The following is a 72,089-nucleotide window of genomic DNA, read 5'->3' as shown; positions in this document are numbered from 1 at the left end:
ATGCTCTGTTTTTGGGTTTGAATAATCGGTAACATCATTTTCTTTCCCCGGCATGTTATAAAATCTTCTTTATAATGGGTGTTAGTTACATGTAGACTTTTAAAATATAAAAAAAATAATGATTTGATTAATAATATATGACGACGGCTATTGAAAAGCGCGTAGAAGGGTTGACGAAGAAAAATGTCACATGTTTTTTTTTATTTATTTATTATTTTGTCTTCTAATTCTTTCCAATTTTATTATTATTATTTTTATTTATATGGTTGTAAATGGGACCACGTGGGTCCAATGTAACAGTCACATAGTTTTATTATATTTTATAAATAAATAAATAATAATTATAATTTGAAAAACAAATTATTTTATTAAATAAATATAATAAAATTATATGATTATGATTATTAGATTAATTTAATTTTCTATTATATATCATACTCATGGTATAAAATGAACGATTCAAATTATTAGAGTGAGATTATAAATTTTTTTATTTTTATTATTTATTAGAGTGAGATTTATTATGAATCCACAAGCCCCACAAACACCCTCCAATCAAATAGGCACTACAAATATAAGACAATAAACTTAAAAATGGCACTACAGTATATATAAAGATTTTGAAGACTAAACTTTTTCATTTTTAAAAGTGAAATTTTTATTGTAAAAAATATTAAGAGATCAATTTCAGTTGTTATGCAAGTCGTTCCCAAAAGTTAAAAAGAGGATCTTTAGCGATAAAATTTTAAAATGTCATTAATAAATGAATAATGCTTGGGAGCACTAATTAGTACTCCCACTAATTAGGTGGCAGTGGGTCCCGTCAGTAATGATGTGATGTTTTAGTCTTGGAGTTGTATTTTTTTTTTTTTTTTTTACTTTTTTAATGCATTAGTGCTATTAGTGGTGATGTTTTTAGTGGGATGAATCATTGTTGTTAATAAATACATTTTTAGGAACTAGACACTTTCGTAACAAATATATATATATATATATTTTACAAAAATTTTGATCACAAAAGAATAGTGATTCATTACTAAATTTTTAATTTCATCACTAAAAATATAATAATAGTATTTTTTTAATTTAAATATTTTATCTGTAAAAAAGGATTACATCTATAAATTTATCTCTAACTTTTAGAATGTGGCATCATTGCAACTTGACAAAAGACCACTGAAATTAGAAGAAAATAATCATTTCACGACGTATTACACAAATCACACCAATTGTAATTAATTGAAAAATCAACATCCTATGACTTTGCACTTTATTATGATGGCAAATTACAGCAATGATCCTTATAGTTACTCATGATTTTATTTTGGTCTCTGTATTTTTAATTGCATCAATTTTGTTTTTATAGTTTGTTTTTGGCTCTATGTAGTCCAATAGTTAACCGCTGTTAACTTTTGGAATATTTACGTGTAGATCTTAATAAGTGGACTTATTGTCTAATAGGTCCTATAGGAAAAATTTGACATAAAAAAGTCACTAATTGTAAATTTTAGCGACAATTTATAAAAATTATGACAAAAGAAGTTACTAATTGTCAATCTTTAATGACATATATAAAAAATTGTAACAAAAAAATTATTTTTAGCGACAATTTTACCAAAGTTTATTTTCAATAGAAATTGATGAGAATTAAGTCTAACTATTAGGACTTACTGATAGCTTATCCTTAACTTTTTTGATGGAAACCCGCACATGCCTTGCAAGCACGAGATGAAAACCAGTCACTTTTTGGAGTGTACTTAATGAAAGAAAAAAAGTATACTTTTTATTTTTTTGTCACATTATCTCTCTATTTTTTTTTTACATTTATTTAAATCATCACAAACAACCCTATATATATATATATATATATATATTAGTGAATATTTTTTAAATTTTAAATAATTTATTTTTATTTTTTAGATACACCTTACTTAGATATATTTAAAAATTAAAATATTTGTAAAAAAATAATAAATACACAAAATATGAAAAATATACTAAATTTTTATTTTTTAAAATATTTTTGGTTTTTAATTATTATTTTTTAAATATTAAATATTAATTTAATATAAATAAATATCAAAAATAAAATTTAAAAAAAATTAAAAATTATTTTCTTCCCAAAAAAAAAATCAGATGAAAATAATATATATTTTTATTTTTTTACCAAACTAATTTTTAAAATTTTAATACTTTTTCAAAACATAATTTCTAAAACTCAACCAAATAGAGGTGTGTAATGAAGTAAGCTGTCTATTTGCTAAAATATAGTTTTTATTAGAATTTTAGTTAAAATATAATTTATTGAGTCAAAATTAACTTATAAAAATTTAATACTAAAAAAATTAATTAATTTGATACATTGTTAACTTTTTGACTTGTGCAATGTTTGATAATTTTTTAATTTTTTTGTAAAATTACCATTCAATCATGCCTGCAATCATGCTCAGCTTAAGAGCTTCGGCTCGGCAGCTTCTAACTTGGAGGAAATATCTTCAAATAATAAGCCTTAGTTCAGGGAACCCAAAAAAATAAGGGATAGCCCAAGGGGTTGTAGCATTGTGGTAAGATTTTGGGGTTTAAGGCTTAATGTCATAAGTTCAATTCTCTTCTTGGGTCAATCTCTTGAGCGAAACACTGTTAGTTAGGAGGTTAGATCTCAAGTTGTCTAGTCAGCACTTGGTGTGAATTCAATGCTCTCCCGCTGTGCGAGTCCTGACTTAAGCGGAGTTTGTCTTGGGAGGTCGGGACAAGTTGCCTTGGACCTGCAGGAGGATAGGGAGGATTTTCCTGTAACAAAAAAATAAAAAAATAAAAAAAAATAAGGGAAAAGTTACATACAGTAATTGGTATATCAATTACTGTATTAACATATATTATGATATTGTTACTTTAAAATTATAAATCTCATCCATTATATGAATTACAAAGACTCAAAATTTTGAAAATTATATCATATCATTCGTTAGTACATTAATTGGTGTCCGAATTGGTGTGTATTATTTTATTCTTTCAAAAATTAATTATAAAATTATGAAAGTGTTCATAATTTTGCATAAAACTTCTAAAATTATGTCATACCATTCGTTAGTATATTAATTGATATATTAATTAGTGTGCATAATTTTATTCTTTCAAAAATTAATTATAAAATTATGAAGGTGTTTATAATTCTGCATATTAATGTTTATAATGAGTGCTATTGATCTAAAAATTGAAAAAATTACCAAACATTGCACGAGTCAAAAAGTTAACAATGTATCAACTAAATTAGTTTTTTTAGTATTAAATTTTTATAAGTTGATTTTCACTCAATAAATTATGTTTTAGCTAAAATTCCAATAAAAACTATAATTTAACAAATAGCCAGGTTACTTCATTACACCTCTATTTGGTTGAAGTTTAGAAATTATGTTTTGAAAAATATTAAAAATTTAAAAATTAGTTTGGTAAAAGAATAAAAATATATATTATTTTCATCTGATTTTTTTTTTTTGGGGAAGGAAATAATTTTTAATTTTTTTTAAAATTTTATTTTTGATATTTATTTATATTAAATTAATTTTTAATATTTAAAAAAAAATCAAAAACCAAAAATATAAAATAATGAAAAATTATTATATTTTTCATATTTTGTGTATTTATTAATTTTTTAAAATATTTTTTTTACAAATATTTTATTTATTAGATACATCTAAGTAAGGTATATCTAAAAAAATAAAAAACATTATTTAAAATTTTAAAAATATCCACTAAAAATAAAGAATATATATATAAAAAATAAGGTTATTTGTGATGATTTAAATAAGTGTACAAAAACTTGGAGAGATAATGTGACCAAACTTTTTTTTTTGAAGTACGCTCCAAAAAGTGACTGGTTTTCATCCCGTGTGTTCAAGGCACGCGCAGGTTTCAGTCAAAAAAGTTAACGGCGGTTGACTATTAGACGGAGCCAAAAATCAAACTGTAGGGGCAAAATTATACAATTAGAAATACAGAGACTGAAATGAAATCGCGGGTAAACTATAAGAACCATTGCTATAATTTGCCCTTATTATTATTTATTTTCAACTAAAGCTGTTAGAAAAAAAAAATATGCTTTTAAAATTGGCATATTCAAAGTCCAGTCCAAAATTTCAAATTATTAGTGAGAACACATTGGTGCTTTTTTTCTCACGAAACCGTGGGAATGGCTAAGGTTGTCTACCCATAAAAGTACTATATATATGGAAAGGAATTGAAGAACAAACACACAACATCGTTGTATGAAATACGAAGTCACATCTTAAGAAAACTCTTGAACACATAGAGAGAGAGCTTCATATGATCTTTGTTTCTTTGTCTCTTCATATATTGTTCGATTAATTGGCATGGCACGTCTTGTGTTCTTGCTCGCATTTGCTTTAGCTCTTTTGGCTGCTTCACTCACATCTGCTGCTATTGTGGAGCATACTTTTCAAGTAATTTTTCATTTTTCCATTATTGTTCTTCGCAATCTTCATTTTTTTTTTAGTACTAAATGGTTGCATGATTTCTGGGTACATAAATAGCTTTATTAGGGCTGGCACCAGTCAGTAAACGTGGGGCAGGCCTTGATGTGTTTGTTCTGTGTATTTTTCTGTGTTGGTAGAGATTTTTTTTTTTTGGGTATAAATGGGTCTTTGTACACACTTTCACGAGTGGATTGTTAAGCTATTGGACCGAACAATTCAGCTTTAACAAATTCTGTAGACTAACTCTTGACAATGAATAGATTGTCATGAACTGACAGATTACAAAGCTGAAATGCTCGCTAACACCAATTGATTTTAGGAGATTGAAAAAAAAACAAAGAAAGAAAACGGAACGTTGTTTGAAAAGTTCTGCTTTTGCATTTTTCTTTCTGGTTAAAATTGCTTATTTTGCATTACTATTTTCCATTCTTAATATATTTATTAGTATTTCTCTTTGCCGACATTCCGCTATCCTCTATTTTCAAAATCTCCTTTTGGAAGATTAGTTTCCCTTCACCTTCACCCACTTTACTAAAGAAAAGTCAAAATTGCTTTTCATTTCCTTTTTTGAATATGTGCACATATTCTCAAACTTGAAAATTTACATTTTATAACCCAGTTTATTTCATTTATATTATTTCAGGTGCAAAATTTGAATATCCAGCGGTTGTGCCATCAACAAGTCATCACTGCTGTAAATGGAGTTTTTCCTGGCCCCACCATACTGGCAAACGAGGGTGATTCCCTCGTCGTTCATGTCGTCAATAAGTCCCCGTACAACCTTACCATTCATTGGTAATATTACTTTTTAAATTAAACTTATTTTTTTTAATTTTAAACTTAAATTAGACTAAGTTTTATAGTTAATTAAATATGACACCATTTACTTTAAGAAAAAAATATTTCAACCATTTATGACCACCCACTTTTTGTAGTCACGGCAACTTGAAAGTATTCTATATTTTCTCTTTATTTATTTATTTATTTTTAGAACTAATAAAATATATGTAAAGTGGCGTTTCTTGTTCTCTTGGTAATGCTTTAATCTTCGTTCTAAAATTGTCCACACACTACATAAAATACAATCCCATCGAGTGCATGAGTTTGTGTCAAAAAAAAAAAAATAAAAAAATTAAGGTTTTAGAAACTAAAATTTATGGATAAAATTATTTTTTAGGGCGAAAAATGTCATTATTATATTTTTAACAACGAAAATTAGACATTAGTAATAAATTATTATCTTTTTGGGACCAAATTTTTTGTCTCAAAAAATAAACTATTTTGAGACCAAATTATTTTGCCCCTAAAAGTCTATCTATTAGTGATATTTTTAAAATTTTGTCGCTAAAAATCTTGTTTTTGACTTTTCGAGACGATTTTTTAGCGACTATCCTAATGACGATAGAAATTAATCCCTAAATGTTGTTCACAACAAAATTTTCACGTTTAGAGACCAAAATATTTGATTTCTAAAATTCTTATATGTTGTAGTGTGTTCTTATCAAGACTATAATTACTAGTCGGACTATCATTATGATTGCTTATAGTGGTGTTCTAATATTTATGCAGGCATGGGATTTTTCAATTATTGAGTGGTTGGGCAGATGGACCTGAATATGCAACTCAGTGTCCTATTCGTCCGGGAAATAACTTCACTTATAGATTTAACATCACCGGGCAAGAAGGGACCCTCTGGTGGCATGCACATTCCCAATGGATCCGTGCAACTGTTCATGGCGCGTTAATCATCCGTCCAAGAACTGGTCATTCATATCCATTCCCAACACCCTACCGAGAAATCCCAATTCTCTTTGGTACAAACTTTATTTATTTATTTATTTTGGTATGTTTGACTTTTAGAAGAGTAAAAATCTATTTGCAATTTCTAGAAGATTATAAATTATATTTCATATAGATTGAAATTTGAAATAAGAAAAAGTAAGTTAAGGTATTTTAATCTTAACATGATGAGATTTTTCAAAATATAACAAATGTCATCTATTAAATTTTGATTGCAGGAGAGTGGTGGAATGCTAATATTATTGATGTCGAGAACCAAGCATTGGCAAGTGGTGGTGCACCTAATAGTTCCGATGCTTTCACTATCAATGGCCAGCCGGGTGATCTGTATTCATGCTCTTCAAATAGTAAGTCCTAACATGTCACCTTTTACCAATACATATTAAATTGCCAAGTTAGATTAACTAGTTGGTTAGCCTCCATTTTTAATTGTTATATCCCTCAATTTTATATGACATACTTTTTTTTTCTTCCTCTTATTAGACACATATAAGTTGCAAGTGGCACAAGGGAAAACTTATCTCCTACGTATCATCAATGCTGCAATGAATAATCAATTTTTTTTCAAGATAGCCAATCACAGCATGACAGTCGTTGCCATTGACGCCACTTACACTACTCCAATGGTTACCGACTTCATTGTTATTGCTCCAGGCCAAACCACTGACATATTGTTGAAAACCGACCAGCCACCAGCTTCTTATTATATGGCAGCGCATACCTATGTTAGTTCACAAGGTGTACCTGACACTACCACCTCCACCACTGGGATCATTGTTTATGAAAATTCCACATCATCCACCCCACAAATGCCAATCCTACCAGCCTACAATGACACACAATCGGCTTATAAGTTCTCTACCAATTTGACTGCACTCGTAAATGCGCCTCATTGGGTCCCAGTCCCACTCAACGTTGATGAACACATGTTCGTGACAATAAGCTTGGGTTTAGTACCATGCGAAGTAAATAACACTTGTGCAGGTCCACTTTCGCAGCGTTTAGCTGCGAGCATGAACAATGCATCCTTTCAATTCCCCACCAACTTGTCTATGTTGCAAGCTTTCTTCAACAATGTTGATGGGATCTACACCACTGATTTCCCTGACCAACCACCATTGGTGTTTAACTACACTGACACAAACAACAACTTCAACACGACAATCATAATGACATCAAAGTCAACCAAAGCGAAGAAACTTAAGTTCAATTCAACTGTTGAGATTGTATTGCAAAACACAGCCTCCTTGGGTTTTGAGAACCATCCTATGCACTTGCATGGATTCAACTTTCATGTGTTGGCTCAAGGGTTTGGCAATTATGACCCAGTAAACGATCCCAAAAATTTCAATCTTGTTAATCCACAAGCTCGTAACACCATCGGAGTGCCAACCGGTGGGTGGGCTGCCCTCAGATTTCAGGCGAACAATCCTGGTAAGTATTATGGTTAATTTAATTACTATGCGTGAATGTACATATATATAGATATTTATTGTGCATGTAAACTAATTTATGCTTGAAAATTTTGATGGATATAGGTGTATGGTTGATGCATTGTCACATGGATGTGCACTTGCCTTGGGGATTATCGATGGCTTTTGTGGTTGAGAACGGGCCAACATCATCAACTAGCTTGCCTCCGCCTCCTGCAGATCTACCCCAATGTTAGGAATTGTTCTACATTATTGTTGGTTTCTAACATTTTTCCCCTATTGCTTTCATTTTGATTTTACTTTTATGTTTCTTTTCATTACAACAACCCTGTAATAATGGTGGAAAGAATTTGACCTTCAATTGTAATAAGGCCATTTTGGTATAATTTATAAGATGATTTTTGTGATTATAATTTTTATGCTATTAGCTTAAAATAATTTAAATAAATTCTAAATATGTTTATGCAATTTTTGATAATTTGTGAAAAAAGTTGAAGATGTTTGGTCTATTGCAGTTTATTGTCCCCCAATTTTTTTAAACCAATAATTAACATAAAAGAGATTGCGCTCTTTTATCTATCTATCTATATATATATATATATATAAAGGTTAATTTGCAACAATATATATAAAGGTTTAAAATAAACTAAAAGAGCCACAAATGTAACTTTAGAAAATCTCTTCTTAAAAAAATTTAAAATGAAACAAGCTGAAAAAGTTAAATAAATTACAATCAAACATTATAAATTAACGAGAAGGCGGCTCAGAAAAGAGCAAACAAAAGAAAGTTACATTGATGTAACGCGTAAGAACGCAAATGATATGGTCGTTTGTGTATTAAAATATTATATTTAAAATCAAGGAATAAGTATTATTTTGTCGAATAATGGTTAAAATCATGTGTCGATCTTTAGGGATTAATTGATTTATTTTAATACAAAAATAATAATTAAGTAATTTAAAAACAATAGATTTTAAAAATATTAAATCTAAAATTAATAAAACATAAAATAAAAAAAAGAAATATCTCAGGGTTTTGAATCCACCAATAACCTTATAATCAGGGATTATCGTATTAGTTTTTAAAAAATCATTAATTTTGATAAAATGATGTAAATTGACCAAAAATACATCGTCAAGAGAATTTATATATTAAAACCAGAAAATTACGAATTATTTTCACTTAGTATGAACCATCACCACTAAACTAAACTAATTGTTATTGATGCACGACTCATCATACTAAGTATGATTCGTCTAACAATTTTAATACATAGTAATAAAAATAATTGTATAACATGATTTGAATAAAATATTTATTGCACAAAAATATCTGAATGTTTTACAATTTATACCAATCAAATCAAAATTGAAAATATTATATACAATAAACCCTAATTACTTAGTCAGGGTTTCATCTTAACCCTAAGAAATAAAAATTAATTCCACATATTAATATTACAACTACTATAAAATATAAACACCCTGAACTTTCCAATTCTCCCTTTCTTTCCGTTCTCTCTTTCTTCCCTTGACTCCCTTTAACCGAAGCCTCTGCCTCCTCTCCCCCTTCTTTGAGAGCTCTCCTCCTGCAGGAATGCATGACAATTCATCATCAAAATGGATGCAACTTTTTGAATTTCTTTCTCGAATCAATGTTCGTCGGTCCCCTTGATTGACTGTCTTTTCCACCAAATTATCATCATCATGTGCCAATTCGTGGATGCCAACCTACCAAATCAATCAAATGAAGAAAAATATAAGGAAAAAAAGATAAGGACAAAAAAATGGAGGGGTGGTTTTTGGAGTTTTTTTTTTTTTAAATATTCTAAAAAAAATAATTTAGAGAATTAATAAGTTTTTCAAACTATTTGAGAAACTAATTTTCTTTTTAAAATTGTATTTTCAAAATATGATTTGAAAAATTAAGTTAATTTCTCAAATAATTTGAAAAGTGGGTTAATTCTATAATTTTTTTTTAGAACATTAAAAAAAAAAACTCGTGGTTCTTGTCTGCCACTGTTATTTTTTTATTCTTATTATTTTTGTTTATTATTTATTAAAACTTTTAATAATAATTTATATATAAATACATAAAATATGTACAAACACATAAAATCATATACATTTATAAAATAATACAAATAAATAGACTAATAAAGTTGTTACCCAAAAGACAACCTAAGAGGGGCGTGAATTAGGTTTTTACAATTAAAATTAATAATAACTTAATAAAAATTATGACTAGAACAATAGATAAATATAATTAATAAAATAAAAATAATTAAAACAAGTGTCTTAACAACTATGTCAGTTAATGATTTTAGCACAGTAAAAATGTGAAATATAGCTATGCCAATTTGAAATAAAATAAAGAGATAAGGGAGAGAGAGGCAAACAAATTTATAGTGGTTCGGCTTCAACTTGGCCTACGTCCACTCCTCAAGCTTCACTTAAGATTTTCCACTATCTTCTAGCTTCACAAGGGTGCTAGCAACCTCTTTACAAATGGAGCAATCCTCCACAGATTTTACACAGACTTCACAAGTCAAAACCCTTGCAAATCTTAAGTAATTCACAATCACGCTCAAGATTTCAAGAACACAGTGTTTGCAACACTTTTACAAGATGAAATGGTATTTTTGCTTTTCAAGAAAGCTTACAATAAATATCTCTCAAAGATAGATATATAAAATGAAACTTTGATTTTTCTGTAAATCTCACACAGGAAAGATGAGCTTAATGCTATAAGGCTCAGTGTATAATTTCTGAGAATACATGTGAGTGATTATAGATCAAAGAATATTTTCAGGTTTTTTGTCACTTGTTTACATTAAAAGTTTTGGTATATATAATGAAAATTATAACCGTTTATAACCGTTGTAGTCATTTGAATTTATAACCGTTTATAGCCGTTGTAGTCATTTGAATTTATAGCTGCTTATAGCCATTGTACTTCCATCATTACCAATTTGAATATCTTCCACTCCATCATTACAAATTTGAATATCTTTCACTTGAACCTTTTGAACCTTTATAGGCGTTTATAGCTGTTGTACTTCCATCATTACTAATTTGAATATATTCCACTTGAACCTTTTGGCCTGCTGCTGTGCTAGGCTGTTTGAACCTTTGTTTTGGGCCGTTTGAACTCCTGATTTAATCAAATATTAAATACATTCCAACAACATTTACGATAAAGGTTTATGTGAGAAATAATGGGACAAAATAAATTTTGATTCTATTTTTTTCTTTCAAATAAATCATTCAAATAAACCATTAAAATAAATTTTGATTAAAATATAAAAATAAATTTTGGATTCTATTTTTTTTTTCAAATAAATTAAAACATAATTAAATAAATCATCAAAATAAATAAGTCTAACAAAAGTATATATTAACGGATTAAATGCATAACATTTAGGCACCGATCACACTCTCAATTTTACACTTTGCTAGTCCTCGAGCAAAGCAAATTAAAAAGAAAATAAAATAAAAACTATCTATGCTATTTTCGTAAGGAATACGATTGTATTTAGCATATGCAATTAGTCTTTGATCCCCTAAGTTACCCTTAGTAGACAAGTTGTAGTCTCGTGAGGGTTTGCAGAGAATTTACCCACAAAATTCATTTATTTATTTATTTTTTAAGAAAAACATTCACAAAGATAATTGTTAATTTTTTTTTTTCAAAATATTAGCAAAAGGATTATCAAAGTTCAAAGACTAACAATTGGAAAAAATAATTTATCTATCTCTATATTCGATGTGAAAAAAAAAAAACCTAGAAATTCCCTAGATATTGATTTATGATTATGTATCAATTTTAAGTAATAAATAACAATCCCAATCAAACAATCAAGACAAATCGACACAACGATTTAACGTGGAAAAACTACAATTGAAGCTCCTCTAATTGTGATAAAAAAACTGCAGGCAAAAGCCACAAAACAATCTACTAAAAAGATATAAAGGAATTACATAAGTGTTCTCTCAATTACTTAGCGAATCCACACCCGAATTGAACCGACCCCAATGTGCCTCTTCCAACCTTGTCTTCACCTCGGAATTGTCTTGCCCAACCTTGAATTCACAACGCCGATGTCGAATCACGACGATAAGCCACTCTAGAATCCACTAAAACTTTAGGCTCGAATTCTCCAGAATCCACCGAAGAATAACTCTCTCTTTTGTGTTGAATAAGCAAACAATCCTTTGATGTATCCTTCTTAAACCATGAGTTGAATACTCAATTAAACATCAAAGAAAACTAGAAAAGAAACTCCAGATATAAACCCTAGAACCCTCAAAAAAGATCTGGAAGTCGTTATCCTAGATTTGGAGCAACTTGAGCTTTTATAGAATTTGAAATCGCGTGGTCCGCTCGAGAGGGGACTTTATATCGCGTGTTCCAAACCAGGATGTACGCTCGAGCAGGGAAATGGACGCTCGAGCTTAAAAACACGTCTCACAGCATATTTGCAGACAGGTTAAACTTCTGGAACCAAGCATTCTCCGCTCGAGCGGGGAAATAGACGCTCAAGCGGACAGGCAACTTTGAATACATTTTTGCATTTTGCTTCGAGGGCGCTGCCCCTCAACCCCGCCGTGGCGCTGCCCTGGACCCGCCAAGGGGCGCTGCCCTTTGGACCCCTGCGAGCTGACCAGGCAGCTCGATCCCCATCACAGTCAGCGAAGTGGCAAACATGAAAGAATTAAACACCACAAACTTCTCTGCAAGGCACGATTTGGGTTGGATTCGCATCTAAAAACTCATAGACTCACTGAAATAAAAGTGCGAATAAAATTACAACTCAAAGGAGTTTTGTCAAACAGGATTGTCAAGAATAAAAACCTAACACGGTGTGTGTGTATAAATTATAGCCGACAAAATGGAATAAGATTCTAATTCTATCAGAAGCATGCTTTGACTCAAATCTCTCCAATTTACTCACAACAAATAAAATACTCGGAAATGGCTCAGCTTGCCAGTGTATGTATGTGAGAGAGACTTATGTTTAACAAAACAAAAAAATTTCACATTTAAAAATGAAAAACGTTGTATGAAAAAATAATATACAATCTCATGATAGGAAAATCGAAAACAATAAAATTATGTTAATTTGTCACCTAAAAAACCATGCTAATTCTGAGATCAAATAGGACTTTATACTTTTTTTTTGGTTGTAATGTTGGGTTGAAGGGAATTATTTATAAAATTGGGTGAAGGGTAGAAAACAGGTGTCCAAGAAATGAATTAAGCGTAATCAGCATATATGAAACGCCACTTTACTAATCCTCCATTTTAACTCCATTTTTTTTTTACATGTGATTCACAACCATCTTAAATATTTTCCATATTATTAATTTTTTTCCTTCTCTCTCTCTCTCTCTCTCTCTCTCTCTCTCTCTCTTTTTTTTTTTTTTTTGATAAACCCCTTATTCCGCTCACAAGATAGCTTCCTCCCAAAATAATAGATAAAATCCATTCTTGAGACACCGGAAGAAATGGCTAAATAAATAAAAAGTTTTTCTATATAGGCTCAATAGGCTAATAAGTGATAATTAAAACAAAAATTTATTTATTTATTATTATTTTTGATCAGCAAAAAAGAAACTTTATTGATAGAATAAACAAGTACAAAGTATAAAGCAAATTACATCAATAAAGAAAAGGGAAGTGCAAAAGCATCATAATAAGCTAAATCATCCCAACTAGGTTGGCACCAAAAAGCTCATCCTATCATTTGCTAGCACCCCTAGAGTTGGTGAGAGACCAACCAATAGACATTCAGCCATTCATCTAGGACAGACCAACCCATACCATACCCCAAATCTGTAATAGATCAGGAGATGTATCAAATGAGGTGTTTTGGGGATATGGATGGGCACTAGTGTATAAAGCAGAAAATGTGTTGCTCTGTTGCTGATCTGCTAATGTGTGTTACTTATTTGTTCCTGTGAATGCTATGAGTGATTATGTTTCAGTGGTTAAGGGGTGGCCTGTGAAGTTTTGGAAATGTTAGCTAGAGGATTGAGGATAGAGTCGAGGTCTGTGTTTTCATGAGCTTTTGAGGGATGAGATAAGTGATTGTCTTTTCAGGCCAAAGATGATATCTGTGCTAAGCAGGTGAGGACCAACGGAAGATTGAAGACTGTGAGGTATAGGGAAAAATCAAAGTTAAAAGAGTTGCAGTACTCAGTGCATGTTATAGTATTTAATCTGAAGCAGATACTGTTGCCAGTTGCTGCTACTACTAATTATCTTGCCTACTGCTGCCAGTTGCTGATCTGTTCTAGGATGCATTGTCTCTTTGCTACTTTATCTCCTTGAGAGGCATTGCTGATCTTGTGATTTTGGATTGGTGGTTGAGATTCTGTATGGAAGCAGCTAGCTGCAAGTTTGGTGATTCATAAACAGGATTGGTGGCTTAACTGATTGCTGGCTATAGGGGGTGCCCTGTTTTGTATCAGGTTGCTGAGATGTTATTCAACCTCTAAGTTTGCATTGGTGGAGGTCTATTGGGATTATGAGGAGGTCTGTTGGTCTACTAAGCCGCTCTGCTACTATGACAAGCTTGGCCTTAGTCTTAAGCTGGACTCATTTGTGGCTGGAGTTATGATATTAACCACTCATTTGTGGCCTTAGCCTATCATTTGTTGACTCATCCAGCTAAGTTTTTATTTTAATAAGACTAAAACAAAGAAAGATGGTCTAAAATCATTTCCCAAAATATAGCATGATTCATAAGGACAAAATGGCATAAAAATGATGATTTCAATGTTTTTGACCAATTTGAAAGAATAATGAGACTTAACAACAACATAATGAGCTGTCAAAGAAAAATTAAGAGTAAATATAAAATAACCCTCCAAAAATAATGATACGCTCAACATCTCACATGAGTTATAGTCTTCGCATTAGATATCAAGATTTCAAGTCTAAGTCCAAAAATTAATGAAAGAATATTTCAACGGTTATGTGCATGTGCAGTTTATCCGAATATACGATAAAAAATTATTTTGTAATGTTGTAATGTTAGTTAAAGGGAATCATCAATGGAAGAAAATGTGATTCTCGTAAAAGGGTAGATAACGGCTCAGCTCATCCATATCCCTGTCATCAAAATCAAAATGAGTCTGAGACTCTGCTAAAGAATTTTCTATCAGAAAACATGAGGCAGACTCGTTGTCCCTATCGAGAATTTTAGCTATTTGCTCTAAATTGGCTTTCATTCTGGTAAGCGATTGACTCTAGATATGCTTTTTGGTAAGCGATTGACTCTAGATATGCAGTAACTCATAGGTGGAATCTAAGTTGTTTTGAAAAAATGTTAATACTCTATCCTCGAGATCTGAATTTTGTTAAGGTGGGATTTGGGAGTGTAACAATTATGTACTGCGAAGAATTTGCAACACTCTCTCTTCAAAATAGGGAGGATATTGAGGTGATGGAGTTTCATGTTGATATTAGAAATAATCAAAAGGGGTTTCAAAATAATCAACATGCTGACTCTCATATTCGCAAAAATTATTTTCAAAATATGCCATAACTCCACTATACACAAGACTCCAAAACACTAGATAGTTTCAACCTTTACTTCTGTCAAAAAGATTTTACAAGAATGCTTAACTCACTTCTTATTTATTTATTTATTTTTTTTCCAAAAACACACTAAGAAAAACCTACAAATTAGTACAAATCATAATGGGAAAAAAAATGTGGTAAGTAAATCGAGATAAATAAAAGTGCGATAAAATAAAATAGGGTACAAAACCTCCCAAAGAAAGAAAATAAAAATGCAATAAAGTAAATTGTAATAAAATAAATGTTAGTAGTTAGAAGTCAGAAGTTTTTTTTTTTTTTTTTTTTTTTTTTTTTTTTTTTTTTTGTAATCCTCAAAGTTATATGTCCAACAAAGATCATTGACAGTGTCTAGCACGGGTATTTTCTTTATGTCACAATATGAATTATTTTTTTTGTTATTTTTTTTTTATGTTTTTGTATTTTTTAGTTCATCTGCACAAGACAATTTGTACACAAGAAAATTTTTTTTAGTAACACCAGCACAAGAAAATATATATATATATATATATATTAAAATAAAAAAATGAATTACAATAAAAATTACCTCTGAATCAAACAACTTACCTCTAGTCTCTGACAACGGCGCCAAAAATTAATATGGTCATTTGCATATCAAAATATTATATTTAAAACCAAGTAATTTGTATTACTTTGTAGAACGGCAGTTAAGATCATATGTCGATCTTCAGAGACTAATCGAGTTGTTTTAATACAAAAATAATAATTAAAGTAATTTACATATAATAGATTTTAAAAATATTAAAACTAAAATTAATAAAATATAAAAAAATAAGAATTATCTCAAAGTTTTGAATCCATCACTAACCTTATAATTAAGAGTTATTGTATTAGTTTTTAGAAAATCATTAATTTGGATAAAATGATATAAATTGATCAGAAATACATCATCAAGAAGATTTGTATATTAAAAGAAGAAAGTCACGAATCATCTTCGCTTCAGTACAAGAAAACCTGGCAAATAACACGGAGGTTTTTGCGACGGGGTGACTGCCGTCGCAAAAAAGGGATTTTTGCGACGGGGTATAGTTGCCGTCGCCAAAAAAGACTTTTGCGACGGCGTGTATCTACCGTCGAGAAAACATGGACTTTTGCAACGGGGCGTATTCCGTCGCTAAAGATTGTAAAAAGAAATTCGCAGAAACATTGGCGACGCACGGTATACCGTCGCAAAAACGTATTATTAGCCACGGTAAGATGTTGCTGTCGCAAATGGTGGACCATCTGTGACGGCAGAAGCCCATCGCAAAAAACTATGGGTAAAACGACGTTGTTTCATTTGGGAATCGTGCTCATTTGCGACGGTTGAAATATGTCGTCGCAAATAAATAAATATTTGGTATCCCGCTTTTTGTATCCCATTTCGCGGTCAAAGTCCTAAAATCCCTAAATTCCTGAAATCTCCAAAATCCCTAAAATCGAAATCCCTCAAACCGAAATTGGTTCTCTCTAATCATTCCTAAATTCCTCAAACCGAAATCCATAAAATCTCCAAAATCCCAATCCATTGATCCAACTATTAGAACCAAAATCCCCAAAATCCTCAAATCAAAATAGTGGTGACCGACGGCCTTCGCCGGAGTAACGAGCAGCAGCGACTGTGAACGACGAGTGACGAGCGACTGTGAGCGACTGTGAACGGCCATTCATAAAGGTCAGTGCATTCCTTCTCATTCCATCTCCTGTGAATTTCTTAAACATGAAAAAGAGAGTGTAGGTATCATTGTATGATTTAAGAACAATTTTGTTCTTAAATTGTGATTGACGTGTTCGTAAAATTTTTTTTGTGTTTCATTTCTAATGTAAAGACAGCCAAACTAGAGATGAATACTAATATAATGGTCTGATTATGAGAAAGAAATTAGCAGTCCCTGCTTCTAGTACGTTGAAAATCAATGGGAACAATGACCATGGAGAAATTTGCTCCAGTAAGCTATTAGTCAATCAAATGTTACTCTATGACCAAGTAAAAAACTATGTAGGACCATACACCATATGCTTCTGGCCTTCAGAAGTACTTGAAGATTGGACGGTTAGGATGGATCAAATTTTTTGTTTAATAGAAAATCTTGCCTCTGTTTTAACAATCTATCAGAAATGTCAAAAACTCAAACATACCCTCCAATATGTTGAGATTTTTGAGGAAGAAAGTAATTTGCGATGCCCAAGCAAAATTCGAGACCCACTGAAAGCTCCAATTGTCTTCTGCGTGGAAAGGTACTGCTTATGGTTTGAGGCCTGTGCGAAAAATTAGTCAAGATTATACAGATCACTATATATATATATATATATATATAGTTTTAAAGGTCAAAGTTTAGCACAATTATGTCTAAAAGATGTGCCAAACTCTCATAATAAAAATTAGTTTGGTGAATTTATTATTATTATTGGTCCAGATCTTCTTTTTAATATTTCCAAATTGAATTAATAACTAGTAGTTTATTTTTATTTAAGTGGTATGCTTTTGGCCTTTAGTTTGCTTCCTCTGTTGTAAATGGTATCACATCATATATATATTTGAATAAAAATTATGCCAGGGAATAGGGGAGGTGTGCACAATTGAGCCATTTCATTTGGTTCCTTCTTCTCTGCACTACTCTCTCTCTCTCTCTCTCTCTCTCTCTCTCTCTCTCTCTCTCTCTTTCTCTCTTTCTCTCTTTCTCTGTGTGCTTGCATTGCCTCCCAAGCTAGGGAGCTCTTCAAAAAAGCCATACATTACATACATTTTATTACAATGCTATAACATACATCACAAATAATTTATAACATTTATAATGTATCACTCATAACACACTTGACATAAATAATTTAGTAAAATATTTCTCTTTGCTAGTAAAAAAAAAATATTTTTCATTTTAACTTTCTTCTTTAGAAATAGGTAGCAACGGCAGTGGTGGAGTGCCTATGGTAGTGTGAGAGGAAGAAAAAGGGGAGAGAGAAGTGTCAGAATGAGAGGAAGAAAAAGGGGAGAGAGAAGTGTAATGGGTGCCATGTGTCCTATGCATTTTTTGCTCTGTTAGACACCTAGACAGAAATGGACAGAGTGTCAACATAGATATAGTTTATAAAGTGCAAGGTTTTAGTTGAGAAAAATTAAAAATTAAAAGTCTAATTTGTGATTAGACAAAACCATGGGTTATTTGTGTAATTTCCCCATAAAATATTTATTTTGTGCTTTGTTTGGTTCTTGGATTTGTAAAAGGAAAGAAAAAGAACATGGAGAAGATACGAAAATTAAAATGAAGTGAGCGATCTAAACATATCTGAAGACGAAGTGCCAGTCATATTTGTTTCCACCTTATGCTTCTCCACTGTGTGCTTCACAGTTTGCACTAGTGAACCATGCCTGTGCAATGCTGGCATATATGCCACTACCCCCTCCCTCACTTCCTTCCCCACTGCCTTCACCACTGCCATATTAGAGGCTCGTTTAGGCCAAAGATGAGCCCCAAATTTTCAGCTTATGAGGTTTTTAGTGTACTTCGGAACTAGCTTACAATCAGGAAATGTCTATTTTGCTTCTAATGCGAGTAGTGGTTGAGTAACCACATTTTTGGAACATTATTGTTATCAACTTTGTTTACTTTCTTTGAACAGGTGGATGTTCTGAATGATTGACTATTATCTCCAACCTTGACAAGTCATTTTGAATGTATCTTTTTTTGGTCTTTCTTTTTCATATGCCACTGCTGGTGAATGATATAAGCACAATAAATTTAGTGATTGATCTAAGACTTATCTCTCTTGCCTTGTTATCATATTTATTTGATAAAACTTGGCTCGGTCCTGATTTAGATTAAATCTCTGTTACGTTGTGGTATTGATGAGAATTAACATAAAAAATGTGTAGTCTGTTATTCCTCCTAAAGACACTTGTGTGCCTTGTAATTATATTATGTCTTGTAATTTACAGCAAAAGTTCAATTAATATGTGATATTATGTCTTGTAATTATATTTTTACCCTTACATCTCATTATGACTTACATTTGTTGCAATTATATTTTTTTCTAGGGCATATTTGTTTTGCATGTGAGATGTATATCCAAGTGACTGACATTTAAATATATTTATATGTATTATTGAGAAGATTACAAAAGAAGTGAAGTGTGCATTTGAGGGAAGTACAGATGATGGATAAGAGTTGGATTGATTTGCCAAATAGGATGTCGAGTGAATACATTAATGGGATTGATGAATTCCTTGTGTTTACCTACACCAATAGGGTTGAAGGTTCGATGATCAGTTGTCCGTGTAGGAAGTGTGAGAATCGATACCATCTTGTACGAGAGGGTGTATGGGAGCATTTGATTTTGAATGGTTTTTTTAAAAAATACAAACATTGGATTAATCATGAGGAATCTTACGTATCTCTGCATGGTAATCGAGAGAATGAAACATTAGCTAATTTAGACATTGGGGATGATATGATTGGAATGATACAAGGGGCTATGGGAAATCCACATGCTGGTACAAGTGTTGTGGGTAATGAACCACAGGGGCTTGATCCTCATGCATCTGAACCCCAGCTCGGTCCAAATGCAGAGACTGCAAAGTATTTCAAACTTCTTCAAGATGCACAAAGTGAATTGTATCCGGGTTGTCAGAAGTTCATATCTTTGTCATTCATTGTTCGACTTCTACATTTGAAGGTGCTTAATCAGTGGACAGACAAGTCTGTTGACATGTTGCTTGAGTTATTGAACGAGGCGTTCCCGTTGGGTGTGAAACTCCCAGACTCATATTATAAAGCTCAAAAGGTCACAACAGATTTGGGCTTCACGTATGAGACGTGGGATGCACGTCCCAATAGTTGCATGTTGTTTCGAAACGAGGACGCCAATCTTGATAAATGTGTCATATGCAACAGTTCAAGATGGAAATCAAATGGTGATGGTGGTTCAAATGGTCCTCACAACGGTGGAAAACAAATAGCTGCAAAACAAATGAAGTATTTTCCTTTAAAGCCAAGGTTGCAGAGATTGTTTATGTCATCCAAGACGGCTAGGTTAATGAGATGGCATGCAGAGGAACGAACTAATGACGGTGTCTTTAGGCATCCTGCAGACTCCCTTGCATGGAAAGATTTCGATCGTCGAAATATTGACTTTAGTAATGATTGCCGAAGTGTAAGGCTTGGCTTAGCATCTGATGGTTTTAACCCATTCAGGACGATGAACATAGTTCATAGCACTTGGCCTGTTGTATTCATTCCATACAACTTGCCGCCATGGATGTCCATGAAACAACCATTTCTAATTTTATCTGTGTTTATTGACGGCCCGAAAGGACCTGGTGACAAGATTGATGTGTATATGCAACCGTTGATTGAGGAGTTGAAAGAACTATGGAATGACGGTGTCTCCACATTTGATGCACCAACAAATCAAATGTTTCAAATGTATGCAGCTTTACTGTGGACAATTAGTGATTTTTTTGCATATGCAAACTTGTCAGGATGAAGCACTAAAGACGAATATGCATGTCCTTGTTGCAATAAGGAAACTACATCGTGTTGGTTGAAGCATAGTAGAAAACAATCATACTTGGGTCATCGCAGATTTTTACCTACTGGCCATAAATTTCGGAAGGATAAAGTATCATTTGATGGTAGTCGGGAAGTCAGACTTAAACCAAAATTGTTGTCTAGAACTGAGATGTTGCTACAATTAGAATCTGCGAGTATTTTAACCCAATACAAGAGGGATGACCTTAAGGACAGGCATAGGAGACAAGTAGAGAAGGAGAAAGCTGGACATCGCACCCATAGCTGAAAGAAAAATGAACTGCCATATTGGGAGCACAATCTAATTAAACACAACCTTGATGTGATGCATATAGAGAAGAATGTTTGTGACAACGTGTTGTGGACAATATTAGGGGTTGCAGGAAAATCGAAGGATGGTGTTAATGCTCGGCGTGATTTACAAGAAATGAATATTAGAAAACCCCTACATTTGTAGTTAAGAGGGCCGAATAAAGCTTATTTACCACCGGCACAATTCACGATGACCAAGGATGAGAAAGATTTGTTCTTGAAAGTATTGAAGGAAGTTAGAGTTCCTGATGGGTATTCATCCAATATATTGCGTCGCGTGCGCTTACATGATAGAAGTATTGGGGGTCTTAAGAGCCACGATAGTCATATTCTGATGTAACAACTAATTCCATTGGCCATTCAAAGATCGTTACCGAAGAATGCAATTGAACCATTGATTGAATTGAGCAATTTCTTTAGACAATTGTGTTCCAAAGTGAATCGTGCGACGAATTTGCAATATATTCAAGATCGTATCGCCGTAACACTTTGTCATCTAGAGAAAATATTTCCTCCTACTTTTTTTGATATAATGGAGCACTTGCCTATACATCTAGCTGACGAAGCATTATTGGGTGGAGCAATTCAATTTCGATGGATGTATCCAATTAGGTATCTTCTTACTTTGAAGCAATATGTGCATAATAGAGCTCATCCAGAAGGTTCAATTGCTAAAGGATATCTTATAGAAGAATGCATGAATTTTTGTGCACAATATCTTAATGATGTGGAAACTAACTAATTGACCCGTGAGGAACTACAGTGGTGATGATAATACGGGTCGTGCTGTTGGTGAAATCACAAGCTTTTATCTTGATAACACTTATTGGGCACAAACTCATCGGTATGTCTTATTCAATACATCCGCGGTTTAGCTATTCATAAAGTAAGTTATGTCACTCACTCAATATTTTATTATGTTTCATTGAATTTTGAACCAAATTTTATTTTTTGATAAAATTTCAATCTACACAGCAATCACCTTGAAGAACTTAAGGTCAAAATGCCTCGTGTTGACGATCATCAGCTTCGGCGTGAACATTTTGAAACTTTTCACATTTGGTTCAAGGAACATGTATGTATTTAAATCTACAGATTCTATTTACCTAAGTCAAACTACATTTTAAATTTTACAATTTTTATTTTTTAAAATAGGTTCAAACTTTGCGAAGGACTAGAGATGTCACATTTTCTAAAGAGATTACTGTATTGGCAAATGATCCTCATCACCTGGCAAGGAGGTTCAACGGGTATATAATGAATGGGTTTCGGTATCGAGTAAAGGCCATAGATGACAGCCGAGCCACACAAAATTGTGGTGTAGCTTTGAAGGTAGATACCATAAGTTATGTTAGTCGGAAAGACAAGAATCCTCGTGTGGGGTCTGTGTACTATTATGGACAATTGACAGATATTGTTGAGATTCGATATTCCAATGAAAAGAAGCATGTGTTGTTTAAGTGTGATTGGCACACATGACCGCCTAGGCACGAGAGACTTGTGGGAGAAGACGGGACTCCAATGGGGTTCCCGGTTTGGGAGTTAGAGCCATATTTCGGTCTAGACAAACTAATTCCTTAAGAAACTTGAATTCGAGGTGTTGACGCATCAAAATCACCAAATGGGGTCTGATTGGCATGAAACTTGGCACACACGACCGCCTAGGCACGAGAGACCTGTGGGAGAAGACGGGACTCCAATCGGGTTCCCGGTTTGAGAGTTAGAGCTATATTTCGGTCTACGCAAACTAGTTCCTTAAGAAACTTGAATTCGAGGTGTTGACGCCCCAAAATCACCAAAAGGGGTCGGTTTAGCACGAAACTTGGCACACACAACCGCCTAGGCATGAGAGACTTGTGGGAGAAGACGGGACTCCAATCGGGTTCCCGGTTTGGGAGTTAGAGCCATATTTCGGTCTAGGCAAACTAGTTCTTTAAGAAACTTGAATACGAGGTGTTGACATCCCAAAATCACCAAACGGGATCGGATTGGCACGAAACTTGGCACACACGACCGCCTACGCACGAGAGACTTGTGGGAGAAGACGGGACTCCAATCGGGTTCCAGGTTTGGGAGTTAGGGTCTGATTTCTATCTAGCCAAAATTACTTACTTAACTATTTTTGTAATTATATAGTAGTTAATTTTTTATGTTTTTTTGTAATTAAAATATTAACACATAATTATATTGTCATTAATTATTTTTATTTTTTATTTTCAGATATTTCCTGAGTAGCAGTTTACTTCTTGTGGAATGCAGGCGTGTGAAGTTTGTAACAAACATTTGTTTTTGTAACCCGCGGAAGAATCATGACGAATACATTTATTTTTGATTTACGTTATTTACATTTGTGAACATTATGTATGTATTATGCAGCATTATGTGATGGGGTAATTTTGATGATGTGTTGTTATGAATGGAAGAATACTTTAATTATGGATGAATTTTTATTTATATACATGAATTTTTATATTATTATATAATTATCGGTTTTTTTTTTAGTTGTTTTCATTTAATATAGGTAATTTTCATATTTTTAATAATAGTGTTGCAGTTTTTTTTTTTTTTCATTTGAGACGGTATTATACTGTCTCAAAAAAGGTTTTTTTGTGACGGTAACATAGCTGTCGCCAAAGATATTGGCATTATTAGTTAATTGAAACAACAGGACTTTAGCGACGGCATCCTTCACTGTCGCCAATACTATTTTTAGCGACGGTATGTTTACCGTCGCAAATAACCATTTTCAGCGACGGCACTTTTCGGTCTTGAATAAAATTTTCGCGATGGTATTTTTACCGTTGCAAATAACCCTTTTAGCGACGACACCACAGTGCCGTCTCAAAAAATTCAAAATTCTACATATTAATAGCGACAGTATTTTACCGTCGCTAAAAGGCACTTTTGCCGTCGCTTATATTTTGCGACGGGGTCATACCGTCACTAAAGGCCTTTAGTAACCCCCTTTGTTGCGACCCCCCTATTACTGTCGCTAAAACCCCGCTGCCGTCGCAAAAAATCTTTTGAGACGGGGTTTTGGGTATTGGCGACGGTAATTTACCGTCGCAAAAAAGCAAAATTTTTGTAGCGCTTAGTACGCACTGTCACTACTAAACTAAATTAACTATGATTGATGCACGACTCATCTTACTAGGTATAACTCATCTAACAATTTTAATACACAACAGTGAAAACAATTATATAACGTGATTTGAATAAAACATTTATTGCACAAAAATATCTGAAAATTATACAATTTATCTAAATCAAATCAAAACTAAAAATAATAAATACAACAAACCCTAATTGCTTGGTCGGGATTTCATTTTAACCCTAAGAAATGAAAACTAATTCCACATATTAATATTACAACCACTATAAAATATATACAGTCTAAACTTTCTCAGTCTCTCCTTCTTTCTTTCCTTCTCTCTGTCTCTCTTTACCTCCGCTCCCCCTTCTTTGAGCTCTCTGCTTCCTCTCAATTTATAGGCGGGAATGCATGACAATTCATCATCAAAATATGGATGCAACTTTCTGAATTTCTTTCTCTAATCAATGTCCGTAGGTCCCCTTGATTGATTGTTTCTTCCACCAAATTATCATCATGTGCCAATTCGTGGATGTCAACCTACCAAATCAATCAGATGAATAAAAATATAAGGAAAAAAATGGAGGGTTGGTCCTTGTCCGCCACCGTTATTTTTTTTATTCTTATTATTTTTATTTATTATTTATTAAAAATTTAATAATAATAATTTATATATAAATATATAAAATATATATAAATACATAAAATCATATACATTTATAAAATAATACAAATAAATGAATTAATAAAATATATATTAACGGATTAAATACGTAATATTTAAGCACCAATCAACATGTCACTCGAATATATCAATAAGAGGGCCAAAAAAAAAAAAAATACAACAACAAAAGCAAAACACATCTCAATTAGATTGGCACTTGAATCTCATTAATCATGTGCTCACTGTAGCCCAAAAGAAGGATTAGATATACTCAAAACAATCAAGGCACATGTGGAATCATTTTAAAACCTTCTTAAAAATAAAATAGCATGCTTATCCAAAAAATAAAAATGAAGGATTCTCCATATGTGTTTTGCATAAACTTTAAAAAGAAATTATTTTCGGATTTTCAAGAACTTATGTTCATTATTAATTAAATATTAGTAAACAAATGTAAATTTTATTTGTGAACATTGATAACCACATAAGTTAGAACAAGATTAATTATGTCAAAACTAATAAATAATTATTAAGAAAAAAATAAGTATAACCACTTGGTCATTTTTGTATTGATGAGTTAGGCAAAGAGGAGTAAAATCCATCAAATTAAGTCTTTGTGTTGATAATTCTCCATGACTAAACTTTCACCAACTACTATACTACATGTGTCATTGGACTGTGAAATTTGAAATATATTCCCTTTTAAGCCCATTGTTTTTCTCCTAAAACAACCTCTAAACCACCAACCGATCACCTAGATAAAGTGTAGTTGTTTGAATGAGATAATTACAAAAATTATAAGAGATAAGTCTTATTAAGACTTGATAAAAATGTTCTACTTCACACGATTTTGATAAAATAACCTGTATCATCTTTTACTTTACAAAAAACGTGCTTGAATGAGATGATCATGGGTTTTGAATAAACTAATCGGACTTGGAGCTTACTTTTTTGACTAGACCAATTGCATCCGATACAACTAAATGTATAACATATGCATATTAAATTTTAACATTTTATAATCTCAGTAACATTTTTTTTTTTATAATCTATTATGTTTTTTAAACATTAAAAACACACGCAAATACGAGAAAAAAGAGAAAAATACATAAATATTTTGGTAAGTTACGTTTTGTCTCTTTTATATTTGATCACTTTTCTATTTTAGCTCTTAAAGTTTATTTTTTTCCATTTTGACCCTTTATGTTTTAAGTTTTTTTTAGTTTACTCCTAAACTTAATTTATGTTCAAAATTAAACATAATAACTGTGGAGACATATTTTGTGAATGACAACACGTGGCCGAGGTAACACCGGGTGTCAGCCGAGGTGCCACGTGTCTTAGTCATGTTGCCGAGGTGATCTCGGCTAAGCCGAGGTTATCTGCGGAGATATCGGAATCCAAGATGAGCGGATAAGGGACAAGAGTCATGGAATGGGGGAGGATCTTAGTCTGGATAAAGATAAGGCTCTTCTGGAGTTTATCTCTATCTGGTTGGGAGTCCAGGATGTGTATTGAGCCAGAGTCCATTGAAGCTAGGCTTTTACAGGGATCAGGTTAGTGCTGGCTATAAAAGTAAGGCACCCTCGTAGGTCTAAGGTGCGCTTTTTGTATTATGGCTTGTGAGTTAAGCACTATTTACTATCTTTGAGAGATAGCTGAGCACTCACTTGATCGTCAGAGTGCCCCTGGGTGGACGAACCACTACCGGAGTCTTATCTTTCTGTGACAAGTTGTTCGGGCGAGATTTATTCTGAGGAGGCTTACATTCAAAAGACAACTTGTTCAAATACAAAAGACACATCGGCCGGACTGGAATTTAAGCACTGTCTAACAAAGTTGTAGAGACTACAGAGGAAAAAGTACAAAATATCAAAACAGAGAGAAGATTCTAAATAGGCTATTCTGTGTCGATAGGTGGTTGAGTGTCGACCTCGGCAGACAGTTGGAAAGCTTCTCGGTAGTCCTCTCAACTTCAATCTTAGCATCAAACTCTTGAAAAGTTTTGTCGAGGCTTTTCTCGGCTGTATGTACCTTGGCCTCTGATACAACTCTTTTGGGAGAGGCACTCTTGGAGACCTCGTCCTCATCATCCTGAGTCAAGTCTAGGACTTGCTCATTCAGAGTTGGAGACTTGGCCCCAGCAGAACCCTCAGCACCAGCTCCCATCTTGGCTTCTTCTTCTTCTCATTCTTTCCTTCTAGCCTCACCCTTAGATTGGCTTGGAGTAGGGGGGAATGGCACTACAAGTCGGCCCTCATCTTGGAGGGGTGAGTCCTCGAGGACAGCCAGCTCTTTCAGAGCAGCCATCCAACCAAGGGTGTAACCTCTATTGCATGCCTGTCTGATTTGCTTTTTGTATTCCTCGCGGACGTTGGCTGCCCCCTCGGTATAGGCCTTCTCGTCTGCTTCCTTGATTTCGGCTGCCTTTGTAGATAATGCCGTTTAGAGCTCAGTCTGGGCTTGGGCCTCTTTTTCTTTGGCCTCTTTCGCCTCGGCTTGAGCGACTTCAGAAACATTTTTAGCAGCTTCGGCACAGTCCTCGGCTGTTTTCAAGGCTAGCTCAGTTGCCTTGGCCTGATCAAACAGACTTTAGATGCGAGCCTTGGCTTTGTTAAGCAAAGAGAGAAGTTTGGATGCCTCATTGGTCTTTTTGATTAGTTCTTTCTTATAGTCCTCGACCTTGATTGCGAAAGAGTGACCCTGCTGGATGGCCTACAAGAAAAGAAAGCAGATTAGTAAAAGTTTGGCTAAGTGTTGAAAGACTTCTGAATACTAGGTAAAAGACTTACCAAAACGCAGTGCGGCATCATCAGGGCATAGTTTTCATACTCTGTTAGCTCATCCATTCGGTTGATGTCGACTGGAAAGAGAATAGTAATGGAGATAGCGGCGCCGACTTCAACACTGTCCAACGCACTGTCACTAGCTAGCAGAGGTCGGTCACCTACCATGAATGTCGGGGCCCAAGGAGAGTTGGATTTAAAGACACCGGGCTAATCTGTACCCTCAGACCTTGGCTTCTTCGAGGAGGGTGCCTTGGACGAACAAGCCTTGGCAGGCCTCTTCTTCGTGGCGGAGGCACTTTTCTCAACCTTGGCCAGTTTAAAGATTGGCAAAGTGTCCTCAGAGTCGATCTGAGTCATTGTTGCCTTGGCTTTGGCCTTCTTAACCCTTTTTGACTTAGCCTTCGATTGGGATTGTGATGGGGAGGACTGAACTATCACAACACTAGGGATGTTAGCCAAGAGGTCTTCTATGACAGCCTTACTGCGTCCTATCTCGGTGGTGGTGGCGGTGACAGTGACTTTGGTACCGAAATAGATTGCTGGTAGTGCAGTGGGTGGGTTGGCTGGATCGTAAGCCGACGTCTCATTACTTTGGCATTTTCGGTTATAAGTTCTGCCTGCAGGAGTGAAGAGTGGAGCTTGGCGTTGGTGTTGGCGCTGGGCTAGAGGAATCGGTTAGGGAGCAGATGTTGATGGTTGCTCTACTGGATCAGAAGTTGAGGCTTGATCAAGCCTTGGCGATGAAGTGGCAGGGGGAGTTATTACAGAGGGTGAAGATTTGTTTTTTCGAGGAGCGTCGGGCAGCGGGCTCCGGTAAGTCGGGATCTAGTTGAGGAGGATTGGAGCAATGTGAAGCTCGATTGGCAGGCCGAGAAAGCAAACCAAGTCTTTGCTCGGCGTATAATATCGGCGAAAGTCTTTTTCTGGTTGGGGGAGAGCTGCAAAAAGAGATCACACATTAGTAACAGATTAACAGAAAGATGATTAAAAAAAGTAGGATGAGGGACTCTAGGGAGAGAAACTAAGTCCTTACCGTTGTTATCCCTAAAAACCTCGTGGCGCAATGAGAAGATGTGGAGTTCGTCATCTGATGCGAGCTCCCAATTGCCCGAGACAATCAGGTAGTCATCAGTCACACCTTTATTTGAGTCTGGAATGTCAGCTATCAACTTGTATTGGGTGGATCTTGGCTTGAGGTAATATGTATAGCCAGTTTTGGTTTTAAAGCCACACATCGTGTTGCAGTATTGGATATCGGACAAGATGATCCTAGAGTTTTGCAGACGTTCCAACTCGGCGATTCCGTTTATAATCTTAAAAGAGTTTACAGCTAGTTGCATGGGGTTCAGTTTGTAATAGTGGAGGACCTCCCTAAAAAGGGTATTGAGAGGGAATCTGACTCCTCCTTCAATGATAGAGACTACGGGAAAGGTTATGTAGTCATTCCCAGGCATAATGAAGTCATTCTCTTCAGCCAAATGGATTTGAACATCGGCTAGGATAGAAAACTCCTACTTAAAGTATTCTAGCTTAGAAGGGGTGTCAACCCTCCACCTGAACATACCCATTATCTCGGCTAAAGTAAGTCTGATCTTAGGTTTTTCGGTTAGCAATTTGGAAAGTGGAAATTGATCTCGGCTCAACCCCAAAAAGCATTGGAGTGAAGATTTCTGAGAATCTAAGGGGGTTTCGGTTCAGTTTTCCTAAGGAAAAGGGTTTTAGATCAAATCCCAAAACCTAAAATCTATGCAGATACAAGAATCAGAGGCAAGAAATAAAGTAAGAAAACTAGAAAAGAAATGAAATTTAGAAATCATGAGTGAAGTAGAAAGCAAGACGATGGATGTACTCATCCAGAAACTTTAAGACACCAAGTGAGTGTGTGAAGAACAGTGTGCAAAGGTCACAACAAAAGAACATGATTGGCATCTTTCATAAAAGACTACACAGATTCAAGATTTAAGATTCAAGAATAGGAAATCGATTCATAATCAAAGAAAAGAAAGAAACAGAGTGCAACCATGAAAACAGATCCAATGGCAACTGAATGAACATATGGTATAGATGGAAACATATTCGCAATCATGGAGGGTATAAATTGAAAGTTCGAAGGAAACAAGGAACTCACTAGTTGGGTCTGAGGTCAAGGACACCGGTTTGAAGTACGCCAGAGTCAGACGATGACAACAAGCGAAGCAGGACAGTGAATGCTTCGCCAGAAGAGGTGATCAGAGCAAGTTGCAGAGTTTGAAAGCTTGAAACAATGGCGGTTTTTTGGGAGAAAGCTTTAGAGAGATAGAAAGCTTGAGCAAAATCAAAGATGTGAAGTGAAAAGACGGAAAGAGGGAAAGAATTTTTGTTAAAACACGAAAATGTAGCAAAACCACAATGAATATGCCTTGGACGAGGTATCTGTCAGGCGGCGCGCAGAAGCGACGCAATCTGATAGCACGTGTCAGGTATGAATCAATGAGAGAAGGACGCGTAATGGAAACAGTTAAGAAAACCATGCGTGACAGCTCATGTGCAGATAGAACTCTTGGAGTTCTTGATTTAATGGAGCCAGAACCTCAGCTAGAGGGACAGTCTTGGTTAGGGAACTTGGAGAGCTTGATTCTTAGTTCTTGACCGTTGATCAAGTGGACTGTAGAGTTTTGGTTATATGAAGTTGACGAGTAATGATCTCAGTCGTGGAGAATAAAGTAAACAAACAATGTAAGTTTCATCACCATAGGATGCCGAGGTAATAGAACCTAGGAGGCAGTAATGGGGACATATTTTGTGAATGACAACACGTGGCCGAGGTGGCACTGGGTGTCAACTGAGGTGCCACGTGCCTTGGTCATGTTGCCGAGGTGATCTCGGTTAAGCCGAGGTTATTTGTGGAGATACCGAAATCCGAGATGAGCAAATAAGGGATAAGAGTCCTGGAATGGGAGAGGACCTCAGTCTGGATAAAGATAAGACTTTTAGGGAGTTTATCTTTATCTGGTTGGGAGTCCAGGATATGCATTGAGCTAGAGTCCATTAAAGCTAGGCTTCTACAGGAATCAGGTTAGTATTGGTTATAAAAGTAAGGCATCATCGTGGGTCTAAGGTACGCTTTTTATATTCTAGCTTGTGAGTTAAGCACTATTTGCTATCTTTGAGAGATAACTGAGTATTGACTTGATCGTCGGAGTGCTCCCGGGTGGACGAACCACCGTCGGAGTCTTATCTTTCTGTGACAGGTTGTTCGGATGAGATTTATTCTGCCTGTGCTCTCCTACTGAGTTCCTATTTGGCAATGTGGTCGGAAATCAGCACCCACAATAACTATCACATAACATAAAAATTATATTATTATATTGAAATTTAAGTGTATGTTAGAGATGTAAGTTATATATAATAAAATATTTTTACGACGCGTGACTGTTAATGTGTTATTTTCTGTCTAATTTTTAACATAAATTAACTTTAGGAGTAAATTGAGAAAAACTTAAAATATGAATGGCCAAAGTGAGAAAAAATAAATTTTAAAGGCCAAAGTAAAAAAAGTGACCAAACATAAATGGGCAAAGTGTAATTTACCTTAAATATTTATATGATACAATATAATTAAAAAGTAAAATATTTATAAGTATAAGATACAATATAATTAAAATTCTCTCACATGGAAGTCCTGCTCAATATAATTAAATCCTCTCACAAAACCTAAACCCAATATGAGAATTTTGCATATCAATTAATTATTCAATTAAATCATTAATAGTGATTAATAATTTCATGAATTCGTTATCAAATTAAATTAGTACAACCATTTATTATGTATTCATTTTTTTTTCTTTTATACTTGAGATTGTAATTCTCATCTCTTCTCAATATTAAAAATTCATCAATTTCATCGGATTAAATGTCTGCCTTACATGTAATCTGGTTAATAAAATTTATAATCAAGCACATAGAATTGTAAGTTTATGGACTAACAATTCAAATCTTATGCTATAATCCTACTAATCAAATAACCCTAAGTGATCTAGTCATTAAATAAAATAAATCACTATTTTTTTTTCTAATTTTAATTGGTCAAGGACTTTTTGTTCATAAGGTAGACTGTAGAGCTTCTAGTTTAACAGCTGGGGTGATATAGTCCCCTCTCTCTCTCTCTCTCTCTCTCTCTCTCTCTCTCTCTCTCTCTCTCTCTCTCTCTCTCTCTCTCTCGTGTACCTTGGAATGAAGAGAGATATGGGAATCAGACTTTTCGTTATTTTTCCTTTTCTTTTCTTCTTAATGATTTTATATGTATGGTGTAATTTCATCTATTAATTGACAATATTAGAGTCAGGCTTCTCTCTCGTTTGTGATCGAATTATAGCAGACCCATCACTAGTTCCGTTTCAATAATCCTAACCGTGCAATGTGTAGAATTTGTCGATTACTTTATCCCTGTAAAAAATCTCATTGACTGGATATCGATAACTATTTAATCAGATTAGATTTCTATCAAAGGTAAGTATAATTTTCAAAATAAATTGTTGACAAAAATTTGATCCGATCAAATAACTATCTATATCCGATCAACGTGATTTTTTATAGAAATAAAGTACTCGTTGAGTTCTACACATTGAACCATTCGAATCATCAAAACAGAACCTGTGGTGAGCCTCATGGTCCCAACAGTACTATCCAATCCACTTTGTCATGATACATAATTGGTAACAAAAAAAAATAAAATGTGAACAAAATGTTGTAAGAATTTTTCCTAAATATGGCTTAATGTGGCTTCTGCATAATTATACTAGATTCATCTCATTAAGTAAAATACATGTACATCAATTAGATGGTGACTAATTATTGATGAATGCACCTATATATACAATGTATAGAAGACTAATGCTAATGCACATTGAATGTGATGAATTCATTATGAATGAATCTTAGAGATGTACATTGAATGTGATGGATTCATTATGAATGAATCTTAGAGATGCACATTGAATGTGATGGATTCATTATGAATGAATCTTAGAGATGCACATTGTATCTATTATGAATATGTAAGATACATTAGTTTTATCTAATGAATTCATTAAATATAAAAGATGCATTATGTATCATGAATGTATAAGATACATTAATCTATTTAATGAAGTTCATTGCATGAATGGTTCTTTGATGGGAAGAATATTAGTATAAATAGTGTAAGGTCCCAAACCATACTCTCCATCAAAAACTTAAGTTGTCACTACATGAAGGCTCCCATCGGCTAGAGAGAGAGAAGTGGTTTGAAGATCTTAGACAAGTCAAGAACTTAAAGATCAAGATCTTCCATTCAAGATTTCTCTTTCTTAAAAGAGGATTTCATATTATCATGGATCAATGTATGTATTCACTTATTTTGTATATAAGAAATTCATATAGTTTTCATGTATGGAATTGAATCCTTAATGGTTTTTAGTTTATGTTCCGCAAAGTTTTCTATCAATTGGTATCAGAGCCATGGTTCTCAATTTTGATGCATGAAACGTATAAGTATGAATTTCATTTTATGATGATGTTCGGTGTAACAAGTGCAAAACCTTGATTTACACTTGTCCAATTTTATTTTTATTTTTAGCCAATCTTTTATTCTATTGATATTAAAATAAAAATTGAAAATTATTGAACAAGTGGTAATTAAGATAATGTTTTATGCACTTATAATGTTTTGTTACACACCTTATGAGTTGAAACATTGTTGATCAGCCCAACGGAGGTTCAACACTATGTATGTTTGAACAACCAAGATGATTAGTATAATAAATATAGCATTAAGTTTTTCTGCCCAATGGTGATAAACTTCTCACGTGCTTTAATTAATAAAATAAAATAAGAGACATTGAGTTTTTCTGCCCAACGGTGATAAACTCGTTACGATCTTAATGATTGTTTTATTTTATTTTATGTTGTTTATTTTTATTAGTCATCTCATTTACTTTTATGAATTGTTAAAATATATTGTTATTCGGCCCAACGGAAGGATAACTTGATTTCGTATCTAACTAATTATGTTTTATAGTTAGATATATTTAACTTGTGGTGTTATTTTTATGAGATGTGAAAAGTAGTTTTCTTGATTATATTATGTAATGGATATTATGTGTTTGTAGCATTGAATCCTATTTCCATTAATAGTTACTTGTCTGGTATTGAAGCTTTGAGTGGAACTAATTTTAAGAAATGGAAGGAACAAATTGGAATTGTTTTGGGAATTATGGATTTAGACTATGCATTAAGAGAGCCAGCTCCTACAAAGCCTAATGATACAAGTTCTAAGGAACACATGGCTTTATATGAAAAATGGGAACGCTCTAATCGCTTAAGTCTAATGATAATGAAAGGCTCAATTACGCCTGCAATTCAAGGAGCAATTCCTGTTTCTGAAAGTGCAGTGAGCTATATGAAATCTATTGAAGAACAGTTCATTGGAACTTCCAAATCCCTTGCTAGTACTCTCATGATTAAAATGATGACAATGAAATATGATGGTTTGAGTGGTGTTCGTGAACATATCTTAAAGATGAATGACATGGCCTCTCAATTAAAGGGAATGGACATGGAAATTTCTGAAGGTTTTCTTGTTCATTTCATTATGACTTCTCTTCCTGCGCAATTTGGTCCTTTTAAGATCAATTATAATACGTAGAAAGATAAGTGGAAGATGAGCAAGTTAATTGCCATGTGTGTTCAAGAAGAAGAGAGGCTTAAAGCTGAAAAGCCTGATATGGCTCACCTTACCACTTTGGGTCCAACCAAAAAGATTTTCAAGAAAGGCAAAAGTAAGAAGAAGAAGAATGCAAATGATGAAACTCACAAGGCTAATGAAGAAAATAAGATTCGATGCCATTTCTGTCGAAAGAAAGGTCACATAAGAAAGGATTGTCCAGGTTTTAAAAGTTGGTTGGACAAGAAAGGTAACACTCAATGCTTTGTGTCTTATGAATCCCTTTTGGTAGATGTTCCACCAAATTCTTGGTGGATTGACACTGGTGCAAGTATTCACATAACAAATTCCTTGCAGGGATACCTTACAAGTCAGAATTAAATAAAGGAGAACGAACCGTTACGGTTGGGAATGGAATAGAAGTGGACGCTGAGGCTATTGGCACCCTCCGTCTAATTTTAGACTCTGGTTTCATTTTAGATTTAGTAAACACAGTTTATGTTCCTGTTTTTACTAGAAACCTAATTTCTGTTTCACAACTTGATTCCTATGGTTATGAATTTAAGTTTGGAAATAATAGAGTCTCTTTATTTCACAATTCTCATATGATTGGTTATGGTACTTTATATGGTAATCTTTATTCATTGAATTTAGATTCCACTTATGCACAATCTCTTTTATCCTTTAATGTAAATGACTTGGTAAATAAAAAGAGAAAGCGAGTGAATGAAAATTCATCCATGTTGTGGCATAAGGGCTTGGGCCATATATCAAGAGAAAGAATGGAACGTCTTATTAAAGATGGAATTTTAAGTTCACTTGATTTTTCTGATTTTAGTACTTGTGTGAATTGCATTAAAGGAAAATACACAAAGACAAAGAAACAGGGTGCTACTAGGACTATTGAATTATTAGACACAATTCATACTGATATATGTAGTCCTTTTACTGTTCCAACTATTTCTGGACATAAATTTTTTATTACTTTTATTGATGACTTTTCTAGGTATACTTGTGTGTATCTTATTCGTGAAAAATCAGAAGCACTGGATATATTCAAACTCTATAAAGCTGAAGTTGAAAATCAACTTGGCAGACGAATTAAAAGTGTAAGATCTGATAGAGGTGGTGAATATTATGGTAGATTCACTGAGTCGGGTCAAAATCCAAGTGCTTTTGCTTTATTTTTGGCTGAGAATGGTATTGTTGCTAACTACACAATGCCTGGTACACCTGAGCAAAATGGTGTAACTGAGCGATGAAACCGTACACTTTTGGACATGATGAGAAGCATGATGAGTAACTCTTCTTTGCCAGATTACTTGTGGGGTGAAGCTTTAAAAACTGCTGTACATGTTCTTAATAGGGTTCCTAGTAAGGCTGTGCCTGTAACTCCTTATGAGTTGTGGGTTGGTAGGAAACCTAATTTGAATTATTTACATGTATGGGGTTGTCCTGCTGAAGCAAAAATTTTCAACCCACAAATAAACAAATTGGACCCTAGGATTATAAGTTGTTATTTCATTGGATATCCTGAGAGATCAAAGGGTTTTAGATTCTATTGTCCCACTCATAGCACTAGAATTGTTGAAACTAGAAATGCCGTGTTCTTAGAGGATGAAAACATTAGTGGGAGTATGAATCTCAAAAATATTTCTTCGGAGGAAAATTGTGATTTTACACCTTCCACGATTATCCAAGAAAATGTTGTACCTGAACCTATTGGTACACAAGAGATTTCTCACATTGAAAAAGAACTTGTCCCAGTTGCAGAACAACCTTTACGCAGATCACAAAGAGAAAAGAAACCTGCCATATCAGATGACTATGAGGTTTACCTAAATGAGTGTGATATAGGCTTGGAGAACGATCCTGTTTCTTATGCCCAAGCCATGAAAAATGGAAATGCAACCCAATGGTTAAATGCCATGAAAGATGAGTTAAAATCCATGAAAGACAATAATGTCTGGGATCTTGTAGAATTGCCTAAGGGAGCCAAAACTGTTGGATGCAAATGGGTTTTTAAAACCAAGCGTGATCCTAAAGGCAATGTCGAACGATACAAGGCCAGATTAGTTGCTAAAGGATACACTCGAAAAGAAGGGATAGACTATAAGGAAACTTATTCTTCTGTTTCTAATAAAGATTCCTTAAGAATAGTCATGGCCTTAGTAGCTCATTATGATTTAGAGTTACATCAAATGGATGTTAAAACAGCCTTTTTGAATGGTGACTTGCATGAAGTGGTCTACATGGACCAACCTGAAGGTTTTCAGGATGAAAGCAAGGAAAATATGGTTTGTAGGCTTAAGAAGTCCATATATGGTCTAAAGCAGGCATCTCGACAATGGTATCTTAAATTTCATGAAGTTCTCACCAAATTTGATTTTAAGGATAATGTGGTTGATCAATGTGTCTACCTTAAAATCAGTGGGAGCAATATCTGCATTATAGTTTTGTATGTTGATGATATATTGCTTGCTAGCAATAATTTGGGAATGATACATGAGACAAAGAAATTCCTTACGAGAAATTTTGAAATGAAAGATCTTGGTGAAGCCTCTTTTGTCATTGGGATAGAAATTCACCGAGATAGGTCTCGTGGTATTTTAGGATTGTCCCAAAGAGCCTATATCGAAAAGGTTCTTAAAAGGTACAACATGCAGAACTGTTCAAGTAGTGTTGTCCCTATAGTTAATGGTGATAAATTTAGTGAATTTCAATGTCCCAAAAATAATTTAGAAAGGGAACAAATGAAAGAAATTCCTTATGCCTCTGCAGTTGGGAGCATTATGTATGCTCAAGTTTGTACACGTCCTGACATAGCATTTGTAGTTGGTATGCTGGGTCGATACCAAAGCAATCCCGGACTTGATCATTGGAAAGCAGTTAAGAAAGTGTTGCGATATTTACAAGGCACTAAGGATTACATGCTCACTTATCAAAGAACAGACAGCCTTGAAGTGGTTGGTTATTCAGATGCTGATTTTGCTGGATGTAAAGACACTCGAAAGTCCACTTCTGGGTACATTTTTATGCTTGCTAATGGACCCATTTCATGAAAGAGTCATAAGCAGACTCTGACAGCTTCTTCCACTATGGAGGCAGAATTCATAGCATGTTATGAAGCCACATGTCATGCAGTATGGCTAAAGAATTTCATATCTGGATTACAACTTGTCGATTCAATTTCGGAGCCCTTACAGATTTACTGTGATAATGATGCTGCTGTGCGGTTCTCCAATAATAACAAAACTTCAGGAGGATCAAAGCATATTGATATCAAGTATCTAGTTGTTAAAGAAAGGGTTATGAATTAGACTGTTTACATATCTCATATTGGTACTACACTCATGTTAGCAGATCCTTTAACTAAAGGTCTCACGCCTAAGCTCTTTCAAGAACATGTTGCGCGCATGGGCTTAGTAGAAAGTTTATCATGTTTAGTTTTGAAATGAGTGTATTATGTTCGTGATAAATGTTATGTTATAATCATTTTCTGTTAATAATGATTATGTTTGTTGTTTTCATTCTTCATACTTGTGCACAATTTAGAAGAAGATGTAAACAACGGGACCGTTATAGATGAATTAGCATTAATCACCATTATGTTGCTAATGTCATCTCTGTGTTTTAAGATTCACTTATTCATGTTGATGGAAAATATTAACACTATAACCATTGTACAGTCTTGATCAATGTGTAAATCACTGACTACAATGATTTGGTGCTAATAATTTCATTGAACAGAATCTAATGGTGATGGTGCAATCTTCTAGTGGGAGAACGTTGGCCATATTATGATAATCTAGTGACGTAATATAATCATGCAAGCCAAGTGGGAGATTGTAAGAATTTTTCCTAAATATGGCTTAATGTGGCTTATGCATAATTATACTAGATTCATCTTATTAAGTAAGATACATGTACATCAATTAGATGGTGACTAATTATTGATGAATGCACCTATATATACAATGTATAGAAGACTAATGCTAATGCACATTGAATGTGATGAATTCATTATGAATGAATCTTAGAGATGCACATTGAATGTGATGGATTCATTATGAATAAATCTTAGAGATGCACATTGAATGTGATGGATTCATTATGAATGAATCTTAGAGATGCACATTGTATCTATTATGAATATGTAAGATACATTAGTCTTATCTAATGAATTCATTAAATATAAAAGATGCATTATGTATCATGAATGTATAAGATACATTAATCTATTTAATGAAGTTCATTGAATGAATGGTTCTTTGATGGGAAGAATATTAGTATAAATAGTGTAAGGTCCCAAACCATACTCTCCATCAAAAACTTAAGTTGTCACCACATGAAGGCTCCCATCGCCTAGAGAGAGAGAAGTGGTTTGAAGATCTTAGACAAGTCAAGAACTTAAAGATCAAGATCTTCCATTCAAGATTTCTGTTTCTTAAAAGCGGATTCCATACTATCATGGATCAAGGTATGTATTCACTTATTTTGTATATAAGAAATTCATATAGTTTTCATGTATGGAATTGAATCCTTAATGGTTTTTAGTTTATGTTCCGCAAAGTTTTCTATCAAATGTCTGATCAGATTTTGATTGGAACAAAAGGTCTAGAAAACAAAATGTGCAGAAAAGTTAATCAATCAAGGACGCATAATATTTAGTGATTTCTTCAAACGAAGGTTCCTTCACGGGATCAAAATCTAATTTTACTATCACCAAAGAAAAGGTCACAAAAATATTAGTTGAATCTCAATCTCAACAAATCTCAAAGACAAAAGAATTAGACCTAGTCAAAATGAATGAACAAATTGTCTTTAAAGCAAGCTGAAGAAGAAAACCAAATTGATTAACAACCTTCGAAGCTACCGGTGATTGACCAAGAGGCCTGTTGAAGCAAGTTGCTGCTACAAATATGAAGTGTTAGGTTGGTTTGGGAGTTGATTATTTTAATTAATTTTTAATTTTTAATGAAAAAATATGAAATAAATAAAGTAATATGACAATTTAGGTCTATTTTGACAATACGGTTAAAAGCCAATTTTTTGATTTTTTTTAAGTCACATTATCTCTCTTTTTTTTGCACTCTCAAAAAAATAAAATAAAATAAATTTGAAACATTAAATTTGAACTTACTTTTCAAAATAGGCCTTATAATTACTTTTTAATATTTTTTGTTATAAACCCAAATACCTAACCAGGCCCTATTTTTGTTATAATGACTTTGGCGAAATTAGAGGAGGAGTTATTGGTTGATCTTGGGGTTCCATCAGATAGTATTCTAACGGTGTTATGATTGGTAGAAGAGGTAAAATTTATGAATTTATATTAAATGATTGAAAAATATAAAAAAATATGATAAATTTTGATTAGTATAGAACATGATCATGTAAGGCACCAAGACAAACCAATAATTTTTCAAATTGGCGACCCTCTCCAATCCTAGATATATTGATTGATTGATTGTGTGCATACCATGCACGTCTATCTATTTTAGAAAAAGTTATTTTGTGGTGTATACGCGTCGTCACGGGATGTTCGAAGAGGTAAAATTTATAATTTTGTATTGAGTTGTGAGACAATAATAAGGGGCATAGCATTTAGACGTTATTTGAAAAGTGTTAAATTAATATAATTTTTGACTTTTTATTGAAAAAACGTAAATAATAGATTGAGTTTAAAATGATATGATAGATAGATGATATGACTCAAATAAAATGATTGTAATCAAAATAAAATAATATGCTAAACTAGTATATGCTATTTTAGCACATGTCAAACAAAGCCTTAGTCATAGGTGAGAGATATTATCAAATATTGTCCTGGACTATCCAATAATTTTTCTAATACAAGGTGTTGGCTTTTAACCATTCCATTTCCATCTCACATGTATTGGTTACATCAAAACAATGTTTTGAAAATCAGATCGGTAAGCGAATCAGAAAAGTAATTGGGTGGATGGATTACTGGTTCAACCGTGAGTGAACCGGAAATGAACTGTGATATCATAACTATGTCATAAATATATTAAAATTTATAAATATAAAAAATATAGATATTAAAATTACAAAAAATAATAAATAATAAACAATTACAAAAAAAAATATTTTTTAAAATTTATTTCACGTTTTTTATACATTGATTTTTAGTAAAAATAATTAAGATAATATTGAATATATAGTGTACATACTTATTACATTGTCAATAATTGTGTTAATGTCTCAATGATTTGAGTGCTTATGATAGAGGCAAGCCCAGATCAAATCAAGGTCATCTTGAACTTGAAGAGCCCAACATTAGCAAAGTAAGTACAGATGTTGACTGGAAGGGTCGCAACCCTAAATAGGTTTAAAAGTAGAAGCCCTGACAAATGCAAACCTTTTTTAAGTTTAGTGAAGAAGGCCACAGATTTCTTATGGACAGAAGAGTGCGAAGTTGCCTTGGCTGACTTGAAAAAATACCTGACCACAGCTCCAGTTCTCTCAAATCCTATACCTGGAGAGAACTTTTATTATACTTGGCAGTTTCAGAACATGCAGTGAGTGCAGTGGTAATTAGAGAAGAGAATGGGAAATGGAGGGCAGTTTACTATGTGAGTAAAACCCTAGCAAGCGTAGAGACTAGGTACTTGAACCTGGAGAAACTAACATTGGCCTTAATGATGGCCTCCAAGAAGTTGAACCATTATTTCCAAGCCCACAAGATTGTGGTATTGACTGAACACCCTTTGAAGTCCTTATTGTAGCAAGGAGATCTGACAGGCAGGGCGGCTAGATGGGCAGTGGTATTGGGCCAATACAATTTAGAGTTCAGGCCCAGAACAACAATCAAAGGTCAGGTTCTAGCCGACTTCGTGGTCGAGTTCACACCTGGTACCATACCACGGCGGGCTTCGGTGAGCCGCGGCTTAGGATGTCCAGGAGAGCAAGAAGAGACCTAGCTGGGAATGAAAAACCCCACAGTAGAACAGAAGAAAAAAAAGAAACTCAAGCCTTGCGATATTTACATCGGCGACTCCTTCCACCTGTTTGTTGATGGGAGTTCAAATCGTCAGGAATGGGGGCAGGATTAGTGCTAGTATCGCCAGATGGACGAATGTTAGAACAATCTATTCGTTTGGGGTTTAAGGCCTCAAACAACGAAGCAGAATATGAAGCACTGATCGCAAGATTGAAGTTGGCAGTATCAATGGAAGCCGACGAGGTAGTGGTCTTCTGTGACTCCCAGTTTATTGTCAACCAAGCAATAGGCGAATACGCAGCCCGAGATGAAAGAATGATGGCCTATGTAAAAAAGGTTGTCAGAGTATTACCCTTATTTTAGGCTTGCAGACTACAGCAAGTTAGTCGAGATAACAACAGCCATGCTGATGCCTTGGCTAACCAGGCTAGTGCAATGAAATCAGGGGAGGCAAGGACAATAATGGTTGATTATCTGTCAGGCACAAGTGTGGAACCATTGATCACGGGGTATGAGGCAATGTGTGTGGAGATGGGTCCAAGTTGGATGGATGCAATAGTAATATTCCTTAGAGATGTGAACCTGTCAGATGATCACAAAAAAGCGCACAAGACCAGACTAAAGTCGGCAAGGTTCAGTCTGACAACAGAAGGACATCTCTACAGAAGGTCTTTTACTAGTCCCCTTTTAAGATGTGTGCATCCTTCACAAGTTGAAGACTTCTTGTATGAAATACACGAAGAAGTACGCGGAAGCCACGCTAGGGGCAGGTCACTTGCTTATAGGGCCATTACTCAGGGGTACTGGTGGCCCTATATGCAGAAAGATGCTGAAGCTTATGTCAGAAAGTGTGAGAAGTGTCAGAAGTTTGCACCTTTGATACATCAACTAGTAGCAGATTTAAACCTAGTGTCCAGCTCTTGGCCATTTGCCTAGTAGGGCATGGATCTTGTTGGACAACTACCTCAAGCAACTGGACAAAGGAAGTTCCTGCTGGTAGCAACTGACTATTTCACAAAGTGGGTAGAAGCTGAACCCCTCGCGAAGATTCAAGACATTGATGTGAAGAACTTCATAAGGAAGAACATTATCACCAGGTTTGGGATCCCAAGGGCAATAATAGCAGACAATGGCACACAGTTTGACAGTAAGCTAATCAAGAGCTTCTGTGCAAAGTACAAAATCATGAACTATTACTCCACTCCAAGTTTCCCTCAGAGTAATGGTCAGGCAGAAGCATCCAACAAAACTATTTTGGATGGGATCAAGAAGAGGCTGGAAGCAGCAAAGGGAAAGTGGGTGGAAGAGTTGCCCAATATACTCTGGGCATATCGGACTGCGCCGAGAAAATCAACTGGGGAATCCCCATTTACCATGGCTTATGGCACAAAGGCAGTTATCCCATTAGAATTCGTCATCCCAGGGATCAGAACCCAGAGAGTAGAGAATAGGATTAACGAGCCATTCCTAGCCCGAGATCTGGACCTATTAGAAGAAAGAAGAGAGAAAACAACAATTCGGCTAGGGACATACCAGTAGCAGCTTGCTTGGGCTTACAATAAGAAGGTCACCCCAAGAGAGTTTCAAGTTGGGGACCTCATCCTAAGAAAATTCGTCGGCAACAAGAAGGATCCCAAAAAGGGAAAGCTGAGCCCAAATTGGGAGGGGCCTTATAGAATCATTTCGGTCGCCGACAATGGGGCATATCGGCTTGAAGACAGTGAAGGCAAGGAGTTGCCAAGACCCTGGAACACTTGCAACTTGAAGTTTTTCTATCATTAGATTTTTGTTTTTTAAAGTTTATGTTATTAGTCGAAGTAATAATAAAATTTTAGCTTGATTTTTAATTTTAAACTTGTGTAATACGACTAACTACTCCTTTGACGATGTTTCTAAGTGAAACGTGACGAATAACTTAGACTTATTATATGGCAGAGTTGAATTATACTTGCATATAATAGGGTTAAACTAAGTTGGTGATGTTTCTAAGTGAAACGTGACGAATAACTTAGACTTATTATATGGCAGAGTTGAATTATACTTGTATATAATAGAGTTGAACTAAGTTGGCGATATTTCTAAGTGAAACATGATGAATAACTTAAACTCATTATATGGTAGAGTTGAAATTATATTTGCATATAATGGAGTTGAACTAAGTTGGATTAACCTAGACTTGCCATGTCGGCAAAATTAAACTCAGATTGGAACTAAGTGCATTTCAGTAAGATTAACAGAGAAACTAACGTTGAGAACCTCGGCTAGTCTTTGTTTGAATTTAACTTCGGCAACAAGATCATAGGCACATGCTTAATGTGAATATAGATGAAACTTAAGTTCACGGTTAGGGGGCAGAGAGCTGGAGAATGATGAATAAAGTTTAAAGTGTTTAGGAGTTGGAATTTTATAGAAAAATTTACAAGTTAGAGTTGGCTTAACACTTGTTGAAATTTTTAGAAAAATTTACAAGTTGAAGTTAAGCCGAGGTAATATTGCAAGAAGTGCATACGTATGAAGTGCATACGTACTTGCCGAGATGACCAGGTTGCCAAACTTTGGGAGTATAGCAGACAGAAGTCTTGATAAGTAAGAGTGACGTGGCAAATTTAAAATAACACTTGTGAAAATATTTTTACAATATTTTCAAATGTTAAGCCAAGCTCAAGATAAACAATTAAGAAGTTATGTCGAAGGTATTGTACTCTGATAAGGTTATACAGATAAAGGTATACTTTGAAGACATACAAAATTATTCTAAGAATGGAAATGGTAAACATACATAAGAAAAAGAAGGCATTCAAACACTCAGAAGAAAATGAGGAAACTTGCATTCAAAAGATAGACTTGTTCATAGTACAAAAAAGGGCACATCGGCCAAACTAAAGCTAGCGTTGTTTCAAAAGCAAAAAGGAAAAAAGTACAAAGTACAGAGATAAAAGCTGCTAGGTAGACTACTTGGCATCAGTGGCTGGCTGGGTCTCGACCTCAAAAGACAACTGGGAAACCTTCTTGGCAGCCTTTTCCTCCTCAAGCTCAGCATCAATTTCTTGGAGGGTTTGGTTGATGCTCTTCTCGGCAGTACGCACCTGTGGGCTCGACTTTTTCGCGCCGCCCCCTCGGGGAGCTCGAATTGGTCCTACAATTCGGACTCTTGTCACGGTTTTGAATCTAATCTCACAAAGTGCAATGGGAAATTGATAAACACCAAAGAGTCCAATCCAGTAAATCATTTTGGAAAATTGACTTTAGATCAAATAATGCCAAAACTGAACTGCTTTGCCAGATTACAGAGTCGCCACCTAAATATTTTGTTTTGGGAAAATTTAGGAAACCCTAACTCGTGCCAAAGGCCATGTGTCCATTATCACCAAAGTTGCCTCGGCTTGGGACTTGGGTACGAGAGGGAAAGGTCTTAAAATGAGCACCCCTGCTCGCCCGATCAAAGCTCGGCCTCTACTAATCATGATATGATGTTTTATAAACCTCATGTGGTTATTAGCTAACTTTACTCTATGACGCACACAAGTAAATATAGACTAAGTCGTAAGACTTTGAACGTTTCACATCATGTTTGTTTTGCGAAAATAGTTTGAATTTGCCACCCTCAAGTGAGTTAAAACACGGATTTTCCATCAAACATAATGGGCTTAAAACATGATTTGCCACTTTGCAAAGTGGGCTTAAAACGTGCATTCGTTGAATTGTTTCAATTCAAGCAACAAAGCCTTCATCCATAGGCATTCATGCAGTTTAGTATTTAAGTACACCGCCTCATGGCAAGCATGCGAAACATGGTAATATAGCAATCAGACTTATGCAAGCATGCTAAAGCATAAAAACTTACCGAGTACTCCAAGTCAAAACAAAAGTTAGTTAGAAAGATGCATGATCCTAACTATACAAGATGCCTAATGCAACACATGCAATATGAAATTAATAGGCTCGGCTACTAATATGGCATATGCAACACTTTGATAGCATGCTTTGAAACACGTATTCAAGGAACTATTGAAATTATAATGCAGTTTGAATGATGCGCCGAGGCTCGGTGCATGCAAGACAAATGAACGAATGCAAACATGCAAGCATAAGGTATACTAATTGAAAACGATCCCTAATCTAACCAATTCCCTCCTGAACTACCGGAATCTCCTCTGGCATAGGCACCTCCTGCCTACCCGGCCTACCACGCCTACCGCGTCCTCGTCCTCGTCCTGACATCCTAATAAAGGAAACAAAGACATTAGCACATTAATAAATGTGCCGAAGCTAAACACTCGTGTCCTAATGCAATGGCCAACAATAATTCATTCCACGTAAGCATATAATCACATAAGCACCTACGAATTTCATTCCCGGATAATGATAGTCCCAATGCGTTACTATAGTTCCGGTTGGAAGCAGCAGTGATCAAGTGCCTTTCCAACAAGACTACTAGAAACTCAAGGGTCCAATCAACATCCTAGAAATTACATTCCATACCCACATAATCACATAAACATGTTATCACATAAGCATATAACATTACACTAAGTCTCTATCAAAACGAGACGAACCCAATGTGATACTAATCACTTCCCACGTACCCAAAGTATTCAAACCCGGTACGCTCTGATACCAAGTTGTAACGCCCTCAAAAATAAACCCATTATATTTACATCATTGACATGCATTATTAAAAGAAAACAATTTATTAATTCATTCATCAGAGTATTACTAATTAGAAGCATTACATGTAACATCGAATAAAATGCCCTACAGGCTTACATCCTTCCAAGCCAACACTTGGATACAAAATATGAGTTCTAACTCAATACAAGAAAAGCCCAAGGCTTGAATGTTTACATGCACTAATTAATAAAGACAATTAACAAAGATAGTCTTCTTCAAAATCCAGAAACCGAACCCTGCCAAGCTAAGTCCTTGGAGGTAACTTATCACCTGAACCTGAAAATGATGTTCCCATAAAGGGTGAGCCACAGCCCAATAGAAATATACTAAACCACATATAAGCAATGAATAAAGCAATAGCATTCAACAGATGGTTAACCAAGATAATTAATTACTTCATTTTACAGTCTCATGACACTATTGTCTAAGACACGTTTTACTTTCCAATTTTATCAACATGGCTCAGAACCTGGCCAAACTTACCACATTAAATTATATATATCATTTTCACATTCTCCCAATATCAATAACAAATGAGACTCAAGCTCAATTCAAAACACTTCATACTTCCAGATTGATACACATTTTAGTGCTGTATCAATAAAACACTTCTATATAAATAAGCACACATAAAAGTGATGCTAATGGAGTCCATCCCCTATCTCCTCCCAAACAAAATCCGGTTTAGAGGTCCATCCCCTATCTTCCCCTAAACCGTGGAGTACATCCCCTATCTCCTCCCACACAAAACAATGTATGCATACGCAATGCTCAATCAATACACGTATTTTCTGTATCAATGCAATAGTCAAAATTAATGACTTAACCAATGTGATTAGTTTCAGTTATTCATAATCCACATGCAATGTCTACAACAATCATGACTATCCTCCACCGATAGCCCAAAACAGTTATTTCTAAACTGAAAATAACCATGTCAACAATTCAATAGACAAATGATTCAAATGTTCCAACTACGCCATTTAATCAATGATTTCCTCAATTCCATGAATTTAACCATCTTTTCCCAATTCCATGAATTAATTATACAATTTAATTTAATAATAAAACTAGGGTTTTTCCCAAAATTTACCAAAGTATCCCCAACATGTTAAAATACCAAAACTTAGAACAAAACCTATAAAATGGAGTAGGAAATCCCTACCTTGAAGAAAATAACTCAAATGGTGAAGACAGAGATGAGTGCCCAAATACCGATGTGCTCCAAATCGCCAAATGCTCAGATTAAATGAAAGCCCTCGACTCCCTCTATATATTTAATAAGGCAACTAGGGTAGAAACACCCTCTAAATAGATCAAATCTAAGAAAGAAGGTGAGTAGGGAGAAGGAGAAGTCGGACCTAGGGTTTGGAATCAAAAGAAGATGAAAAAGACTGATCAAAACCCGCTGCTGTGTATATAAACTGGACAGGCTCGCTCGAGCGAAGACTTGGTCGCTCGAGCGACCAGACACAAGAAACTACGCTCGAGCCAAGGAAGCCTTGCTCGAGCCAGCAACCCAAAAGCTCGCTCGAGCGAAAGAAAACTCGATCGAGCGAAGAACTCAAACCCTCAGGTCTGAACCCAGACACACGCTCGAGCGAAGGAACTATAGCTCGAGCGAAGGATGAACTAACTCGCTCGAGCCAAGAATGCAAAGCTACAGGTCCATACAGGACGCCATCTCTCGCTCGAGCGACCAAACCCCAGCTCGAGCGAAGAACCAAAACGACATCTCGCTCGAGCGACCAACTCCTCGCTCGAGCGAAACACCAAAAACCTGGACAGCAACACTTGGTTTCTAAACCCAACCAACCTGAAACAAACCTGCCCAACACATCCTATAATTCCAAAAGAGAAAATAAAGGACAACAACAACAATTATACAATGACAGAATCTACGGAACCTAGGTCCGGATACAATAATCAAATGGGAAAAGACCGGGGTCGCTATAACCTCCCCCCCTTCAAAGAATTTCGTCCCCGAAATTAAGCGTAAGTTTTTTTGAAAACAGATTTTTCTCAATTCCCAATGATATTATAAAACAATAATAAACAGCTTGACCCAATACTGGTCACTTCATCTCTTTATCAAGAGGCATCTCACAACCCATATATAAAACAACATATATTTCAACCTGTATCAATATTATGCATTATTCCTTCCAATGTTAGCAATCCCCATATAATATTCAATTGCATGATATATATATCACACTCAGCAATGTAATCAACATATGCAATGCTATACTAAACTTCTATAATGAAGCAAGTTTCAAGATACACCCATTTACCAATACAAACTCAATATTTTACAACTTAAGACATATATAAAGCTCTTAAGTTTAACAATATAACAGAATCTAGTTATAAGATTACAAATCAACAAATATGTCCGGATATTTCTGGCGAACTTCCAATTCACGTTCCCAAGTGGCTTCCCCCACTCCGTGATGTTTCCACAAAACTTTCACCAAAGGGATAGTTTTGCCTCGCAAAACTTGATCCCGCCTATCCAAGACCCGAACCGGTCTCTCCTCATACGAGACATCCTCATCAACCACTAAATCGGTCCAATCCAACACATGTGATGGATCCGATTAAAGTGAGTAAAGAATTGAACAATGTTATGATCACCCTTCAAATATCCCCTTAATGTTCCATTTAGACTTTCACTAAATTGTGTGCTTCGCATTCCTCCAGTAAATACCCACTTCATACACATGCGCCCACTGCTCTCTTTTTCTCTAAGTTCTTTTCATCCACTCATTCTCTTGCAAGTTGTATTTATCAATCAAAGAATTCCAAGCTTCAATTAATTCATGCTCATTCTCGTAGTCATAAATGCAAGCTTTTAAATTGCTACTAAATTTTGAACCACTCTTGAACAAGTAACCCAAATGCTTCAAAGCATTTTGCATTAGGTGAAAAGTGCAAAACCCATGAAAAACCTCAGGCATGATTTGTGAAATTGCCTTAGCCATTGCTTGATCTTGATCTGTGAAAAAACTAACAGGTTTTTTCCTGACATTGCATCCAAAAATGTTTCAAATAACCATTCAAATGACTCTGTAGTTTCATCATATAATAATGCTGCACCAAAAATCATTGTCATTCTAAAGTGGTTAAAGCCAGAAAATAAAGCAAGTGGACGGTACTCCTTATTTGTTCGAAAAGTTGTATCGAACGACACCGCATCACCGAAAAGCCCATAATCTGTTATCATCTGATGATCAGCCCAAAAAATATTAGTAATCATCTCATCTACATCCAACTGAATGGCATAGTAAAAATATGGATTTTCTGCCACTTGCTGCTGGAAATATCTTAACAAACTCCCTGCTTCACCATATTGCAAGTTTCGCTGTCTTTTTGCACGTAAGTAGGTTTTCTGATCCTCTCGCGTGAACCCTACAAATTCCTTTCCTCCTGCTATAGCACTAATAAGATCACGTGAAGCCTTAAGAGATATTCCACTCTCATCAGCTATGTCAATATTTATACCCTGAGCATCACATACCTTTCTCTGAGATGGCATCAAATGAGTACATTGAGGAAGATGCAAAGGGTGGTTGTGGTTACTATCAAACTTCGACACAATCCACTTCGACAAGTCCCGCTTAAAAGATATATACATAAATGCTTTACAATTTGTTCTTGTCTCACTTCGAGGATTTTTTATCATCGTGTACCGTTTATCTGTTTCCCTCTCTCCCTCCTTACAACAAACAAACTTTCTACTAGTCATAACACCATCTTTCTGACTTTTGTTACAATAATCTCTTCTAATACTAAACCCCACAATTCTTCCGTATTCATTATAAAACTCATATGCAGCTTCTTCTGATGGAAACTCCATACCAAGATATGGTGATTTATCCTTGGCCAACTCTCTCATTTCTTCGATGCATCCCTCAAGTTCACCATCATCCATTATACTATCCTCCATTTCAACACTAACAAATATGGGGAAATATATATATATATATATATATATGTATTAAACGAAACAAGAATCTGAGCAAAAAAGTTATTAATTAATTTTAAATGCTGAGTAATTAAACAATTCAATGAAATCTAATAAATCAATTAATAATGTAAATTAATTAAAAGGATAGGGGAGAGGGAAAAAAAAAGATGTGAAATTTGTACAATAACATTGAAAATTTATTGTATCTGAGTAGATTATAATATATAATTGCAAAATTATATTAGAATTGGTATATTATATAATATAGGGAATCTTTTGGCAGACACGCTTAAAGATGTGAATCATATGCCCTCTTATTATATAAATTTTTGATATATGTTTTGTATTTTTGTTACAAATGTTATGTCATTTTTTATTAAGTTATAACAATTTATGATTAAAAAATTAAATCCGCATTTTATAGTAAGATTATAGATTTTTTTATTGAAACTTTTTTTAGACCACAAAATGCATAACATTATTACAAAAATAAATAACATTGTTATAAAAATGTGTAATATTTCCACAAAAATACATAGCATTGCTATAAAAAAAATAATTATGAATTACAAATTATCGTAACTCCTTAAAAAAATTATATAATATTTATACAAAAATACATAATATGTACAAAACAAATTACATAATAAAATTTTTTTCTTATAATATACAATTGTGTTTCTCAATCCATTCACAAAAAACAAACCAAACTATTATACTTGTTCAACCCACTAACATACTGTACCAAACAAAATACAAAACATATATACATATAATATATATATATATATATATAGATAGATATACATACCAGTTTGTTGAATAATAATGGTCTGTAAATCCAGCAAAAGAACGGTGAAGCAAAAATAGAGAACACTGTTCAATCTGTTTGAGAGAAGACAAAAATATTAGAAAATAAAAAAATAAAAAATAAAAACTAACTTTTCAATCCATGTCAATAGAGACTTTTGCTTACTGTGAAGACGGTGGCAGCCCTGTACAAAAATGTTTTGGCAGACAAATAAAAAAATAAAAATAAAAACTAACCTTTCAATCCATGTCAATAGAGAACCTTTGCTTACGGATTAGACGGTGGCCGCCCTAGGTTTATTGTTTTGTTTGTTATAGTGAGAGAAGAATTAATAAACCCTCACATTAATTAAAAAAAAAAACATTAAAACGGTGGCGTTTTACGTCACAGCAGTCACGGCTGTGGATTCTCCACAGCAGGGACCCCCAATCCCTTTTTGTGTGAAAGACACTTAATAAAATAATGGTGTGCCTCTATTTACACACCATATCTGTCACGACCCGAACCCGCCCCTATGGGTTAAGGCCATAACCGGCCAGTAATCACGAGATTACCTACAGCCTCAAACCAAATAAGACAAGACTCATCAGAGTAAAAGGGGCTAAACGGAAGCAAATTTAAAACTTTATCCATAGAGCCGTGCTTATATGCACACCATAACATTCCATATGTACATATGTTAATAACTCACAATAGAAAGTGTAATGACATAAGATTCTATACAGACAGGATCATCCAAACTAAGTCAACCCATGAAAACCATATACAGACATATTCAAAACTTCGCCAACCTGACAAGATGTAAATACATAACAAAAGGGCAAAGACGGGTCTCGTGCGTGAGACACATGGGTTGACTCTCTCAAAACCTTAGTTGTTCCATACAGACTTCACTAAGGCTGGGTCTGGACTTCTCTTGGCTCACCTACAAACACATGAATGAGCGCGAGCGAAAGCCTAGTGAATAATATCAAATCAAATACAGAAGTTACATAACAATGTAGAACAACATATTCCAAACAGCCTTGGGCCCAATTCATATTTCTATTTAACAGATATATAACTATACGAAATTCAAATCAAGTGACTGTAATTCCAAACATTTTGGCCTTTGGCCCATTCAGATTTCCATTCATGTCAAAACAGCCTTCGGCCCATTCATTTATGTCAAAACGGCCTTCGGCCCATTCATTTCTATCAAAATGGCCTTCGGCTCATTCGTTTACGTCAAAACGACCTTCGGCCTATACATTCATGTCAAAACGGCCTTCGGCCCACTCATTCATGTCAAAACGACCTTAGGTCCATTCATATATGCCCAAACGACCTTCGGTCCACTTATTTCTATCAAAACGGCCTTCGGTCCATTCATTTCTGTCAAAACGACCTTCGGTCCTTTCGTTTACGTCAAAACGGTCTTCGGCCCGCACATTCGTGTCAAAACGGCCTTCGGCCCACTCATTTATGTCAAAACGACCTTAGGTCTATTCATACATGTCCAAACGACCTTCGGTCCACTCATTTCTATCAAAACGACCTTCGGTCCATTCATTTCTGTCAAAACGACCTTCGGTCCATTTGTTTACGTCAAAACGGCTTTCGGTCCATACATTCGTGTCAAAACAGCCTTCGGCCCACTCATTTATGTCAAAACGACCTTAGGTCCATTTATTTCTATCAAAACGACCTTAGGTCCATTTATTCATATCGAAACGACCTTCGGTCCATTCATTTGTTCATGTCAGACTTTTGTCCACAATCCCAATTAGCAACTCATAAAGCTTATAAGGGAATAAACAGTTGAACATTGCTAAGCTTTCAAATATCGATATTACTCACAGTGATCGGCTTGTGGATTTGTCCTGGAGCTTGACCCTACACATTTAATGAACACAAAAGGGTCACTAATAGTTCAATCCGTTCTTTAATTCACATATTCCTCTTTAGGCTTTATTCTTATCTCGTTAACTCATTTACAATGCTCAATGCATGCCTAAGAGTGCTTATAAGTGAAAGAGGACGGAAAACAGAACACAGAATGCAATTTCAGAATTTCAGAAAATAAGGTCCCAGCTCGAGCGGACTCTTAAGGCCTGCAAAAATACTGGTTACATCAAAATCACGCTCGAGCGTGAACTTTGCCGCTCGAGCGGATGGCCTGTCTACATAGCTCCTCGCTCGAGCGTCAACTTCCCCGCTCGAGCGGGAACCATGTCTGCAAAAAGTGCTGGGAGCACGATTTTCCCGCTCGAGCGGCACTTCACCAGCTCGAGCGGACATCAAAAATCTGGGTTTTCCAGATTGAGTTCTTGAGCTCCAATTCGACCTTCCAACCTTATTTCCTGCATAATATGGCTCCAACTTCACATATATTTGCACTAACATGATATAAACACCAAAACACAACATCATGGAGCCCAATTTCATGAATTAACCACATGCATGTCCCAAATTGGCACTAAACTCAACTCCAACACACATTCATGCATTCAAAGCTCCCATCTTCATAAATTGTACGTGCATGTGATGAATTAGCCACATTCTCAACTTAGATAACACAAATGGTGATCATTCTCATGGAACACAACAAAAACATGCTTGATTATGCAAAATCATGGTGATCCTACATATACATGTGCACATTAGCTTCAAATTCATCAATTATAGCACAACTCTTGTTCTTGATCACCAATTAATCTTTAATTCACAAAATCACAAGTTAAGTCTCATGAATTCAAATATCAGAGCTTACCTAGAGGCTCAATTCTTCTAATTATGGCAATTTCTTGAGTTTAATCCCTCTATTCTTCACAATTTGAGCCAAACACCCAACTCTCCTCTTTCCCTCTCTCTAGCCGACCCCCTCCTCCTTCTCTTGAGTTAAATTCAGTCAAAATAAACTAAAGAGGGAAGTTTGAGTGTATAAAGCCTTTACAATAAAACCCACTAAGGCCAATATAATAGTAATAAAGTAGTTGGGTTCTAATTCATCAATTTAATCTGACCCGAATAAATTTTCAATTAAATTTCACCGTAGATTCTAAAAATTATGCCAATCACAATGGCGTAATCAATTTCGGGTTCTGTGGCCGATAAGGCCTCCAATTTAATTTCCGAAGTGGTAAAATCAAACAGATATTCCTACGGTGAACAGATAAAAATTCAAAATCACATATTTTCACATAATGGCATACAAAACCATAACAAACACATAATCACATCATATTAAGGACCAATTAACATATTACGGAATAGGGGTATTACAACATCTGGTCTCAAGGCACATCACTACTGAGTTCACACATTTAATAATTTGAAAAAACATATAGTTTGTTTGGTTCTGATTTTCAGAAAATTTTATTTTTTTATTGTTCGTATTTTAATGTTTTCAATGATTTTTTTTAATGTTTTAGCAATTTTTTTTTTAAATTTTTAGACACACCTAACATAAATACACTTAAAAAGTATAATATTTGTGAAAATTATTTTTAAAAATTAAAAAATATACAAAAATACAAAAATTGTATTGAATTTTCTTTCTTTTTTTTTGTATTTTTTGGTATTTAGTGTATTTTTTAAATATTTTTTTCATAAATATTATACTTTTTAAGTATATTTATATTAGGTGTGTCTAAAAATTAAAAAAAAAATTATTTAAAACATTAAAAAAATTCATTGAAAATATTAAAATACGGAAAATTAAAGGGTAAAATTTTGTGAAAAACTGTTTTCTGAAAATCAGAACCAAACAAGTTGTATGTTTTTGCAAATTATTAAAGGTGTGACCTAAGTAATGGTGTGCCTTAAGACCAAATGTGGTGTGTAAATAGAGCCACCCCTCAAAAGTCCCTTAAATTAAAAAATATGATGAAAAGACTAAAATACCCTTTCATATAAGTCGAAACCCTCGTTGAACCATTTATCTTCTTTTTATTGGCATCCCCTCTTTTCCCTTTATTTTCTCTCTTTTTGAACCCTAAACCCTTTCGATCTCTATCTTCAATCCATCTCACAAAATCAAAACTTTGAAATTGTCCCTTGAAATCCATCTCACAAACATGATTCAAATTGTGATTCTGATGAAGATGGATTTCAAATTGTAATTCAAATCCATCTCACAAACCCTTGAGGAAGACTCAGCAGAGGACAATAATCAAGTAACTTCAAATCGCTTCCAGATATTTATTTTTTTTGAAATTATCTTCTTGAAATTAGTTGAGATTTTTTTTTTTGCTTTGTTTTAGATCGTTTGAAATTTGTGAGAAATTGCTTGATTATTGTTATCTTTTCAAATCTTCAAAAATTTCCAAAAGAAGATAAAAAAAAGGGAATGTCGATATCTGTGTGTCGTTTTTTGTGATCGTCTCTATGTATGTATATATATGTTTGTGATTACTATTTAAATAGTATTTTTTTTTTGGAGGGGATTTTGTTTGTTTAATTTTTTTAGAGTTGATTCCTTCACTCATCTCTGATTTTTTATTTGTGGGTTTTTTTTTTTTTTTTTTTCAAGGCACTCTACATGCTTGTTGAAAGTCCAAAAAGAAATAGAAATCCAATTTGTAGTAAAAAAATGAGTAGGGTAACCATGCCATTCTAGATTTTACAAATCCTTAGGGTCTTTGATTCTAATTAATAATGAAGTATTGATTACTTTTTCGATCCTCTGATTTCATATTGTGTTTGTGAACAATCTGTTTCAATTTTTTTTATCGGAGAAGAGAAAGGGGAGAGGGAAGCTATAGAGTGTGTTTAGTGTTTTCTCTTCTCCAAGAAGTTATTGGTTGGTCTGGGGTACTGTCACATGGTGTCTAACCAGTGTTGTGATTGATAGAAGGGATGAGGTTTATGAATTTATATTGAGTTTAAGTGATTGGAAAATTTACTGTTTCATTACAATGTTTGTGAGAATGGAAGAGAGTTACAAGAAAGTTTGCAAACTTGGTTTCAGTGAAAGATAGTCCACAACAACGCCCAACATCGTAAATATTTCATACTACTACATGCTTGAATTGGTAGTTTTCAAAATTGAGTAAATCTAACAAGATTTTGATTTCTATTAACAGTGTTTATTGTGGAATTATGTATGTTGTATCATGCGTCAAATCATGAGAGATGAGCTTATTGCAAAGTCCATGGAAGAGGATAAAATTAATAATTTCCAAGCATCAATAGTTCATTAATTTTTGAATGATTCTCTAAAAGCATAGAGTGAGGAATAGTTCAACCTCAAAAGAAAAATAGCCAAATAACAAGACCTCAAAGACGACGATGTGGATGACTTTTGGGAACTACTTTTTTTGTATCTGATGTGAATGATGAATGTAATTTTTCTTTTTGTAAATAAAAGAATGCTGAAAAAGTAATTGTAGGTGAAAGAATGCAAAAAAAGTAACAATGATATAGGTTATAATTATTATGGATTAGGATGGAATATTGTTACAGAACGTTGTTATGGATAGAATATAATTATACAGTTTATATTTTGTCTCTTGGTAATATATGTAGTTATGGTGTTATATTATTGTTGCACAAAGATTGCATTATGAGTAATAAGGACTTTATGTATTGTTGTAAATTTTTGTGCACGTTGAAAATATTTTCTTATAGGACTCACATACTTTAAAGTAAAATTTTGCTCTACAATAAAGTAAAATTTTACTTTCAATTCGGAAAACAAATCTAAAACTTGCATAAAAAAAACATTCAACAACACAGTAAAATTTTACTTTCAATTCAGAGTAAATTTTACTCTAAAATACAGTAAAAATTTTTACTCTGAATGGGAGTAAAATTTTACTTTCATGTTAAGAAAAGTAATGTGTAATGTATACTATCTTTTAAACTATAATTTTACTCTGAAATAAGAGTAAAATTTTACTCTTAGTTCAGAAAGCAAAGACAAACATTCAACAACACTGTAAAATTTTACTTTGAAATAAAGTAAAATTTTACTTTCATGTTCAGAAAACTAATCAGTGTGTTTGGTTTCTGTAGCGATCCCGATTTTGACCTGGTCAACTTTGGGGGTCAAGCTGCCCGATCAGCTCGTCGAAAGCAAAAATGCAAAATGCATTCGAAATTGCTTACGTGAAAGTGTATTTCACGCTCGAGCGACCTTGTTATATCAGTCTATAAATTAGGGTTTCAGATCACTTTTTGCAGCCCCCTTTCTCTCTAAAACTCTCCAAATTTTCAGGTCTAGAGATTCTTTCTCTAGAAGTCATCTTATCTCTTTGATTTCTCCAAATCCATTGTGATTTAGGCTTAAGTTCTTCACCAAAGTTGGTTATCACCTCGAGGGCTTCATTGTGTGCGGTGGAGATCGAGTTTCGACACCGTAGATTTTGAGGTTTCATCTCAGATCTCTCTTCAAAACTTGAGGTAGGGATTTTCTACACTCTAATATAGTTTTTAGCTTAGTTATTTGCTATTGTGTATAGATGATGAGATTTGGTTGTGGTTTGGACAAATTTAAGATTTGGGTGTGAAATGAGAAGAAGGGTTTTGATGAATATGAGGTAAACGAGTATGAGGCTTGAATATAAGATCATGTTGTGCCAAAATAGTTGATTTTGGTATTTGGGTTGATATTTGGTGAAAGGGGGATTCTGCCCTAATTTTGATTAAATTATTATTTTGCATAAATAATTGGGATTAACATTGCAAACGTGAAATTGGAAAGTTGTGATTATAAATGGTGATATTGGACATGTATTATCTCACCTATGTAAGTTTTGAATAAACTATTTATTTTGATATTGAACATTTCTTTAGAAATAATTGCATTGGGCTATCGGTGGAGGATAGCTATGATTGTTGTAGAAATTACATGAAGATTAGGTGATTTAATGCTAATCCATTATTGGTGTCATTGAATATGACCATGTTATAGATAACATTGTCTATGTATGTTTATTGGGAGGAGAAATGGGATGTACACCATATGTGATTATGATTATAAATACATTGCATATGTATATTTGTTTGGAAGGAGAAAGGGGATGGACTCCATTTAAAGCAAGTTGGCCGAAGTGTCTTGGGTGAAAGACCCAAAATTTTATATATAAATGGGTGCCGATTCCTTCAGATGAAATATCTGTAAAATGGCAGGTTTGAAGTGTTTCTGTGAGTTTTGAATAATTGGAAAATCATTGAGTTGTAGTCTTATTTTGATTGTTGAAAGATAACGAATTTAACTCATGAATTGAGTAGCATATATGAACTAGAAATGAAATTAAAGGAAAATGGAATAAGTTTGGTCTTAGTGGCATATGGATATGCAGGTCTTGTGGATGTTTCAGGATCGGTATTGTTTATGTACGTGGTATTTATACCTTTGCTAAACCTCATAAATTGCGTTCGATTATTTCCACTGGGCTGTTGGCTCACCCTACATGGGAATACCATTTTCAGGTACAGGTGAGATGCTTCCTCCAAGGCAATAGCGTGGATGGAGTTTTGGGAAGCAAGAGCTTCTTAATTATGCCTTATGTGTGTATGTTTGTTATTTGTAAAGCCAAGTGCTTAAGATATAATAAGCGAGACTCAATTTGTGTAACCAAGCAATGCCTTGAAAATATGTAAGCCTACATGGCATTTAACTGGTTGTTAAACAGTGAACTCTGATATATGAAAGTATGTTGTTTCTCATATTTATTCCGCATATGAGTTATCTTTATTGTATTATTTTGGGGGCATGACAACTTGGTATCAGAGCATACCGGCTTTGAATACTTTAGGTACGTAGGAAGTGGTTAGTATCACAATGGGTTTGTCTCGCTTGTTAGAGACTTATATATGATGTTATGTGCTTATATGATAACATGCTTATGTGACTATATGGGTATAGAATTTAGTTTCTAGGATATTGATTGATTCTATAGGTTTCTGGGAGTCCTGTTGGAAAGGCACTTGATCACTGTCGTTTCTAACTGGAACTCTAGCAACGCCACGGGACGGTCATTATCCGGAAATGAAATTCGTTAGTACTTATGTGATTATGTGCTTATGTGCTTATGTGGAGTGAATTACAATTGTCCAATGTATTAGGACGCGAGTGAAATAGCTTCGACACATTTGTGAATGTGCTAATCCTTTGTTACCTTATTAGGATGTCAGGACGAGGACGTGGTGGTGGGCGTGGTTGGCCTAGGAGGCAGGAGATGCCTGTACCGGATGAAATTCTGACGTAGGAGGAGGGAGTTGGTCAGGCCAACGTGGCCGAGCCAGTAGGTTAGTAGGCCATGGTCGCCTTAGTCCGCGAGATGGTAGGAGCATTGAGGGAATCCATGGACATTCTCAGGGCTGAGAATCAAGTCCAGGCCTATGTAGCTGAAGCAGGGCCGTCTTTTCTGAAGAGAAAGTTCTTCCGGTCGAATTCAGATGAGTTTTTGGGTGACCCTAAGGAGCCACTAAAGGTTGATGAGTGGCTTGAACAGTTAGCGAAGACATTCGAGATGCTTGGCATCGAGGATGATCAGTTGAAAGTGACCTTGGCGTCTTTCCAGTTAAAGGGGGATGCAGGGCAGTGGTGAAAGTATGTGTTGGGGCGCATTTAGAGGGACTTAGGAGGCATTTGTTGACGCCTTTCAAGAGAAATTTTTGCCTCCCACTGTTAGGGAGAAGTTGAGGGATCGGTTCTGTCAGCTCAAGCAATTGAATACACCAGTGGCAGAGTTTGAGGCCACCTTTACTAGTCTATCCAGGTTTACACTTGAGTTAGTGGCGACTGAGGAACGTCGCTGTCTGGGGTTTGAGAAGAAATTGAGGACCGGACTCATGTTTCGAGTGGTCAGTTTCATGGTTAGAGATTATGGGCGCCTTGTGCAGTCTGCAGCCCACCTTGAAACTATTATGCAAGCAGAAGATGAAATGATGAGGGGCTCCAGGAGGAGTCAGGATAGTCAAGGAGACAGTAAGAGGCAGAGGGGTTCATATCCTCAACAGTCCCAGGGAACTCAGTTGAGGTCCACTTTTCCAATACCGAGTTCAGGTTTTGGGAGAGGTGGGTAGGGTGATTTTACTTGCTTTAAGTGTGGTCAGTTGGGCCACCAGTCTCCAGCTTGTCCTCAAAGAGGAGGAGGACAGCGAGCAGCATCATCTTTGGCTCGTTTTCAAAGCCAGAGTCAGGGAAAAGGCCAGCCGCTCACTTGTTATCAGTGCGGGCAAGCGAGGCACCTGAAGAGGTTTTGCCCACAGTTGGGTGGTACACCTGGTGCATCTGGTTCAAGACAGACACAGAGTCACCAGCCAGCATAGTCAGCACAGGCCTCAAGGGCCAATTAGAGAGTCTCTTCGGCTCAGTCTGTGCATCAGGCTTATACTCCGAGGGGTGAGCAGGTTGAACAGAGGCCTACTGGATGTATGTATACAGTTGTAGGGCCAGATCTTGTACCTGATCCTTCTGTAGTGAGAGGTACCTTTATGTTTTGTAATTCAGTTACTAATGTGTTGATTGATACGTGTGCATCACATTCTTTTATTTCGTATACGTTTGCATCAGTTTTGGGTTTGGAGTTGGCACAGTTAGTATCTCCTATTTGTGTAGAGGCACCTGTTGGTGGTCAGACTGTTTTGAGACCAGGATGTCGGGGTTGTGACATCAAGGTTGCTGGTCGTCGATTACCTTTTGAATTTGTATTGATTGACATGCTTAGTTTTGATGTCATATTGGGTATAGTCTGGTTATCGTCATACCGGACGGTTATAGATTGCTATCATCAGAAAGTTACTGTATGTACCTTGAGTGGCGATTGCTTTTATTTCTTGGGGGACTGGGTGGATAGAGCCTTATCATCGGTATATGATCCGCATGGGCGGAGTGAACTTAGTTGTCTCATTGCTAGCTTTTTGAGTAGTGAGTATGATGAAATTCGGGTTGAATTGTTGAGGGTAGTTTGTGAATACTCGGATGTTTTTTTCGAGGATCTTGTCAGTTTACCGTCTCACAGAGAGATCGAGTTCTCTATTGATTTAGTGCCTGGCACAGTACGGCACCGGTTTCTATGGCTTCATATAGATTTGCACCTGCTGAATTGAGTGAGTTGAAAATTCAACTCTAAGAATTGTTAGATAAGGGTTTTATTCACTCTAGTACTTTACCTTGGGGAGAGCCGACTCTCTTTGTTAAAAATAAAGATAGAGCATTACGACTTTGTATTGATTATCGAAAGTTGAACTGGGTTACTATTAAGAATAAGTACCCTATGCCTCGTATAGATGATCTGTTTGATCAGTTGAAGGGGTCTTGTTTTTTCTCTAAGATAAACCTGAGATCGGGTTATCATCAGTTGAGAGTAAGGGAGAAGGATATCTCGAAGACGGCATTCCGTATGCGGTATGGCTATTATGAGTTTCTTGTAACGCCTTTTGGGCTAACTAATGCTCCAGCTATGTTTATGAATTTAATGAATCGGATCTTTCGTGAATTCTTAGATTGTTTTGTGGTTGTCTTTGTGGACGACATTTTGATTTATTCACCTTTTGAGGAGGAGCATGAGGAACATTTACGAGTAGTACTTGAGTTACTTAGAGCCCATAAGTTGTATGCTAAGTTTGGGAAATGCGACTTTTGGCTAGAAGAGGTTAAATTCCTAGGGCTTGTAGTATTAAGGGAAGGGGTGACTGTAGATTCATCCAAGAGAGAGGCAGTGCAAGATTGGGTACAACCTAAGAATGCTTTCGAGATTCGTAGTTTCTTGGGGTTGGCCAGGTATTACCGTCGGTTTGCGAAAGATTTCTCTAGACTAGCTTCACCTTTGATTGAGTTGACGAGGAAAGAAATCAAATTTGTGTGGAGTGAGACTTGTGAGAAGTCGTTCCAAGAGCTTAAGATTACACTCACCACTGCTCCAATATTGATTATACCAGAGAGGGGTTTGGGTTATTCAGTTTATTGCGATGCTTTACGAGAATGCCTAGGTTATGTATTGATGCAAGAGGGTAAAGTAGTAGCCTATGACTCACGGCAGTTGAAAACATATGAGAGAAATTATCCCACCCATGACTTAGAGTTAGCAGCAATGATATTTGCCTTGAAGATCTGGAGGTACTATCTGTATGGTAAGAAATTTGAAGTGTTCTCTGATCACAAGAGTCTGAAATATCTGTTTACACAGAAAGACTTGAATTTGAGACAGAGGAGGTGGATGGAATTCATAAAGGATTATGATTTTAAGTTGCATTATCATCCCGGGAAGGCTAATGTTGTGACCGATACTTTGAATAGAGAGCCAGTTAGCAGTGTAGCTTCTATCGCCATCCGAGAATGGGAAATGTTGGGTACTCTTAATGAGTTTTACTTGCATTTGGGCCAGTATGTTGAGTCTGCAGCTTTGTTTTCAGTAGTTGTATAACCTACACTTGTGAATCGAGTGTTGGAAGCACAAAAAGGTGACCTTGAGGTGGAGTCCTTCCGAGAGAAGATTTCCAATGGGAAGGTAGAAAGAGGTTTGGCTGTGTATCCCGACCAAAGTGTGAGATACCGTGACCTTTTGTTTATACCGGAGTCTTGTCGAGAGGAAGTACTTCGAGAGTTTCATCATTCGCGCCTTGCGGTACATCCGGGAGGCACAAAGATGTATCATGATCTTAGTCGCCAGTTTTGGTGGAGAGGTATGAAAAAGGATATGGTTGTGTTTGTATCAAAGTTCCTTACTTGTCAACAAGTAAAGGCCGAGCATCAGAGACCAGCGGGTTTGTTACAACCTTTACTAATAGCCGAGTGGAAATGGGAGCGTGTTACCATGGATTTTGTAGTTTGGCTTCCTAGAACACAACGAGGCAATGACGCCGTTTGGGTGATTGTTGATAGGTTGACTAAGTCTACCCATTTCATTCCGATGTGCACCAGTGACTCGGTTGAACGCTTGGCAGAGTTGTACATTAGAGAGATAGTTCGACTTCATGGAGTCCCTGTGACTATTGTGTCGGATAGGGATCCTCGTTTTACTGCCCGGTTATGGCAATGCCTTCAAGAGGCGTTGGGAACTAAGTTGACTTTTAACACCGCTTATCATCCTCAAGCCGATGGACAGTCGGAACGTACCATTCAGATTTTGGAGGACATGCTTAGAGCTTGTATCCTTGATTTTAAGGGGCCTTGGGAGAAGCACTTATCGTTGGCTGAGTTCACCTATAACAATAGTTATCAAGCTATTATTGGGATGGCACCATTTGAGGCCTTGTATGGCTGACCTTGTAGATCACCGGTTTGTTAGGCTGAAATGGGTGACGCACCGTTACTGGGTCCGGAAATTGTTAGAGAGACAACCGAGAAAGTGGTTCTCATTCGGAAGAGGTTAGCTATGGCCCAAAGTCGGCAAATGATGAGATTTAGTTGTGGTTTGGACAAATCTAGGATTTGGGTGTGAAATGAAAAAAGGGTTTTGATGAATATGAGGTAAACAAGTATGAGGCTTGAATATAAGATCATGTTGTACCAAAATAGTTGATTTTGATGTTTGGGTTGATATTTAGTGAAAGGGGGATTCTGCCCTAATTTTGATTAAATTATTATTTTGCATAAATAATTGGGATTAACATTGAAAACGTGAAATTGGAAGGTTGTGATTATAAATGGTGATATTAGATATGTATTATCTCACCTATGGAAGTTTTGAATAAACTATTTATTTTGATATTGAATATCTCTTTAGAAATAATTGCATTGGGCTATCGGTGGAGGATAACTATGATTGTTGTAGAAATTACATGAAGATTAGGCGATTTAATTCTAATCCGTTGTTGGTGTCATTGAATATGACCATGTTATAGATACATTGTATATGTATGTTTATTGGGAGGAGAAAGGGGATGTACTCCATATGTGATTATGTTTATAAATACATTGCATACGTATATTTGTTTGGGAGGAGAAAGGGAATGGACTCCATTTAAAGCAAGTTGGCCAGAGTGTCCTAGGTGAAAGACCCGAAATTTTATATATAAATGGGTGTCGATTCCTTCGGACGAAATATCTGTAAAATGACCGGTTTGAAGTGTTTATGTGAGTTTTTCATAATTGGAAAATCATTGAGTTGTAGTCTCATTTTGATTGTTGAAAGATAATGAATTTAACTCATGAATTGAGTAGCATATATGAACTGGAAATGAAATTAAAGGAAAATGGAATAAGGTTGGTCTTAGTGGCATATGGATATGCAGGCCTTCTGGATGTTTCAGGATCGGTATTATTTATGTACATGGTATTTGGATCCGGGGGTATTGCTGCGCCCAACTCACAGCAGTTACTACTGTGAGTTGAAACGACGTCGTTTCGGCATTAAATAAAAATAAAAAAAAAAATTGTTTGGCTGCTCAGAGGGTTAGAACCCAGGCAAGCTGGGGTGCAAAACACGCTTCAACCACTGTGCTACTCAAACATCCTATGAGTATTACGGACAAATATTGTATTTATTGCCATCTTTATTCCAGCATAAAAAAAAAATTTACAACCTGCTAGTATTACAATCTGTATTCCAGCATAAAAAAAAAAAAATTACAACCTGCTAGTATTACAATCTGTATTCCACCATAAAAAGAAATTTACAATCTACTATTATTACAATCTGTATTCCAGCATTAAAAAAAAATTACAATTAGCTATAGCCACCATAAAGCGTATAAAATAAAATAAAAAATCCTTTCCATCTTAAAAAAAAAAAATTCCAATCTACACAATAATAGTGGTGGTTTCTGCTTAAATAAACCTTGGATCCATATCAAACACAAATAAAATAAAACACAATAACAATGGTTTCTCCTTAAATAAACCTTGAATCCATATTCAATATGCACAATTTGATGCTCAAAAATAAAGCAAAAGGGTGGCCCACTAGATAATGTTTACATTTCAATTTTGCAGGGGTGGTTCCGAATGATTGAAAAAAACAAACAAACTATTATTACGAAAGACTGACTCAGCCACCATGGGACTGTGCTCTGCTAGATCAAACCCTAATCCCTGCAAAAAAAAAAAAAAAAAAAAAAAAAAAGAAGAAAGATATAAGAAAATGCATTGGAAATAAATACACATATATATGTAAAAACAAAAATCTAGATTGCAAACAAGTATATTACACACCTAAGAACTTTGTGGATTGTACGATGCTTGGGTAGACAAAGGCGTAGATAGTGGATAAGTTGGCGGGCATGCAAAATTAACATCATGCATGAGCAGATTATATCCAGAATTCATTAGTTGTGGTCAATAGGGTACCTCAACATCCTAGTCCATAAAATGTTGTTAGTAGTTTTACGATCATTATGTACTTAAGTAAAATGATTTCAATAAAAAGAATAAGATTTCACCGGTGTGTGGTTTGAAGATGAATTTTGAATATTTCTAGCGTCGCTTGACTGTCTAATACTCTAAAGAGGTTGTAAAATATTTATCAGTACATTGCAAAATTTAAAAATAAATCTAGCCAATTTGAAATCAAGTACTTTGGTAAATTCAATACCTGAGTAAGGCGGGTAGGTTGCGAAACAACTTTTGTTCTCTTAGTAGTCTTCTCATGCCAAGGTTTGAATCTACTCCCACCATTGTGTCCGCCCTCTTTCTTTTTTAAGCCCTTAGATCGTGCAAAGTTTGGATCAACTACAAATTCTTTGGTACACACTTCAATATTGCCTCCACTACCAGAAGCGCTTGAGCTGTCTAATGAAGTCATCATATTGTCTACCTTTGCACACAAATCCTTAAGAGTTTCATCAACTAATTGATAGGTAGGTTTGTATTCAGATGATCGAGCTACTAGTTTTACCATTCTAGGACACAGATCTCTGTAGCGTGCTGCTATCACAAACTTAGGGTCATTCTCAACCACTGTAACTGTTTCCTCAATTGCACAATCCTTCGTATCTAGTCTCCATCGACCTAATATATACCTTTCAGGAATTTCCATAATATTCATTCTATCAAGCACCTTAATTGCATGACCACATAAAATTCCAAAACTCTCAAATTTTTGACAAGTGTAATGAGTTTCTTGACAAATATTGTCTCATCTCGACTCATTAACTTCCACATTACATTTCACAATATACTCTCTATCCTCTCCATATAAGCCAATCACATACGTTACTTCTCTTCCTAACGCATGACATCGCTTCACTTGACAATAAAGGGATGTGTCTAACTCATTATGAAATAAGTCAAAGATAGGAGGGGTATACAACTTAGCAACTTGAATTAACATGGGAGACATTTTCAACTTTATTCTCAGCAATCGTTGTCTCAAATCGTATATGGCTTTTACTTCTTCATACCGCTTATCCATAACAACTCGATTGAAGTGTGTAAAAAATTGAACAATGTTATGGTCAACTTTTAAATGCCTCTTCAATTTTGCATTCAAGCTTTCACTAAGCTGAGTGCTTCGCATTCTTGCAGTATATACCAACTTCATATACACATGCGCCCACTTCGCTCTAAGTTCCCAAGTCTTCTTTATCCATAAGTTCTCTTGCAAGTTATATTTATGAATTAAAGAATCCCAAGCTTCAACCAACTCATGCTCATCCTCATACCCAAAAATGCAAGTTTTGAAATCACAACCAAATTTTAAACCACCCTTGAATAAGTAGCCTAAATGCTTCAAAGCATTTTGCATTAGGTGAAAAGTGCATAATCCATGAAATACCTTGGGCATGATTTTAGAAATTGCCTTAGCCATTGCCTGATCTTGATCTGTGAAAAAACTAACAGGCATTTTTCCTGACATTGCATGCAAGAAAGTTTCAAATAACCACTCAAATGATGTTGTAGTTTCATCATATAATAATGCAGCACCAAAAATCACAGTCATTCTGAAGTGGTTAAAGCCAGTAAATAAAGCAAGTGGACGGTACTCTTTGTTTGTTCGGAATGCTGTGTCAAATGACACAACATCACCGAAAATGCCAAAATTTGTAATCATCTGATGATCATCCCAAAAATGTTAGTAATCATCTCATCAACATCCAACTGAAATGCAAAGAAAAAATATGGATTTTCAATGGCTTGTTGTTGGAAATATCTCAACAAACTTCCTGCTTCACCATATTGCAAGTTTCGTTGCCTTTTTGCACGCAAGTAGGTTTTTTGGTCCTCTCGTGTGAACCCTACAAATTCCTTCCCCCCTGCTAAAGCGCTAATAAGATCATGTGATGCCTGAAGTGACATACCAGTATCATCAGCTACATCGACATTGTGAAGGGGAGGTAGTAAAATTTTATTATTTTATCATTGTTGTTCCAAAAAGCTTTTTAACCATTGAATAGAAGCTGTTACTAGTAACACCAAACAGGCCAGTATTTGAAAATGTAAATGCCCATAAATCAATCTTCTATTTGTAAAAATTAAAACATTGCCTTAAAAAAATACCATTTTGAATTTATAGTCGCCATAAATAATCGTACATGCTTGTATTAAGAACATTATTCCTACTCATAAAATCAATTAACAAAACAAAATTAATGAGATACATTGATCATCATTTATCCATCAAATTGTAATAAATACAATATATATATATATATATATATATATATTCAAAAGATTCTTACAAATAAGCAAATGGTGGAGGCAAATAATATACAAAAGATTGCTTATAACAAATTGCATATATATACAAACCTCAATATATATACAAAAGATTTTTTTTCAACCTCAATATATAACAGATTGCTTATATATATATATATACAAAAGATTCTTACCAGGTAAATAAGCAACCTCAATGACAATGGTGATAGTGGAGCTACGGTACCAATGGCGGAGGATCGTCGGAGGAATGTCGGAGCAAACGGTGGAGGCACGGTGGAGGAACGACAGAGTAATGGTGGAAAGACAATAGACCCAAACCTTTCCCGCTCACAGACTCATGTTTTTGGCTTCAATCGTTTTTTTTTTTTTTTTTTTGTATTTTACTTATAACAGGTTGTAATTTTTTTTATGTTGGAATAAAGATTGTAATAAATATAATATATGTCCGTAACACTCACAGGATGTTTGAGTGGAACAGTGGCTAAAGCGTGTTTTGCACCCCAGCTTGCCTGGGTTCAAACCCTCTGAGCAGCCAAACAAATTTTATTTATTTATTTAATGTCGAAACAACGCCGTTTCAACTCACAGCAATAACTACTGTGAGTTGGGCGCAGTAGTACCCTCGGATCCGTGGTATTTATACCTTTGCTAAACCTCATAAATTGTGTTAAATTATTTCCACTAGGCTATTGGCTCACCCTATGTGGGAATACCATTTTCAGGTACAAGTGAGATGCTTCCTCCAAGGCAATAACGTGGATGGAGTTTTCAGAAGCAAGAGCTTCTTAATTGTGCCTATAGCGATCCCAGTTTTCCCCCGTCATATATTGTGTTCCGGACATAGGTTCCGTAGTGGTTGGTTGTTGTTTATATCTTGTTTCTGTCCTTTAATTCCTTGTATTCGAGTTTTGGGATGTGTTGGGTAAGTTTGGAATAGGTTGGTTGTGAGTTGAAATAAATGGTTGCTGTCCAGAATTTGACATCTTCGCTCGAGCGAGGCTTTTTGCGCCTAAGCGAGCCTTAGGTTTTTACTTCTTCGCTTGAGCGAAAGTTCTTGCACTCGAGCAAGCTTTCTTTGATGTGTCTCTTGGCTCGAGCGAGAACTTTTGTGCTTGAGCATGCGTCTGCGTCCAGATTGGACCTGAAGGTTGGTAATCTTCGCTCGAGCGAGCTTTTTTTCGCTCGAGCGAGCGGTCTCTATGTTTTGTGTTTCTTCGCTCAAGCGAGCACTCTTGCGCTCGAGCATGCGTCTGGGTTGCAGACCTGAAGCTTTGAATTGTGTGCTCGAGCGAGGCTTCTTGCGCTCGAGCGAGGTGTTTGTTGTGTCTGGTCGCTCAAGCAACCACTTCCTCGCTCGAGCAAGCTTCGCATATATCAGTTGGCAGCAGCGTGTTATAAATCACTTTTTCATCATCTCTTTCATCCAAACCCTAGATCCGACTCTCTCTCTCTATACACTCCTTCTCTCTACAAATACACTTGATTTAGAGTGTCTCTACCTTAATCCCTTTGTAAAAAAGGTAGAGCTTTGCGTGGACTACATTTTGATCCAAAAAAGTTGGGATTTGGAGCATCTTGAGTTTCATACTTCTACTCCTTTGAGTCTCTCCATTTGAGGTAAGGATAATCTACTCCTTTTTATGAGTTTTAACATAAACATTTGTCATTTTGTATAAATGGTGAGATTTGGTAATTTGGGAAGTTAGGGTTTGAGATTTGTAATATTTAAAAGAGAGGTTTTGTGTTTTTAAGCTCCATATGTATATGAGGTTTAGGAAATGAGGTTTTGTGGGTTTGATAGGTGAAATTTGGTCTTAGGATCAATGTTTGAGAAAATGGGAAAAATGCCCTAATTGAATTTAAATAATTAATTTGGTAATGGTGAGGAATATGAAATTGATTTGAAAATCATGAAATTGGATAGAATTGGGACTAGTGGGTGTAGTTCGGTTGATTAATCACTCATCGATGAAAAATGTAATAAATTATCTGTCGATAGAATTATTTATCTGTTTAGAGATAACTACTTTGGGCTATCGGTGGAGGATAGTCTTGATTGTTGTAGACACTGCACGATGATTAGGTAAATTGAAACTAATCACTTGAATTATGTCATTGAATATGGCAGTTGGATTAACACATTGAATATGTACTTCAATTGATCATTGTATATGATAAAGTGTTTAAATACATTGCATATGTATCTTGTATGGGAGGAGATAGGGGATGTACTCTATGGTTTGGGAGGAGATAGGGGATGTACTCCATTGTTTGGGAGGAGATAGGGGATGTACTCCATTGTTTGGGAGGAGATAGGGGATGGACTCCATCGATAATTAAGTTGGCCGGAGTGTCCAGGGTGAAAGTCCCGAAACCTTACACACATCTGAATGATGTTGATGATTGAAGTGTTAATTATATGAGTTGTAGTCTCGTTTGAATTGTTGATGAATTGAAATATTGTTCTTATGAGTTGTAATCTCATTTGAATTACTTGGATAAACGAACCATGTCTATCAAGTGGATTGGAAATAAAAATGAAACCGGGTTGAAAGATGAATACCCATGTTGATGGGATATAGAAATGATGTTAGTCGATGTACATGTGTTGAACATTTATCAGATGCTAATGTTTTAGTCATTTCTCATACTTGGTTTAACATATCTCTACTGGGCTTTGGCTCACCCTATTTGAGACACCATTTTAAGGTACAGGTGACACGCCACCTCCAGGGTCATAGCTTGGGTGGTTTCGGGGCTGAAGCTTCTGTTTTGTTGGTTTTCTTTTATGTTATATGTTTTATTTCCAAGCCGAGGGCTTAAATTGTAAAGGGCTTCTGATCCTCTTTCGTTGTAACCAAGTGTTGACTTGGAAAGTTGTAAGCCCGTAGGACATCTACTTTTGTTGTCAACATGTAACATCTTTTGTAAGCGGACTCTGATGAATGAGAATGTATTATTTCTTTATGATTATGGATCTTATGTATGATTGAGTTATGTATTATTTTGAGGGCGTTACAATGCCTTATGTGTGTATGTTTGTTATTTGTAAAGCCAAGGGCTTAAGATGTAATGAGCGAGACTCAATTTGTGTAACAAAACAATGACTTGGAAACATGTAAGCCTACATGGCATTTAACTGGTTGTTAAACAGTGAACTCTGATATATAAAAATATGTTGTTTCTCATATTTATTCCGCATATGAGTTATCTTTATTGTATTATTTTGGGGGCGTGACAGTTTCAGTTTTCTGAATTCAGTTTTTTGAAAACTGAGTTTTTTTGTTTTTCATATTTTTTTTTTTGTTTTTAGTGAATAATTTTTAAATTTTAAACAATTTTTTTACATTTTTTAATGCACCTTACTTAGATATATGTAAATAGTAAAATATTTGTGAAAAAATATTTTAAAAAATTAATAAATACACAAAAATACGAAAAATGTATTGATTTTTTTTTTTTTTTTTTTTTTTGTATTTTGGGTATTTAGTGTATTTTTTAAAGATTTGTTGCACAAATATTATACTTTTTAAGTGTCTTTATGTTAGGTGTGTCTAAAAATTAAAAAAAAAAAATGCTTAAAATGTTAAAAAAATTCATTGAAAACATTAAAATACGAAAGATGAAAAAGTAGAATTTTTTTGAAAACTATTTTCTGAAAAATAAAACCAAACAATATATTTTATACTAGAATTTCACTCTTATTAAACAAACTCCAACATAGTAAAATTTTACTTTCAATTCAGAGTAAATTTTACTCTGAAATACAATAAAAATTTTACTCTAAATGTGAGTAAAATTTCACTTTCATGTTAAGAAAAGTAATGTTTACTATCTTTTAGACTAGAACTTCACTCAAAACTTTCATGTTACAAACTCCATTATAAGTTCCTTTACATAAAACTTATCCAATCACGTGAAAAAAAATAAATTAAAATGTCAAATTCAACCACAAAGCAAATAAAAAATTTGAATAGACAACCATTTAACAACATATTAAAGATGTCTTTTATTGAACACACAGCAATAACCTGACACTTGTCATTTTTTACATACACAAACTCAAATCCTATCTCAATGACATATTTATATAACGCAGTCCGAAAATTGTTTGCACCTCCTACAAATCTTTGACCTACATGAGTAATTCCATTCACCTATCCAAAAGACAACAAAAGTCCTTCCTTTATGGCGACAAAACATAGGAAGTAAATTCATTTTATCATTGATAATGTTGGATCTACTTACATAACAACATAAGAGTTGGAATCAGTTTTCAAATCTGCAATCAGTTAACAATAAAAATTTACTGTCAATCAAAGTAAAATTTTATTATCACTACGAGTTCAAAAACAAATCACAAAAGAACAGAATACTAGAGTAAAATTTTACTATCATTCTATCAAACAAAAAATAGAACACATAATACCAGAATAAAATTTAACTCTCATTTTATCAAACAAAAACCGAGTACATGGTACCAGAGTAGAATTTTACTCCCAAACAAAAAACAGAGCACGTATGTCACACCCCAAAATTTGAACAATTAAATATTAAATTAGGACTAAACCCTAATCAATATTCCATCATCCAAATCCTAAGGGTGAAGCAAAATCTAAACGTTCTCGTCTCCATAAGGTTTAAGTAAATTTTAATGCTCAAAAAAAAATTAAAAAAAATACAAGGGATAAAAAAAAATAATAATAAACACTAACCAAACTATCCATCATAGATTCATAACTATCTAATACCTCCAACATTAAAG

General features: G+C 34.9%; 4 protein-coding genes across 4 annotated transcripts; 1 reads left to right on the top strand and 3 right to left on the bottom strand.

Moving 5' to 3' along the window:
• The first annotated feature begins 4,155 nt into the window (after positions 1-4,155).
• LOC114312173 (laccase-7) lies at positions 4,156-8,139 on the top strand. Its single transcript, XM_028258380.2, has 6 exons — positions 4,156-4,460; positions 5,137-5,288; positions 6,063-6,307; positions 6,512-6,640; positions 6,777-7,727; positions 7,832-8,139. Exons 1-6 carry the CDS (start codon positions 4,371-4,373, stop codon positions 7,960-7,962), a joined length of 1,698 nt encoding a protein of 565 aa, XP_028114181.2. The 5' UTR covers positions 4,156-4,370; the 3' UTR covers positions 7,963-8,139.
• A 40,620-nt stretch (positions 8,140-48,759) lies between these two features.
• On the bottom strand, positions 48,760-49,946 carry LOC145821334 (protein FAR1-RELATED SEQUENCE 5-like). Its single transcript, XM_082917842.1, has 2 exons — positions 49,081-49,946; positions 48,760-49,036 (listed from the first exon to the last, which is right to left on the bottom strand). The coding sequence occupies exons 1-2, from the start codon at positions 49,944-49,946 to the stop codon at positions 48,760-48,762; spliced, it is 1,143 nt and encodes a 380-aa protein (XP_082773968.1).
• A 14,702-nt stretch (positions 49,947-64,648) lies between these two features.
• Positions 64,649-65,702, bottom strand: LOC145821333 (uncharacterized). Its single transcript, XM_082917841.1, has 2 exons — positions 65,259-65,702; positions 64,649-64,759 (listed from the first exon to the last, which is right to left on the bottom strand). The coding sequence occupies exons 1-2, from the start codon at positions 65,700-65,702 to the stop codon at positions 64,649-64,651; spliced, it is 555 nt and encodes a 184-aa protein (XP_082773967.1).
• Positions 65,703-65,801: 99 nt separating this feature from the next.
• Positions 65,802-66,716, bottom strand: LOC145821332 (protein FAR1-RELATED SEQUENCE 5-like). Its single transcript, XM_082917840.1, has one exon. The coding sequence runs from the start codon at positions 66,714-66,716 to the stop codon at positions 65,802-65,804; it is 915 nt and encodes a 304-aa protein (XP_082773966.1).
• Positions 66,717-72,089: the final 5,373 nt, after the last annotated feature.

The sequence above is a fragment of the Camellia sinensis genome, chromosome 3 (genome assembly GCF_055761805.1).
Source record: "Camellia sinensis isolate YWXY chromosome 3, ASM5576180v1, whole genome shotgun sequence".
NCBI classification, from domain to species: domain Eukaryota; kingdom Viridiplantae; phylum Streptophyta; class Magnoliopsida; order Ericales; family Theaceae; genus Camellia; species Camellia sinensis.
This window is presented reverse-complemented; position numbering and strand designations above follow the sequence as displayed.

Coding starts and splice junctions, on each gene's coding strand:
- LOC114312173 (XM_028258380.2), top strand. CDS start 4,371: ATGGCACGTCTTGTGTTCTTGCTCGCATTTGCTTTAGCTCTTTTGGCT. Junction 4,461..5,136: donor TTGTGGAGCATACTTTTCAA/GTAATTTTTCAT, acceptor ATATTATTTCAG/GTGCAAAATTTGAATATCCA. Junction 5,289..6,062: donor TACAACCTTACCATTCATTG/GTAATATTACTT, acceptor ATATTTATGCAG/GCATGGGATTTTTCAATTAT.
- LOC145821334 (XM_082917842.1), bottom strand. CDS start 49,946: ATGGATGATGGTGAACTTGAGGGATGCATCGAAGAAATGAGAGAGTTG. Junction 49,037..49,080: donor TTATATGATGAAACTACAGA/GTCATTTGAATG, acceptor ATGCAATGTCAG/GAAAAAACCTGTTAGTTTTT.
- LOC145821333 (XM_082917841.1), bottom strand. CDS start 65,702: ATGGAAATTCCTGAAAGGTATATATTAGGTCGATGGAGACTAGATACG. Junction 64,760..65,258: donor AACCTACCCGCCTTACTCAG/GTATTGAATTTA, acceptor TTTTTTTTGCAG/GGATTAGGGTTTGATCTAGC.
- LOC145821332 (XM_082917840.1), bottom strand. CDS start 66,716: ATGATTACAAATTTTGGCATTTTCGGTGATGTTGTGTCATTTGACACA.